We start from the raw sequence: 66198 nt of genomic DNA, 5'->3' as shown, positions 1-66198 counted from the left end.
TTGTCTTCCAATCGTACGTCCCAGCCTAAGCAGAAGCATAAACGTCCTCTACCTGTGGTGAAGTCAGCCGAATCTAAATCACTTCTCTGGTATCAGCCTTCCAAACAGAATATAACATTCGAAGGAAGTATGTTAGTATCCAGATTAATAGTATAGCAGCTCGTCTCCAAACCGACACAGCATCCGATATCACCCTAGTGTCTAGAAAAACGTATAACCTGCTTGGGAAACCGCCAATGAAGCCATCAAAAAACTGCTATAAATGTCTCAGGAGGAGTTCTGGATACTAACATACTTCCTTCGAATGTTATATTCTGTTTGGAAGGCTGCTACCAGAGAAGTGATTTAGATTCGGCTGACTTCACCACGGGTAGAGGACGTTTATGCTTCTGCTTAGGCTGGGACGTACGATTTGGAAGACAATGACCTTCTTTATGCCCACGTTTGTTGCACATCTGACATTTATGTTTCTTGAATGGACGAAATCGTACATAATGCTAATCACCACATAACCAACATGCATTCGTTGGTTTGGTACCACCTGTATTCGGTTTCTGAACTTTTAACCTAGTAATAGCATTGACACTACTGCAAAAACTTAGGATTTACCTGTCCAATTAACTGGTTGTCGTGTCTGATGTTCTGTGGCCGTTTACACTCGTCTGTTAACGTTCTGAGTATGATGTTAGGATCTTGATCCAAACGAGTTAGGAGTCTGGTTCTTATCTCAGCATCTTGTGGTGACTGAAGAGCTTTGATGAATATAAGGCATTTAAGTTGGTCTTCTGTCAACTAGCGTAACTTCAATCTTTCACATTCTCTGTTGACGATGTCTGCTAGGGCACCAAATTCATCGGTTTCTCGTTTCACCAAATTAAGACACTGATAGCTAATACTAGACAATGAGGGAGATTCACCGAATATTTCTGACAGCTGAGATATTCTCGCCTCGAAACTGAGCTCTCGAGGTAACTTTGGTAATGTATGATCAGCATAGCATGCATGTTCATGACTTCTCAACTTGCACATCAACATTCGAGTCTTCCATGCGTCATCTTGTTTACAGAACTCTATTCTAAATGTGTCTTCCTAACGCTTGGACCACGTGAGAAATGTATTTCCACATTCGGTGTCGTAATAGAGTTCTAGAATGTTGCTGGCAACTGCATCACAAGAAGTACTTGAAGTAGCATGTGAACTCGAGCAGTGAATGTTAAGCTGTTGCATTAGAGTTTCTAACAAGCGCATTTGTGCGTCAAGCTGTGCTTGCTGTTGTTGCAGTATTCGGTTAAGCTGGTCGTCTGATATCGGCATTTTGAATGAATTTTCCTTTTTTCCCGTCGCCACTGTTATAATTGTTTTGCTAATAATCGACCCAGTTACTCCTACTGCTTAGTATTCTTATACAATGACACTCGACAAGACCCCAACAATCAGAACACGTTGAACAGGAACGAAATTGTATTCAAAATAACAAGGGTAGGTGAACAGCAATCAATCGTTAGAAAAATTGTCAATATATTTATAGTACATGCATAAGAAGCTTCTATATGCTTTTCCAATAATCTGCCAGAGCTGATTGGTTTGGAATTAGCCAGTCAGCGTGCGCCGCCACGATCATGCACATAACATGCCTTGATCCGGTTTATTTCCTGCTAACACCTCCCTTTTGAGTAGATTCGTAGGATCTGGTGTTAGGGTATTAGGGCGCTAGCACGAAGTTATGTATACTGGCCACAATTAAATATCCATCTCAAGCAGCTATCCCGTTCGTGTACAAAGTGTACATTGGCAGCAAAAGCACCACGAAAAGCAGAGCTGCAATCATGGACGATACCACAGTCACCGTGGCAGCGTGTACATTTAGACTTCGCTGGTCCATTCCATGGACAAACTTACCTTCTGTTAGTTGATGCATACGGTAAGTAGCCGGAAATTTTCATCATGGAACATCCAACAGCAAGCTGCACAGTTAGAAAACCGCGGCAATTATTCAGTCGTTTCGGGGTTCCAGAACAAATAAACACCGACAACGGCACACAAGTTACGTCATCTGTCTTTTCGTAATTTTGTCAGCAGAACGGAATCAGGCATATCCGAACACCTCCATTCCATCCGCAATCGAATGGCCAGGTAGAACGTTTTGTTGGTAAGTTCAAATATGCTCTAAAAAAATCAAGAGGGGGACACCAAAGAGATCTTAGAGAGGTTCTTGTTTATCTACCGTTCTACACCGAACCCTCATACAGCAAATGGGGTCTCTCCAGCGGAAACGTTACCGGGTACACATTTTGACAGCATTCGTTCGACTCCAGCTCTTAAGCCGCAAAGAAACGTGACGATGGAGAAACAGTACAATCGTCATCATGTGACACAAAAACGATTGTTTAGCGTGGGTCAAAAGGTACTTGCTACGGACTATCGAGGAAAACATCCTACATGGAGAGCTAGTCGGATTGGGCAAAAGAAAGGAAATGTGGTTTACGAGGTGTCCGTTGGTTCAGAAGTCTGGGTGCGTCATGCCAGCTAACTGAAATCAACGTCGATCGCCAACAACGAAACGCAACATAGATTACCTCTTGATGTTCTGCTAGACACATTTGAGATCAAAACACCTGAAACAAACAGGATAGTCACTGTACAAACGAAGGATGATACAACGTGATTATTACCTAGAAGGTGGACAAACCGGAAGCACAAACCAGTAAAGCGGTTGCAGGTGAACCCTTATATATATATATATATATATATATTCGTTAACCAATTACAAAAAACTATACCTGATATTTTGCATGAAGATACAGTTGAAACCTTTGAATATTGCATATAGTGGGTAAATAATCCAGCTCCTTTACTGTTCGGTACTGATGTAATTAGCTGACAATTTTGAAGTTGATATACACTCATACGACCTTCAGCAAGTGCTAATAATAAATTAAATTCAGGAATAGCTGTCAATTGTGTGATAGGTTTCTTTCCAAGTGTTCGTGTAATTTTCACATGAGTAAAAAAAGTGGGCAAAGGAGTAGGCGATGATGCAGCATCTGATTGAATTTCATTCTTGAATGGGATTTCTTTTAAATGGTTATTTAAACAACTTAAGTTTGGAATGAAAAATTCAGGATGACTAGCAATTTTCGGTGTTAATTCATAGACTAGTAATAATCCTTGTTTTGTACCGACCAGTAAGAAATTGTCATAACATGTTAAACATTCCAGTGGGTACGGATAATCACTCAATAAACGAATAGGTACAAAAGCAGAATACATTATTACCCATTCATCTAAAATAAATAATAGAAGAGAATTAGCACACATAAAAGTCAGTGTTCGGTTATCACAATTAGGTTCTGAACAGTAACCATAAGAACGTAGTCAGTTTTGAAATCGAAAATCTATCATGGAAACTTTGAAGGAAGCGAATACACTTATCAATCTTCGGAACACGTACAAGATCGTGCGCAGGCACACAAGCTTATAGCTTTTAGTGACTGATTATGAGGACCAATTGATAAACACCTGTTTTTTAATTAGATTGGGAAACGAAAGTTCAATTGAAGTGTAAGTCAGTTGAATGCATGATATCTACTAGTTAGTTTGTCCATTGTGTTATAACACTCAACAATTAGTGAGATCACGAACTCCTTTGAATCACCAACATTTCTAGTCAACTATTAAATAATAAGATATTAGGTTGTGCGAGTTTCCTACAAGTGGAAACGAAGTTATGTTCTTTCATACCAGCTAAAAGCTCTAGTACGGTTATGATCTCGCTTATACAGCTAAATATAAATCCAAAACCTCCGTTGTTATACTTTTCCGCGATAGATAGGCTGTGCGGATCTCTGTTCCAAAATCGACAATTAAAGCATCAGGACGGTAGATAAATGGTCACAAAAATGTCAATATAACTAGACTTATAACTTTTACGGTGACATCAGTAAGATCAAAATGCACCGCACGATAACTCTCAGTGAGTACATAACCAGAACAATCTTGATACAAGGCCAGGTAAAAATATGTATGAGACTGCAGTAACTCTTGGTAACTTCATTTTCAGGTGCTAAAATTGTAAATTCACAAGGACTGTCACAAACGCTGAAAAATTCCCATCATATTAAAACACAATTATACGAACGAAGAATATTCTTTTCAATAATTTCTCATCAGGTTCTACAATTATAAATCAATAATCCATATAAAAGTGGCCAAGTTTAAGGCAGAGTACATCATTTAAGAAGCTGTAACATGTGAATCAAGGAGTGTTTGTGTTATCAAATCAAGTCAAATCGTTAATGTTCGAGCTGACTAATGTGAAGTGTTAACTTGAATCAGTTTATAAGTGAAATAAAATCGTAAGATAAATGATTAGAATATATATAGTTGACATGGGGTGAGAGATAGAAAAATGGGATTACAAATCAGAAATTACGTAATATGTAGAATAATATGAATTAGGTCAGATATAGTAAATAGGGGTGGATGCTGAATAAATTTCTCTAAAAGGTTAGCAAGTGTGATAATAATAATAATGACAGTGGTAAGATGTGTAGCTAAAATAAGTTTAGGATATAAAAATGAACATTAATCAGATTAATGTCACCATATTACAAAATTGATTATTAACAAGTTGACCCAGAAGTTGGCCAGGGTAAAAGGAGCGGCTGGACATATTTCTTTTGGATGCAAAGCTCTGGCTTTTTGATCCGAATAGTAATTGCCTCAGGCGTCTGCAGGATTCTCAGTCTGACAGAATTAGGTAGACTGCTGTTAACACGATATATTATTGTGAAAGATTGGTCGATGTTGGTCCCGTCTGAACTAAATGAGATAAAATAGAGCTGTTAACCGTTTTGACTACACCTTTGCTTAACCACACTGGGAGGTGCTCACGAGCCCGAGTGTACAAATTCCTAGAACATCTGCCTATATAACTTGCCCCACAGGAGCAGTTGAATTGATAGATACAGAAAGAAGTGGCTAGTCTAGGCAATTTATCTTTCAACATCGGCGTGATCATTGGACGTGTGGAAAACATTAGTTGTAGTTTACTTGCATTAAAAGTCCTTTCGATTGATCTTCGTAACTTCAGTCTTAACATCTCGCTAGGTGCGTCGCCTCTGAATTGTAGACGCATATACAGAGGCTTTTGATTCACAATTAAACATTCTTTATGATCTCTTTTACTAGTTGTTTTTATTTAAAAATTTCTCTGGGTATCCATTTTCTCTCAGGGTCGTGTATTATGCTTTTGTTTCTTCTTCAACCGTATCTCCAGAGCATATGGTCTTGATTCTATAGTTTAATGTCTTAATTAGGTTCCTTTTGTACTGTAGAGGAACAAAACTAAGAAAGTTTGTATACTGACACAAACGTCAATAGAAAGCGCACATATATATGTCCTAATCATATTAAGCAGCGTTACATAATAGAAATGGGTTTCGTGTTTATTGCAGATTAAACGTAAAATATAACAAGTACTCGCTAAAAGCATGAAAATTAATTCACCGAATAGCAAAGCAAGTTCTATATTTCCTTCTTCTCACCTATGATACTAATCGGATTTAATCACTAATTCTGGATACACGATAAGTCTGTTTGCTGATAAATGTTATTTCAGACAGCTAACTAGCAAATTACATCAAATTTTCACGTCAGAGTAATATACTATACTCTAAACAATAATACTAATACCTAGGTCGCCACGTCGTCTCCAAAACAAATCAGCTATTATGCAAATCAAACATGAAATGAAAGATTAGCCCAATGAGAAAGTCACTGGAGAATATATAAGAACTACATAGTGTAACAATATAACAGCAATCAGGGAGCGATCAATATCACAAGAACGTACGAAAAGAGGGTATGGCGTTTCAGGTTGAATACCACATATATTGTATATACTGCTAGGGAAGTCCTACTCACTACCTTCTCGCGGCGAGGGTGTTGTTTAAGAAACTGAGAGGACAAAAAGCGAGTGTCCAACGCTTTAACCGGGTCGGCGGACACGGAGGGTCCAGTCCGGTGAGTTGAAAAACCCTGATTCCAAACCAATGGTGTACATGGGCTCCAAGATTCTGAAGGAACAAAAGGTGTATGAACCCATTGTTGGTCACCGGCTACCATGGGACTGTTTCTCCTGACGGTGCTCCATTGCCCCGTGGATCAGACCTTTAGGTAGAAGGCCCCGAACGTGGCCACCTAAGAAAACCACCTGCTTCGGTTTGGGCACCCTGGCAGTATCACAACCCAAGTGACTTGTGTGGCGCATATGTATTCGGTGCCTTTTTGCACAATGTGTTCGGATAAAAAATAAATAAATAATTTCAACTGTGTACGCAAAATCAGATAGTTGAGGAAAATAACAAGACAAACATAACAGCACTTTTAACAGCACTATCGTTTTCCATAGAGCGAAAAACTTAAGAATTTAGTAGTTATTCAATTTTGCCGGAAATAGAGTGTAGATACTGCCTTACCTGCTTCGGTTTGGGCAGCCGAAAAGTATCCCAGCCCTCACACAAATCGAATGATTTATGTGGCTGAAATCTACTTGGTGCCTCCTTGTACCAATGTTTGTATATATATATATATATATATATATATATATATACTGCCTTACTATAGTAAAAGATAAACGATATACAACTCAAGAACTAGCATTTATTCTCTAATTTGGATATTTCAAAGATGATTTTATTTGAAAATTATGAAGCTAGCAGTCTGAGACATAATGTGATCAAATTAATATCAAGCAGTTCTACGGTTAATAGACGATTATTATTACAGATATGTTTAATTAAAAATATAATCAAATGACTTGGTAATGCATGAAGTAAAGGTATAAAGTTATATATGTTTGAATTACTCCGAGAATAGAGATGAACAAAAGGAAGCCGATGACTGAATAAAAAACTTCTGAGGTGGTCGTTTTATCTGTAATTAAAACCATAAGTTTCCTAAACCAGAAGGTCAATCGAAAAACTGAAATGCTAGTTCAGTATTGATAACGAATAGATCGATAGTGGCACAAAAAAGTAGGAGCGTTGGAGCTGTTATTTACTGTGGTCATTCTATGGCTTTAACCGTCTTAGAAGTTTGATCTTTCTTCATAAATTGGAATGCCTAAAATTTACCCACGTTTCATTTAATAATGATGCTCACTTACTAACATGTATGAAAAAAACCATTAAAGACAGGTATGGGGAAATAAACAGTGAATGTTCTGTGTTAAAAATGTGGTCAAGAAACCTGTGAAAAAAAAGCAAATGTACATGAAGTTAAATAGGTTGTGACTACTGGGCATGATGAGACAACCAGATGGGGATGTTAATGGTACGGATAATTCCCTGGCAGAAACTTCTTGTCACTTAAAGTCATATAAATTTAATTCTGCATTTCTGGAAATCGTACGCGTGTAAACAATTTTGGTAAGGATTCACCGGTTGGACTACGTAAAAATAAGACATTCCCAACTTTCTGACTTCAACTGACAGAACAATCAAGACGACAAGATACAGAGTGAGTCACTCTAGTTTAAATGAATACACTTTTATCCATTTTCCATCCCAGACAGCGGGTAAACGTATCAACGTCAACACATTCAATATCTGTTGTTTAGGTCTAATACATATTACTGGTTGATGGGTGTTCAACCATCGAATTATCTTTCAGAAATACTAGCACCGAATAGATACAAGGTTGTTGAATAAAAAATTAGGGTTGAGAAAGCACTTTCGGCAACACTGAGTAAAAAAAACCAAGTGAAAAGGTCTACAGTCAAGCATCTCGAAAATTGCAGCAACGTACAAGTTGAATCTCGCGCTTTTAATTTCGATTTCAGAATAAATTTCATTCAGATATGTGTATTAAAGATAGAAGGCCTACAGTCTTTGTAATCTCTTTTCTAGTATACCTTTGCGAGCGTCAGGTCCTTGAGTGAATGAGTTTATTGTGGTTGCGGGCACTAGTGCTTCGGGTTACAGGTTCCAAGAATCAGTGACTCTATGCGAAAACCTGTATGCCATGGGCATTTTGTTCTTTCTTGACTTTTCTGTTCACCTTATATGTCCCCTGAAACGCTTCGATCCAGTATGAAGAAAAAGAAAGGATATACTAGGTCGAAAATCCTTACTTAGTATTCTTTACATTCAAATCAGGTCACCTCTTAGTAAAGAGCTCTAGATTTTCAAGCCGCTCTTTGTGAAGTAGACCTGAAATGTATGCAGTTGCATTGGCAGCTACTCTCTGTACTTTGTCCAGTCACTTTTTGAACAGGGGTTTGCAGCCAGAACACAGTTTTTAAGTTTTGTTCTTCCTGAGGTTGTATAAACTGTAGTGAACACAGTAGTATATAACCTAAATGAATGTCCGTCATGAAGCACATGGGTTCTAAATCCTTTAGCTACCAACTCCCGATAGTAGACCGTGGTCTTAAGATCATGACTCACTGTCAACTCAAGATCCTTTTGAGACTGGATCAAGGGTACATGCACTTCCCTTATGTTGTACCTATTTACCTTAGTATCCACAAAGTGCGTGTAGTCACACTTTGCCGCGTTGATAGGAGTTAGCCACTCTTTAGACCAGCTAATCACAATGTTCAAGTCTGTCTGAAGTGCGCGTGCATCTGTGTCTCTTATTATTTCTCACCATATTTTTACATCATTTGTGTATAGTAATGTTGAGGACCCAACTATAATTGAGAGTACATTTGCATACAGTACAAAAGGTATAGAACCCCAGACAGGGCCTTGAAATACCTCACTAATTACTGGTTTACAAGTGGAACACTTGACATTTATTCCTACTTTTTGTCTACGACCTACCAGGATATCCTCAAGTCATTTTGGGGAAGATCCGAAAACGCTTGGATTCTTCAGCATCAAAAGCGGTCTATTTGTTGGCACCTTATCAAATCATTTACTGAGGTCTATGTGAACAGCATCCACTAGTTTTTCCAAATTTTAAATCCTCTATTCATTGCTTCCATGCTATAAGGAGGTTTTTGTGCGAGATAAACCTTTTCTAAAACCACTCTGTTCACTGTTTGACAAACCGTTGGTTTCCACGAATGTTTCTGTCTAACAGGCTTTTGTATCTAGTATCAGTGGATCACTGGTGCATTCAGCAAGAAACCTATTAATGTCAAGCGACAAAAGAGGAAAAAGTGCCAATAGATTATAATGAGATATTTTCCTTAGTCCTCAGGACTCCTAAGGAGTCGCTTAGATCAGTTTAGCCAGCAGTGAATTCCACAGTTTGACTACTCGAGAAGAATAAAAGGTGCCTCTCAAGCCCGTTCCACTATGTTACGCTTGTAGCAATAAGTATATCCTCAATATAAATATTTCTGCTAGTTTTCGACATTTGCGTCGATCTCATTAGTTTTACTGGACATACCTAGCTGAAGGCAATCAGTCACAAACACAGATCACGAGTGGATGCTGTGTTCTACGCATCATTTGTAAATGCAGAACAGCTTGGACCAGACGTTTCACAGCAAACATATGGCTTTCCAAATATATCTTTGAACCCTTCCACTTATGACTTCAGGCTTGAGTGCGTTGGTACACTTCGATTAGAATGGTGTTACGTGTAAAGGCGTTGTCATCTCCGAATACTTGTGGCATCGTTAGTGGTGATACCGGTGATACCAACTTGTAATCTGTGAGTCTGCTCCCTCTTGGAATATTACAAATCCTTTTTGAAATTTCATTTTTACCTATCATAATAGTTTCAAATTTTTGGACATTTTTTTCTCGCCCATCAAAATTTCATATATTTAGTATGGTGGAACAGACACTTTAGTTATTGAATATTATACCTCTATTGCTTCACACTCTTCAAATCATGCTATTCTGGCTCGCGAAGATAGAAGCTTGGTTCTGCTACACAGAAGTTGACATCCACGAGCACGGCGTGACAGATTCACGCTCACGATTTCTCGAAGTAGTGAAAGCACTGGCGCGTGAGTTTAACAGGCACGTCACACTTAGTGTATTTACCAGTTATTGTAAGATCCATTTTGAAGGTTTCGAGTGTGAAAATCCCTCTTTGCATACATTTGTGTTTGTTCTTAATAGTTTCCTTAGTTGTACATTATTGGTAATCTTTTTGACGCCATTTGAGATTGTAATGTTTCATTTCATAACAGTTTTAGCATTTTCTCTTTCGCTTTCGCTGAGCTCCTATGTTCCTCTCTGAACGGTATCTATGTTGTTTTAGTTGATATTTAATCTTGGCGGCAGCCATATTGATTGTTCCCCCTTTGATTGTGTTGCTTGAATTGACTGGGACCGTGCATCTTGGGCGTGAATTGGAGCACTTTCCCAGAATTGTTAACACTTTGTGTTATAAAGCAACAATTTATTATCTTCTGAGCGGATTTTTACTTGATATATCGAGAAAGGATAGAATAACACTTATTTTTTGGAGCGTTCGGTAATTTTCGTATATTTTTTTTCAATTTGTCTATTTATTGTAATGTAGATCCATTATTGAGGGAACAATCGTTGGTTGAATAACTGAGTGGTAATATTTGTTTAGGTAAAATTGTATATTTGTATTTATGATGAAATTTAGAGCCATTGTTACCCCAATCACCTTGTTCTGATTTCGATAATTCATTGTTTTGTTTATCGATCACCTTGATAATCGTTATTATATAAATCTCAACGGTGAAAGAGTTCAGAGGCCAATAAGAATTAAAAACTACAGTTCATTATTGAACAGCACAGACAATAAGGTTACAAGAACATCGAGTAAATTTGAGGAGAGAAACCAATGTGTTTGAACGAGTCGTGGAATAATGGATATACCCATCAACAGCGACACGTTACAAATTCATTTTTAGCAGTTTTGTTTGATGGCTTCATTGGCGGTTTCCCAAGCAGGTTATACGTTTTTCTAGACACTAGGGTGATATCGGATGCTGTGTCGGTTTGGAGACGAGCTGCTATACTATTAATCTGGATACTAACATACTTCCTTCGAATGTTATATTCTGTTTGGAAGGCTGCTACCAGAGAAAGAGTTCAGAGGCCGATAAGAATTAAAAACTACAGTTCATTATTGAACAGCACAGACAATAAAGTTACAAGAACATCGAGTAAATTTGAGGAGAGAAACCAATGTGTTTGAACGAGTCGATACAGAGGCGGATTTACAGTCAAATGAAATCCGGCACGTGTTAACGGCAACAGTGGCTGGCGAACATAGCCGTCTGTTATACATAACTGACGTGATGACGGAAGTCCGCTATCTCTTCGACACTGGTAAAGAAGTTTGAGTTCTTCCAATAAATTCTAACGACCGGCTTCACGAATCTGTTTTAAATATGCAGGCGCAAATGGAAAGGCGATCGCCACATATGTAAAAAGGAACGTTTAACTTAACGTGGGTTCACACAAACCTACTCACCTGATCTTCGTTGTTGCAGGTGTTTCTATGCCAATTAATGGTATAAATATCATACAACACCACGAACTATCTGCTCGTGCAACTTCATTTTCCGGTTGCAGATTATCTGCAGTCACAATTAGGCACACAGTAGACCCATTCTATCAACCATTACTCGATAAGTAATCTGTGATACACCAACCGCGACCGAAATCGTCGTGTGCGACCAGCAACGTTAAACATCAAATCTCGACTACAGTATTCTCGAAAGCACGCCGACTGGCTCCCGAAAAGCCTAGGTTGGCTAAAAACGAATTTGACCGCATGATAGAGTTAGGAATCATTCGACCGTGAAACAGTCTATCGGCATCTCCCTTGCACATGATCCCTAAAAAGAACAGCGACGATTGGCGTCCAACTGATGACTGTCGCCGATTGAATGCGAAAACCATTTGCAATCGTTACCCCTTGCCTCACATTCCCAATTTGACAGCTACTTTGAAAGGTATAACTGTCTTTTCGAAAATCAACTTGGTTAAAGCCTTTAAACAAATACCCATGGCTAAAGACGACATTCCCGAAACCGCTATCATCACTCCCTTCTAACTCTTCAAATCTTCGCGAATGCCTTTCGGCCTAAGAAATGCTGCACAAACCTTCCAAAGGTTCATAGATGACGTTTTTTCGAGATCTCAACTTCGTACATGCGTACGATGATGACTACTTGATAGCAAGTCCGGACGGAGAATCCCATCTCCAGCATCTGGAGATTGTGTTCAAACGACTGCAAAAGCATGGCATTACTGTGAACATTCAGAAATGCCAAATCGGAACCGACTCCTTAAGTTTCCGCGGTCACACTATTGATACTCAAGGCATCCAACCTCTAAGAAGCAAAGTAGTGGCCATTATGGATTACCCAGAACCGACCACCATTAAGTCATTACCCATGTTTAACGACCTTGTTAGTTTCTTTAGACTATTCATACCGAAATGCGCTTCTCTCATGAAATCGCTAACCCACCAACTTCGTGGAAACGCGAAATCCATTAATATGGACGACAGAAGCATTCTCCACAGCTAAGGAACTTATTGCAAAGGCAACCCTGCTGGTACATGAGGACACTCAAGCGTCTATTAGTATCGCAGAAGACACATCCGACTCAGCGATCGTAGAAGTCTTACAACAATGGGTTCACCACTCTTGACAACCTTTGGCATTCCTCTCGAGACGGTTGCTGGACAGTGAATCGAGGTAAAGCACGTTCAGTAGTAAATCCCTATCTATGTATTGTACTGCACGGAATTTTGAACACTCTAACGAAGATCGAGAATTCACCCTTTTTACTGATCATAACCCCCTTACTTTCTCTTTAAGCTCATCTTCAGACAAGTACTCACCTCATTAGTCTCGACAACTGGGCTAAATTTCGCAGCTTACATCAGATATACAACACATTTCTCGAGCAAACAATGTAGTTGACGACCCTTTGTCTCGTATAACTTCCTTGAACGGTTGTCAAGAAATCAACCTTTTTAAACTCGCCCAGCTTCAGAAAGAAGACACTGATCTTCAGCACGCGTTATCCTCAACAAATCTAAAACTGCGTATCAAACAGATGGGAACAGGTAAGGAAACCTTACTATGAGACACATCTACAGGTCAAGATCTCCTAATCGTGCCGAAACCTTATCGACGCGACGTTTTCAATACGTCGCACAAACCTTCTCATCCAGGTGTTCGTGCATCCATCAGGCTTATAGCAGAACGTTTCTGCTAGCCTGGTATGAATAAAGACGTGAGGGAGTGGGCACACTCCTGTGTAAGCTGCTAGAAATCTAAGGTTATTAGACACGACAAACGTCCATTAGGCTCGTTCAAAACTCCTGACGCTCATTTCGAACACGTTCATCTAGATTTGGTAGGACCCTAACCAGATTCAAATGGATACTTTTATCTTTTAAGCTGCCTAGACCGTTTCACTCGATGGCCAGAAGCAGTACCTAGTAAGGACATTACTGCTGAGACAGTGGCCCGCGCTTTCGTCGAACAGTGGGTAGAGAGTTTCAGCTGCCCTTCAACCATCACTACAGACCGCGGACACCAGTTCGAATAAGGACTTTTCCTTTGTCTGACCTCACTATTAGGAATCATTCGCTTTCGAACGACCGCCTACCACCCACAAGCAAATGGGTTGGCAGAACGCTTTCACCGAAAAATAAAAACCTTACTCCCAGCTGCAAATGTTTCACAGTGGACCGACGCCCTTCCACTCGTCCTACTAGGTATTTGCGATGCGGTAAAAGCTGATATTGGATACACTGCATCTGAACTCGTTTGTGGAACGACACTTTGACTTCCGGCAGAATTCGTGGATCCTTCATCTTCTTCAATGAAAATGGATATAAACTCTTACACGGGCAGGCTTGCAAACGCAATGCGTTAGTTAAACCTGCTTTCACTCCACCGCAATCAACTGATGTTTTCGTTCAACCTAACTCAGGACATAGTACACACGTCTTTATGGATCGAGAATAACATCGATGACCCCTTGACTCAGTATACGAAGGACCCTTCAACGTTTTTCAGCGTGAACCTAAATACTATATAGTCGGTAAGAACGGCACTAACGATAGCATCAGCATCGTTTGAATCAAAACAGCGTATTTAGATGGAAATTCTTTCGACATCGATTTTCCTTCATCACAATCGAACGACACCGCTCCTACACTTATAATACGTCACCCGACAGCCAACACGTACGTTGATACTTCAACATTATCTGAAAATAAACTTAAAACAAAGTATTCTGGAAGAAGATTAAGATTTCCATAACATTCAAACGATAATCGCATGTAAGACGCCAGTTAACATTTTTGCTTAATCTCGATTTTCCTTTATATTACACATGAAAAAAGTTTAATATGCTTATACTCATATATTTGTTCTTAAAAATAAAAAAATCGATTTTTTCCTAATATATTGAAGGTTTTTCTAGAAAACACCTGAAAAATTCTTTAAAAATCGCTATTACTCCGTTGCAGGCATATGAGTTTAATAATTTTTTTCCATCCGCTTTGCGTCTTTATGGAAGTACGAGTGGATTTCGACATGCACTTAAATATTCATTTTTTCTTTTCCAGGACGGCTGGAAAAGACATTAAAAAGAACGATCAAGTTTCGGAGGAACGGAAATTTTTATTGTACTTTGTTTCCTTATTACTATATTCTACTTCATGGTCCCTTATAGTAAGGTAAGACGATCAGAAGCTGCTGAATATAGCAAGTTATCGGAAGAGTGTTTACCAACGACAAACTCGTTGGGTTTTCACTTCTGGCTGGCCACGTCGCAGCGTCATCACTACCCCACCAGTAAGGAGTGATCTGTAGAGGTAAATAAGTCCCCAAAATCAATAGCTCTGTAAGTGTTCGACATCGGATGCTGACCACATTAGTTCTAATGGACACACCTAACTGAAGGCGCTCGGTCATGCACCCTCACCAGGTCACGAGTAGAAAAGTCGTCCTTTGATTTCGATTGATGGGTACGATTCATTATAGGTATACTGATTAAAGCGTTGCCCAACTCTGAATACATGTGGCATCTTCCTGTTCATTAAGAACCTTCGCATTTCTCACACTGCATGCCGCAGGTGACAGCAAAACGGCATCCACGTCACTTATATGCGTTCCTCATGACCGTGTTGAAATGTGAAGTTTTGGATAGATCCCAGCAAAAGTTGATGACCGTAAAACAGGAAGCAATACACTCAAGGCAGGTAAAACAGATAAAAAGTGTAGTATAAAATGTTAGGTTATACTAAATCTAGCATCGACGTGGAAAACTGTGAAAGCCGAATAGCAAGCTGTAGCAAAGCTCCACTTAATTTTAACTTGGATAAAGCTCAAAATGTGGGGTAACCTACAGCATGTGTGGTTTGATGTCCATGATGTTTATATGCAATCATTTGAACGGCAGCGATAGAATTTGTAACCACCTCAACTTCATGATAACCTTAACAAAATGTTCACCTGTTCGTCCGTAAATGATTAGTTTGACAATACCGAATGGCATGCGGTTTACCAAGATGATGAGGAATGTATCTTTGACCTAATATTATGACATCCGAAGCAATTGTGAACGTAATTACCATGAAAGTTAAAAACTTTTAATAATTTCAAAAGAATAACGTTTAATGTCACGATCGTATGCTCTTAAAAGGCATTTAACAGTACATACAAACAAACTCTTAAGTAATTAATGGTAGACACATGCAGATCAGATAACCCTCACTAGAACGAAAGATGAGATGAAATTAGAATCGAGGTTAAATTAATCTTTGCGAACATAGATGCAGAATTTTGTGTTATATATAAATATATATATGTATTTAACATGAGCTTCAAGAATTAAAGCATCGAAAAATTGTAGATAAATTCGTTTTTCTGAGTCAAGAAGTCATATACAAGCGATTAGGGATTTTTGTTTTTCCTTGCTAATAATATGTATTCAGGTCGCTAATGTTTTCTCGCACTGTTTTGTTTCGAAGCCACCTGAGGCGACAATGTGAAACACTTACACGGGAATGTTATACGAGTAAATATCGTCTTGATTTACCGATATTTAAGGAATTTCACTGTTGTGAATCTCAGCGCAAGTTTTTGCTTTACAAAAAGTAAGGTTTTGAAGTATGCTCTAAGTACACCTCAAGGTGAACATTTAGACGAAATATTTCATTTCTGAAAGGATTATTGTCATTGTTTTTCCTTAGTGTTCGTTTGAATACAGAAACTCTTGTGCTATTTTAAATCACTTTGTTCGCTGTATACAGTAAATAAAGTGATCCTAAATAACTATTGCTGATTATTCCAAGATATCACTTGAAGTTTCCGCAGTTAAATGATTCTTGTTAATCGTAAAGTATTTTTATCTGAGATAAGTATATTATCTGTGTATATGTACGTAACACGTGTTGCGTATCTTTGGAGTACTAATGTGATTTTACTTCCATAAACAACCACAGTATAATTCCTGTCTGAAACTCTAGTACTCACTGATTTTTGAACGCTACGAAATGATGCACAGTAGTAAGACACCATACTCGTATGTATGATTACCATTATCTCGTTTCGTTAAGGTTTCCTTCTAGACCCATGATTACTTATTGACTCCAAGTGTATGTGGAAGCCCAGATATATTGATAAATGAGGAACTAGGTCCTTTTCAGGGTTCCACTTTAGCAGGCACTATTGCAATTTCAGGACGCTATTGATACCAAGGAAACAAAAGTCACTCATCGAACCGATTATTCTAGTATTTGCTTAGTTTGGAGTACTAATTATTCTAAAGCATTATTGAAAGTTTAAGGGATATATTCATCTGAAGATGTTTGCAAACGAATTGCAGGATTTTTTGATAAAATGCATATCCTACTTGCTTCTGAAATTGTCTTCTAAGTTGTTTATTTTCTCAGGATTTGTCTGTTCTCTTCTTTATAGTATCAGTAAACAGTTATTTTCTGAGCTATCTAGATCCCTGTTAACTAATTTTAAAGTAAGGTCTATCAGATAAGTAATGAGGCCTAGTCTACAGATGGTAGTTCGGGGTGGTGAAATATTCTTGAATTTCGTAATCACAGGATAGTTGTATGGTCGGATGTGGAGAGCTATTTACTAATTCTTAGACATTCTGTACGCAATTTCTGACTAAATTATGTTTGGGATGACTGAAGAGCATGTTTGAAAGTTGTAAGATAAACGTATGTGTAGAAGATCTTTTATCATTTCTGGTTGAGTTCGTGACTGATGGCGATGATGAATAATCCCTACGAAATATACATCTTGCGCAACTTCATTTATACTCTGTCGACTAACTACTTTAGTAAAGTGTGAAAATATGAAGTCAACTTTGTTAGGCAAAATCAACAAACTGCTTGTTTCCTAGAATCTGCCTCTGTGTAGTTGGAATGTGTTTTTGCTCAAGCAAAGGTTTGGTTCTTGTTATATTTCTTCTATTAAACGAAGGGCTAGACAATTAATAATAGCAGTGATCGATCCGTCACAATTAAAATGGCCACCTACTGAACACAGTAATAATCAAAGCTTTTGATAAATTAAGCAGTATCATCGTTTTGGAGAGTGCCGTAACTTTTCGATTTGAGCCATGAAAGAGTTCATACAGGTTTTCATGCCAGCTGTTTCGGGTTGAATATTAAGTGGATGTCAACTGAATTTTCACTTATCAATGAAGTCTACTAGTGTTCTATTCGGGTAATGAAAACTATTGGCGGCATGATACGTTGTGATTATACCCTTCCAGTCCTTCTAGACTGCTATGACTCTCAGTTAGGAGCTTTTAAGCGAGCTGAGTAAAAGTTGTCTTTCAGTTGTAGCACCTTTTCTCTTTCTGCTCTTGGGCACCTCCCGAAATGGTGATAATCTTTGGGTAAGGAAACGATGCAGTGTTTTTTAAAAAGTTGTAGGTAAAGTCTGTAAATTATTTTGAGCCATTTCGGGATCACATTACCAACTATTCTGAAAAGAAACAACAAGAGTTGTTATGCTCTATTACCTGTAGTTAAGAATAGAAATAAAGGTTGATTATCACTAAAGGGATGCTTGGGTCCCTTTCAGTAATGAAAATGTGATGCGTAAATCTCTCAGGAAGTAGATGGTGGATGTAGCATCCTTTTTGCCCACTACTAGCATTCTGCATTTATTGGTGTTGGAGGGAGGGGAAAGATTTTCGTAGTCTAATCTTATATCCTTCATAATTCTTCTTGAAAAGTGAAGTGTTTGGGAGAGAACTATGATCAATAACAAGCTGCCCATGTATGTCTTTAACTTTAAAGGTCCATGTCTCTTAGAGAGAACCGCTGTATAGTACACGTACCCCTTCATTGGTAGCAGGACATTTGGTCTAAGCCACAAGTGACGTAAGTTAGTAAAAGTTGATTTAGCTTTCTGGATCTGCGCCGAGATTTCATCATATATCAGAGGTGATTAGACTTCTAAGTTAGGTGAAGTGGTCAACTCAATCTACTACTTCGCTCTTTATTATTAGTTCAAGCTTTAACGCAGACTACAACTGAAACAAGAGTTTTCATATAAAAGAAAAGTAACACTCGTTGTATGTGTCACCTTTGTTGCCCCATCCATCAAAAGACTGCATTCTGCAAGCATCTTTACCAGATAGAACTATACCATCTGCATGTACTTGTTTGATGAGTAAATACCATATAAGAGACCAACCACTGAAAGTTTAGATGAAGAAAGTGTTGTTCTTGGGAGGAAAACTAGAAGAAATGTGGACAGTGAATAGCTAAGGCGAATGCTGCCCTACACACTTTCCACAAGTAAACTATGTGCTTTTTATTGCTTATAAGATTCAGTGACTTAATTTCTGTGGGAAGTATTGCTCCGGCAAACAAAGTATGTTGCCTCATTTAGTCGTTAACTGACGGATGGCTTTTATGTATATTTGTCTATCAGTAGTAAGAAGGAGTTAAATTAAAGAATTATTTGAAATTAATTTTAAGAGGTCAGTGTGATGAAAAGAATTCATCATATTAACGTTTTAAGAAAATTCTTTGATATAAGAATCTGTATTTATGTTATACTTTCACGAAATAACATCGTAATAGCAAGTCATTTTAGAAATTAACATTAAAACGTACCTATTTTAGATAAGGGTCAATGAATTCAACGAGTGTCAGCATAGATAACATATCTAATAAAGAGTGACATTTCTTCTTTTAGATGGTATTCCATTATTAGCTCATCAGGATATGTTCATGGATAAACTCATTTTCACAATTATGTACAAAAAGTTTAACAATTTTCATCTTTTATGTTTTCTAAACAAGCTAAAACTCCTTCATTGGAGTTGGCAGACTTACTATCTACTGAGTAGTTTTTGTGACTTATACTAGTTGGAAGACGATGATCTTTGATATCTGTTTTCAGTGGTGTACTCAGCAATCAATATTTTAAACAGATCATTTAACACGATAAAATTTGGCTAGACCGAAATTCTTTATTTTCTCGTGGTACAAAACGGTGTATACCTTCTTCAGAAATCATAGAATGAGTAATATCTTCAGCAATTTAACAGAATAATCAAACTATTACAATGCTGGTATTTGACAGATAATCTTGATTTCTGATGTTGCGAGCAATTAAATTCCCACTTTTCCTCATGAGATGAGATAAGAGTCGATCTTAAATAGCGGTTGCGTTCCTTCTAATCTATTGGACTTTCAAAATTTGTATTATCTTATGCGATTGAAGAAGTTTGTGCAAAACGTCTAGTTTTATGAAGATAAACATTCAAAGTGTTTCAATCCACACATGTTGAACATTTCTTTTATTATTGTTTTTTAGTGTAATTATTCACTCCTTTGCTTATAGTTATACTCTCTATTTTTAGACTAACAGCATAATCGATAAACAAAGTTTCTGCTTGGTCATCACCTTTACATGATTTATAATAGTTGTGTTCTAAAGGATCATTTTACTCTACCACCGGAGGTAATTGTTTATTTTTGAATGGTAAAGTATTTTATAATATCCAGGATTCAAATGCCAGATATATCAGTGAATTAACACATAATGAACAGTTATTGAAAGAAACTAAATTAAAACAGTTTTTGATAACAGAACAAAAGAGGTCGAAATTGTATAGATCGTTAATTGCTAAAGTTAATGACAGTTGTATAGATGATGTGAGAATGCTAAAACACTTTTATCTCCAAGTTTAGAAACTGTTATCTAATTTACCCAATGAATCAGTTCTTACTACTTTGAACCAAAATGTATCGTGTGATAGCACGAGCAGAACAGATTCTCAAAGTAATTTTCACAGCTTGGTTTTTTAATAGTCCGTTAAAATTCTAATTTTTGTAGAGTGCAGTAATCATAGTGAAGTATTAGCTAATGTAAGTTTATATTTATTAATAATATTTTCATATATTTCCCTCTGTTATCATTTCCTGTCTAAAGTTTACCAATCCTAAGAAAAACTTTCGTTTCCGTTTAAGCCGTTTGTTTGTCAAAGAATCATAAAAAGAAAACCTGTGGTTTTTATTGCGTTTGACATATGAGTGAGATTATGATTCATTTGTACTAATTGTTTAAATCTCCTCAGTGCTGTTTACAACTTTAGTTGATCAGTCCGTTTTGATACACGTGGATTTTATGTGAATCACCTTAATATTCCCGTTAAGTCACAAGCATCATAGGCAGAGTTTGATGCTAGCTAACAGTGGAATCCAGGACTAGCGTTTCATTTTATTTGCGACTGTTAAGCCATACATACCCGCATCTCAGATTTGATGACCGCTTTGGAACTCGAACCCTACACCGTTCGCTTCAGATACTACCGCATTATCGACTCAGCTTAATGAACATCAACCCTGAAATGTGGGTGCACCAGACTGACGAGACCCAACTAGTGCAAAATGCGCCTCCTGGATTCCATTGCTTATAATGAGTGAGATTATGTTTAAATACTTATGGTAGAAGTGATATTCCCAAAAGTTTGAAACCAGTCTCAGCACATAAGGTTTAAAAGTTGTAGACTTTTGTTAGTTATATCAATAGAAGTGTTTCATGATATCCAACATTGTTTAATATACATTGACGGATAAAGCTGAAATCAGTAGTCTTAGTCGTTGACTGATGTGAAAGTACATTACATAGTAATTTGCTTTTTATAGTAGTTCATGAACTGATTTAAAACCATTTTAAACTTCAAAACTTTGCAATCAGTCTAGTTGTACTAAAGAACAAAGTTCATTGGATGATCAGATGGTGAATGATAAGTAAAAGCCTGGATATCTGTATTTGTAATTTTCAAACACCAAATTACACTTAGGTTATTGTAAACTATCAATTGCTTAACTATAACTGCTAGTCAATATTAAAAACATATATTCTTTGTACCATTCATACAAAAAGACTTAGATTTGTTCAGAAACATCTTACTTAATACTGAGATATAAAAAGCATACTTCTATCATAATCTTCACGTAATTTGATGAGGATGTTTATTTCAGAGATAACCGTTTCTTACAATCTTCTATATATCGTCAGACAGATACTTCCGACACTTATTTTTGGTGATATTTCGCACGTTCTCACAAAACATAAAATTGTTTTTAATGTGTTTTTCAAATTATTCCGAAATATTATCAGAGGGGTTTTTTTGTGGAGATTTAGTATTTTCATAGTTGAAAGCGTGAGTCAATTGAAGCTAGAACACCAGGGAAAACCTGGAAACACTGGAGGGCCGTTTCGGTCTATTGTGGGACTCCTCAGCAGTGTGCATACATAATTGGACGAAACGGCTGTCCAGTGCTTCCAGGTTTTCCATGGTGGTCCACTTCAATCGACTCACGCTTTCAACTATTCCGAAATATGTTTGTTTAAACATTTATGAACACATAAATTCTTCCTGTAAGCTGATTTCTGTTTAAAGTCGCATAATGTACTATGTGACAACTCCTTTCTCTACGCGTTATTTCTTTTTATGTTTTTCAGTCAGAAAAGTTTTCGATACAATCACCTAGACAAGAAACTAGTTTATCTAGTCGTACAATAATAACAACAAATAATAGTGATAAATGTACTGAACAGAGTATTGATGACTTATCCAGTCAAGCTAAGGCGTTATCACTTCATAGTTTCCCTTATTTTGTGAAAAGTTTAAAACTTAGAACTTCTAGCTTACATGAGCATAAAGCTAGACAATTAAGACAAGCAGTTGGAAGACGTATTTATTCAGATGCTGAACGTGAAAAGGTCTGTAATCTACGTCGAAATAAAGAAGATTTAATTTTATCGGAAAACATTAAAGGTGATACAATATTCTTGTTTTTTTAACCCAAAATTCTTTTTTCGGTCTCTTCTATTAATGTTTTATTAATTCACATCGTAGAATAAAAGGTTTGTCACTGTGGGGTTTAAGTTGACCAAAGACGCCTAATGATAGTAGTGTAAACGTAATTTAATACATAAGCTAACTGAGTATGTCCCTTAGTTAGGAATTAGTCTTACTAAATCAACACTACGGTTTCAACAAATAAATTGAATTTAGAACCTAAGAATTTAGGAATTTCGTTTATGTGATACAAACTACTGAATACACTATTTATCATCACTAAAATGGTGTGGTTTCGTAAATGGAACGAATTAAAAGAACCTCAAAATAACTTGATACTGTAGTATCGGTTGTTATGTTAAGCCCATATAATTTATTCTAGTTGCTGGCCAAGCCAATTCACCTGTACATTGAGTCATCTTTTGATCTTGTTAATCATTCGCTTATTAACCTTGACTATACTTTTATATGAGCGTATATGTGTACACTTCGTATCTTATTCATCATATGTCTGTCACTCATTTTTGTCCGACTATAAATGTTGATTAACGCTTGCTTAAATCGAGTTGGTTTCCCCGCCATCTCCAATACTCATTATTTTCGCCTCGCTCTCGAGTTGGCTTCCCAGCCAACATGCAATGCGCATCATTTTTGCTTCGTTCCGCTGTCATCTATTTGCTTCATCACTCTGATTCCCTGGCTAGACCAATGAGTGTAGAAATTATATGTATTCTAAATCCACTCTCGTATTTGACTTATTTAACTCCGTTATTCACTAACACGGATAAAGTCATTTATTACATACGAGGATAGACAGTACGTACGATCAAAAAGGAATCAGATTTAGGCCACTACAATACGATTAAAGATAGGAAGACTTGAGAGTGGTTTCCATATAGTAATAAGTTAATTTCCCGGCTGAGAATGTGACGGTGCCTGGGTCTGTAATGTATGCTACTTATGTCCATCGACATAAGTAGTATGTAACACAGTCGGAAGTGAAAAATCTGACAACAGGAGACTTAGAGGATTGAGTTAAAGAGAACAGAAGGGAAAATAGAAAGAAATTGTGAACTGGAAGAATCACACAGAATGTAAAGGACAAGTGATGAAAGTTTGAAAATGAAGTATTCAGTGTATAGTTCTTATATCTTAACAGGATATTCTGTAAGTTTGTATTAGAACTGCATTCGGTTGTCCCCCCACGTAATCTCGTTCACAACAGGCCCACCTAGGAAAATTGTGAAACTGTAATATCTAACTAATGCCACGCATAGATTCCAAATCTTAAGGGTACGAGTAATGTATGAACCAATCTTAGTTACCGGACATCATGGGAATTTGTTTCTTCACACTAGTAAACTACGATGTTTTCAAAAGCCACCATTATCAAAGAAACATGTATGGTGTATCGTTGAACTTGGTGCTAATAAACATTGTATAAACTTGTAAATTCATTTCATGTTAAGGTAAATAAGAAAGAGATAGTTGGTTGGGAATTTTAAAGAATGTGATTTTTCCAAATATTCTTTAGCACTGATTTCTCCCATCGTCAAGGCTTTAATTACTTAGCTAACTTTTTCTCAAATTGGTAAAGCATCATCCGTCAACTTGACTAATTTAAACTAATTTTAGGTGTGGCCTAATCATTAAAAGTCAGCTCAAGTTTATAAGTTCGTCAAGCTGACTTCTCCTTATCTAAAATTTCGAGATTATTCTTGGTGATGCGTTGATCGAATCGCAGTTTATTTTTGTCTAAAACATCTTCAGTGATTAAGAAATTATAAAATAGCTTCATTTGATTCCGATCGAAATTTTATAGACCTATGTTGTAGAAACCAACTCAGAATCTTAAATCATGTACTCTTCCTAAGTAATAGCACATGATAATATAATTCTCATATTATGTTTATAATGATGTAATCATGTATAATCAACAATTGGCAATCATTATAAAACTGTAAAGTCATCTACCTGGATATAATTTCAAATCAATATGATTTATTGAAACGCAAATATTGTTACAGGGAGGAACCAAGCATATATATGACATACTTCACCATTCGATCTTTGTGAGGGCTGGAATGATGCCCTAGGGCCCAAACCGAAATAGGTGGTTTTCTAAGGGCTCCACTCTTCAAGCCTTGGATCTAAAGGTCTAATTCACAAGACAGTGGAGCAACGTTGGGAGTTACAGTCCAATGGTAGCCGGTGATCAACAATAGATTGGCACGCCATTTGTTTCCTCAAGATCCTGGAGCCTATGTGCACCATTAGTTTGGAATCCGGTTTTTTAAACTCTCTTGAGTGGATCCCCCGTATCGACTAACCCGGTTAAAGCGCCGGACATTCGCTTTCCGTCCTATCAGTTTCGTAAACGACACCCCCATTAAAGAAGTCAGTGAGTAGGACTTATTTGGCAGTCACTGTATACTCGTAGCTATGTGAGAGTATTTCGGAAGGGATAGCGAACTCTCCCAACCCTCGTCCGTACATTGATACATCATATTTTATCGTGTCACTCTATTTATAAAGTTGAAAAATTAATTTGTTTATAATTTATTTCTTTAGCTAAAGCTGAAAAACATTTTCATCATATAAAATCTAATAAATTCATTAAATCATCTAATTGTAATGAGAAAAATACAACACAATTTATATCTACACCAAATAATCATAATAATAATAATTGGAATCAAACTATTCAGTGTAATTCTAAAGAAAATGAAGTTTCATATTCCAAAGATACAGATTTGCTTGATTCCGATAATACCGAAAAGATGTAAGTCAATAGGAAGTAATTTATTATGTTTTTTTAAAGGAAACGACTTATTTAAGTAGTCATGCAATTCAATCATCAATTTAATCATGGTAATTTGTTTCGAATTATAATTCAATTTAAATTTGTGAAATCATTAATATAGTTGAGGTCATGAGTCAATTGAAGCTAGACCACCATGGAAAACCTGGAAGCACTGGACGGCCCTTTCATCCTATTGTGGGACTCCTCAGCAGTGCGCATCCACGATCCCGCCTCGCCAGATTCGAACTCAGGACCCACCAGTATCGCGCCAGAGCAGTAACCAGTGGAGTTCAACCAGGTCTGTTGGGAGATATCAACTCACAGAAGACAATTAGTGAACGGTCGCTCAATTTCGTGGATTGGTTGAGGTTATACATTAACACCGTTGGATGCCGGCTCAGTGGTCTATCGGTTAAGTGCTCTGGCGCGAGACTGATAGGTCCTGGGTTCAAATCTCGCGAGTGCAAAATCGTGGATGAGTACTGCTGAGGAGTCTCATAATAGAACTAAAGGGCGGTCTAGCGCTCCCAGGTTTTCCATGGTGGTCTAGCTTCAATTGACTCATGATTTCAACTACATAAAAATAAGTAAACCTTTCAATGTTCATTCAGATTCTCACTTGTTGATAGATAGTATAATGGAGGAAATGCTTAATTTAACTGAGATATGTCATTTGTTTGTAACAAATAGCCCAGTTTGTAACTGAACATTCTATTTCATAATTAGACGTTGACTGATACTCATCAGTTTGAAATTGGGATATAACATCAATTATATTAGACTTTTACACATATAACGTTTCAGTGTATACATAATCATTCATATTGTATCGTTATCTGCTATAATGCATATTCTCATACCAAAGTATTATGATTTATCAAACAGATATGCTGAACTATTGATTGGGCAAATGATTTCACTCAAATCATATAATATTTATTTCTCAGAAGGGGCTTTGTGGGGATTTCAGTATTTTCATAGTTGAAATCATGAGTCCATTGAAGCTAGACCACCATGGAAAACCTGGAAGCACTGAACGGCTGTTTCGTCCTACTGTGGGACTCCTCAGCAGCGTGCATCCACGATCCCGCACTCGCGAGATTCGAACCCAGGACCTACTAGTGTCGCGCCAGAGCACTTAACCGATAGACAACTGAGCCGGCATCCAACGGTGTTAATGTCTAACTTCAACCAATCCACGATGTTTGAGCAACCATTCACCAATGTCTTCAGTGAGTTGATATCTCTACAACAGACTTGGTTGAACTCCACTGGTCACTGCCTTCCACTAGAACTCAATATTTATTTGTCATCAAACATTATACATCTAACACATTTAAAGTTCTTTAAAGCAACGGATAATCTTATAACCAAAGTATGTATATAATAAACTGTTCGTAAGCAAATCTTCGGTAAACTAATGCTTAAATTGAAACTTTATTCAGTTATCTTCCACTAACATTTATTCCATGATTTGTTATAGAGAAGGTTTCGTAAATAATAGGACAAATGCCAAAGTACCGTATGAAGAAATGTTAACCTGGTTAACTTTATTAGGTTTCTAGTAATCAATAATATGCTTTTGGTCAATAAAACGAAATTAAATAAAAGGTTTAATTTTAAGTTTGTTCGTTCATATCCATGTACTATTAGCAATTGCCTACCTAAAGATCCAAACATTTGAAAGGGTTTAATTACCTATCCTCCTACTATCCAAATAGGTCAATGCACATTATATAGTAAGCCTTATGCCTAACAAACAATTCTTTAAATTATATCGCTAGTTTTGAAATTATCTTATACTTAATATTCCTTGAATTCATTCTTCTAACTCAAATCATGCTGTCCATGTGTAATTTTTTCTACCACTATTGATACTGTCACTCTCTTATTTCACTCTATTCATAAGGTGTGTCGATTCGAACAGTTGCACCTATGTGGTAGGTTCTACGTTGAGTATGACTGACAAATGCACAAGTAAATAAACTGGACAAAATGGTAGTAACATGGGTATCAACCTTGAGATCAATGAACTAAGTGTTCATTTACTATACTACACTTGCCTAAGATCAATCTGTATTGTTACCTATGGAATTTAAAAATCTTCGCAAGTCTCATTTAGTCATAAAAATCTATTACCCAACTACAGAAAGTCAGTTCATGTTATTGAGTGACGATTATCTAATGAAATCAATAGAGATTTTTTATTACATCCAGAATAGTCAATTCTTCAAGTTATGCCTTCTCATTTAAACTTACGAAGATCTAGATATAAAACATTTATTTTCAGTTACCTTTAAGTGGCCCGATATCTCTCTCCAGTTAGATCGTTTCCGATGATTATTGCCAAAATATACATGCCGCCAATAGCGTTAATGAATGAAGGAATGAAATGAGCTAAATACGAGAATGAATTTTGAATACTTATATTTCATGCAATCGTTTTCCAGACAGACAACCAGAGGAATGAAGTGACGCGCATCGATGTGGCGAGTGAGCCAACTCGTTCTGATCAAGCGCAACTCAATATTTATATTCAGACAAAAATAATTTACAGACACTTAATGAATAGAGCGAGCAATCGACACACACAATCATGCGAAAACGGCCAGGATTAATAAGCAAATAAGTGATAAGGTCAAAGTGTGACTACCTGGTTGGAATTCGCGAGATGATAGCAATCGATCGTTAGAGACCTTGAATGACATGACTCAAAATCGTTTTCAATGACGAAGGTGCATCCACTCTTTGTGTTCTGCAAAATTCTAATCTTCTGAATTCTACATGTCCATTTCTTTCTTCTCTTTCCAAATTTATTTTATTGGATTATACTCCTTGAATAACATCTTCAAACCCTAATCTTTCACATTAATGCTTATGCTCTCACTACTTCTACCACTATGGGATTTAAACCGACAACTTCATCTCTGTGCTAATGTGGTATGGCAACTCGAACTGATCTACATACGTACGAAGTTCTTCGTTGTGACTGACTGGCTTGAGAAAAAGGAATAAAATGGTCTGTTCAGAAGCTAGACTAGCCTACGTGAGCTTGACATAGTACCAGCCACTACAACCTGGTGAAATATAAATAAACGTGTTAGGGCATAATCTTAGAATTCTCTCTCGAGAAGTAACCCCACTGAAATTTCCTAAACATTACTGATGACCAGATATTTCATGCATCCCAGTTTATTCTAGCCCATCTGACTCAGTTAATTTATTGTCCCATCTAGTTACTAGAATCTTTCATTCGATTGGTCAAATTCTTTTCATTCTTTGTAGAAATCTGGAAAAATCCGAACGTGATGATCACAATGACGAAATACTTTCCTTATGGTCTCGCTTATCTAATCGCCTGAATAAAGAAATTCCACCGCTTTGTCTTTGTATGGAATATTCTCGCCATGATATTGATGAAACTCCACCATGGCTGAAATGTGCCAATAATTGTAAATTTTATCATAACCCAGAAGGTGTGAGCAAAGATTCAAAATTTTCAACTTTATCCGCTACTCTCTGATTGTCACATTACTATATCTGTTGAACCAATGAGCATATTCTCACGTGCTAATTGACTACAAACGGTAATCAATGATTATTACCATAAAATCCTACCACCTAAAAATCTACGGCTATCACACTTATCAGATCTGTGTTCTGCCGAAGACATGACGTCCCCTCTATTAGGAATGTTCACTAATGGTTCATTTACAAGTACAGATGTTGATATTAATGTATCCTGATAAAAATCAGGCAATTTTCTCTAAGTACAACTAAACTGGTAGGAAATTATCACGCTTACTTACTTACGCTTTTACCCCTCGTGGAGGAGCATAGGCCACACACCAGCATTCTCTACCCAACTCTGTCGTGGGCAATCCTTACCAGTTGCTATTCATCCTTTTCGTGTCTGCTTCCAATTCTCGACAGTGTGTTCTTTGGTCTTCCTCTTTTCCGTTTACCTTCAGTGTTTCAAGTTAGGGCTTACATCGAGATGCAGTATGGTGATTTTCGTAATGTATGTCCTATCCAGTTCCAACATATTTTCCTAATTTCCTAATCAGACAGAACCTGGTTTGTCCTCTCTCACAGTAGGCTGTTACTGATGATTTCCGGAAAACAGACACTGAGTATCCTGCATAAACAACTGTTTATTAATAATTGTACCCTTTTCATGATGGTTGTTGTAGTTGTCCAAGTTTTAACTCCGTACAATGGAACTGTCTTGATTTTCGTATGTTCTTCAACTGTAGGAATGCTGTCGTTGCTTTGTCAATTCTCACCTTTACGTTTGCATCGGATTCTCCTTGTTCACTGATGGTAATTTTGCAGTATATTCCGTCATATGAATTCCGTATGTTGTTGACGATCTCAGGTACACATAGTATCGAATAACGCTCCATAAGGTTCGCCTATCCACACTGTTAAATACCTTTTCATAGTCAGGGAAGTTGATGTATGGTGACGAGTTCCATTCAATTCATTGTTCAACGATGATCCATAGTTTTGCGATTTGGTCTGTGCACAAACAATCTTTACAGAATCCGACCTGCTGGTCTCGAAGTTGGGCATCTACTGAATCTTTCATCTAGTTCAGTAATACTTTGAAAACTTTTCCTGATACCGGTAGTAGTGTGATGCCTCTGTAATTATTACACTCGCTGGTCTACTCTGATCTCCTTTCTTTAGTATTTTGATGAGGTATCCTTCTTTCCAGTCTGTCGACACTTGTTCTTCCTCCAAAATATTCCTGAATAGAACGTGGAGTATGTTTGCCGTAACTTCTATGTCTGACTTCATTGCTTGAGGTGGTGTATTATCAGGTCCTTCAGCTTTCCCACTCTGGATTTGTATGATGGCCATCCGGATTTCGTCGATCGCTGCTGGGATGACAACTGCAGGAATGTCTGTGTGTGCTGCTTCGATGTCCGACGAGTTCAGTGGAGATGGTGTATTCAAGGGTGTTCCTAAAAGTATCCTACCCATCCATATTTAAATGGTTGAATTTGTTTAATCTGATTAACGTTTTTTCGCAAGTTTGTTTTCTACGGGATGGGACTGCCGAACCCTTGTTTTTTACCCGGGCTTGGGACAGACAGTAACTCTGGAAGAGCTACAGGAGATAAATTGACACATATTGGTTGATGAATACCTTTGGTCGTTTAGCTGGAGAATATCTTCACAAAAATGTCGAACAACTTCTGATTCGTTCTTATTGCAACTGAGTGAATTTGGTGATGGGATTTTGCTAAGTTGAGTTTGTTTGATCATGAAAATGTTGTTTACCGTGGTAGACAGATTACCAAAATGAAACCAACTTAACTGATTACTAGATGTTGAATTAAATCAAGCGTACAGTGAACTTCCTTGAGCACGAAGTTCGCCAAGTATTTCAAATTTTCTTTCCATTGAAATTTTTTAAACAAGTAGACTACCTTCGAGATTTGTCTGTTTTATATAATATTCAACTGTTTCGTTGATGACTGGTGTGAAAGTTCAAATGACCAATGATCTCAACTATTAAAATTACTGTAATATCCACAAAAAACGCCTTCTGAAAAATTATTAGTTGGATTAGTGTACCATGTCTTTGTTACCTACATGCACATAAATTTATGGTGACTGACATATGTTCAGTCTAATTCTATATATAAATGCATTTCCGTCCAAAGTTAATTATGCCATATTGTCGAATGGTCATTTGATGAGATGTTTTGTACTCGCTTCATTTTACCCATATATTGCTGATATTTTGGGGATTTTATTGAGATTAGTACTTTATTTTTATTATAACTCCATGATGAATAGATGTATCCTTTTGTTAACTAAACAATATATACATGATTCGCTTAATTCATTCTGACGTTTTTAAGCGAAAACACAAGAATACTGTAAAGAATTTTATGCATGATAATTATGTGATCTAAGAAATTGATTCGCTAATACTCTACAATTCAGTTTGTTTACGAGAATTGTTTGGAAGTTAAGGTTAAGTGAACATGTTGCATCAGTTGACTCTTATTAACTCCACTACCTAATACCCGGTATAAAATATCAATATTAATTCAAAGTGGAATATATGTCTATAAGTAATCGAATTCCGGATATGCTAATAATAACGCATCCATATATTTGTCATATTGTGAGACAAGGCATTTCTCAGGTCATGAAAGTCCTTAAAACATTTGATGTCAAACTAATTGCAATACGAATACTGTTGTTATATTTCTTGTTGTTTTGGCGAAATCCTACCTTTCTGTTAATCCATGGTATATTTTATCTTATCTTCATAGCTTTTCTGAAAGAGTTACTGGACTATATGCAGTCGCTAAACCTGTCATAAGGTCGAAGAACAAATTCCTATCATATTAAACAGCTTAATTCTACGATATTCGCAACTTTTGGATCATAGCTATCAGATTGTGGTGAATGATTCTACTTGAATAAAAGAACATTGACTAGAAATGTCTTTTGTTTTTAATTCACAAAACCAGTTTAGGATTTTTAAGCTTATCCCCGACTCCAGTTTACGAATTTCATTTGAGTGACCGGGTGAGCTTGTTAGTTAATAAGCGTACCTTACTAATCAGTATTATAATTGAATCGTATCTACACTCTAAGGTGAGAACATCATTTATGTTACACCTTAGAGCTACTAAGAACCTGAAGTTCGTTAATCTTGAAACTAAAACAGTTTACATAATCTGAGCAATATATATATATATATATAGCCAGTCATCAAGACTGAGGGTATATATTAGTCAGATTTGATGACGTAAACTGATATGACAATATCTATATTATTGACTGCATCGACTAAAAATCAAAAGTTGACTACATACAAAATAGAAATATTTATTAAAGTACGAAAAGAATGCCAAGAATTATACAAGGTCTGAAACGTTCATTGGCATTTCATCGATTTGTGTAGAGTAGTACTGTTCAATATCCCGTAAGATTTTGATATCATCCGTCTTTACAAAGTTAATCGCCACACCTTTACGTCCAAAACGGCCCGATCGACCTATACGATGTATGTAAAGTTCACGATTGTTAGGTAAATCGTAGTTTATGACTAGAGATACTTGTTGGACATCAATACCTCGTGCCCACAAGTCTGTTGTTATAAGTACGCGGCTGAAATGCAAACGTAATCAACAAATAAATTACTAAAAGTCAATTTCACTGATTGTATTTTTATACTTTTAAATAAAACAAGTATTTAAAACAGTTAGTCTGTCTCATAATTTAGAATAATACAAATGAAAAGACGAAGCTTGTCACAACTATGTGATATATTAGCGCAATACATTTCGAACAAACTGATTATACATATATTAGTTTGTATATGGAAAATAAAACTGGAAGAGAAAACAAAAATAAGGAAAATGATGCAAATCATATTATATTGGGTAATAAATCAATGTCATTAGGCTATATTCGAAATGTATTGGATTAATATATTTCATAGTTCTGATACACTTCATCTCATTGAATGATTATACAAATACGAAAAATTGAGCTCAGTCACGATGTGGATAGACACGAACTAAATAAAAATGTGATCATAAGATGGTTTTTATTTAGAGGAAGATAAAGAATACTTGCAGATTTTGAGCCGCTTCAACTAGTGAGTTATAATATTATAAGTACTTGAATCACGATGTGATGTGTCCATTCTTGGTTTGATTAAACTCTAACACTGGGTATCCAGAAAGTGGAGCGGCGTAACAAGACCTAAGTATTCCTCAAAAGTCTAACCTAATGCAGACTCATAACCTCATTATCTGATCAGAATTGTTCAATGTTTTCACTAAGTACCTGGTGTTTTGGCATTTGAAAACGATTAACAGACGCTATCCTAGGCAGTTTATTCCGACAATAGACATCCAGATTATTCTGAATTAAGTGGGATGGAAAACATCAAACTGCCGCAACTCCCTGGTATAGATGCAGTTAACGCACAAATGCATAGCCTCTCCATACATGGGCTCCAGTATCCTGAGGGAGCAAATGACGTATGAACCTATCGTTGGTCACCGGCTACCATGGGACTACATCTCCTCACGATGCTCCACTGTCTTGTGGATCAGACCTTTAGGTCAAAGGCTCGGGGTGTGGCCCCCTAAGAAAACCACCTGCTTCGGTTTGGGCACCTGGGCAGTATCACAGCCCTCACACAAATCTCATTTGATTTGTGCGGCGCATATGTATCTGGTGCTTCCTTGTACCAATATTTATGTTTAAATAAAATAAAATAAATAATAAACCATACTTAAAGCATATGTTGTTGTCGGCCAATCCTCAGGTAAAACCAAACTTTTTTCGGCTACAAAACGCTAATCAAATGCTCAGATATCCTTTATTAAAGCATCCAGACTTCAAATTCTGCCAACGACCTAGCCTATCACGACTATGTAGTGTACGGTGAGTAAATCAGGTCGGTTTTGGACTGTTAGAGGCATGAAGTCGCTGATATTAATGCACCATTAGTGAAGGTGAGCAGAAGTAGCAGCTATGGAGACGTTTGGTCTACATTAGTTGTCGTTAGCTTTTATATATATTGAAATGTTTTACAATTATAGTGAGTAATGATTGCTTACATCCAAACACAATACCAGTTACCTACTTTTATAATTAGTATCATAAAACGATTTTAACTACTTGGCAAACTATTTCTACACTAACTTAAAAGTGAAAATATTCGTATTATGCATGAAATACAATTTCCATATTAAGTAGGATGTTAAAGTTACCAAAGTCCTTCAATAAAAACAGTATGAAGTCTAATAATATCAGCAAAATAAATCGACTACGTAGATTTGTACCACACTCTATGAACTTCAGCAAAACAGACGACTTGAAAACATTCACCCATTAAAGGCGAAATCATCGACGGTATAACTAAGTTTGAGTGGACTCCACAAGGTACATTTTGATGTGGCATGACTAAAGTATACGCACTCCAGAGATAAGAGATGAGATAATAGATATCTCTTTATAAAGACTAGTGGATTTAGTGTTGACTGTAGTCTTAAGTTCAGAAAGAAACCAACTAATAACTTATGAATTTATATCAAGTATGAGTGTTTGGAACTTGTCTAGACACTATCTACATTGATTGAGTACGCTGACTGGAAGATTATATGCCCTTGAGTGAAAAGAATGCATAAAATCACGAAACCTATGACGTGTAACAAACCATAGGTTTTCTCCTGGTCATAGTTAGATGACTTACACATGCCTGGAGGATATATATGTATATAAGGCGACGATAATGAATTAGGCTAAACTAAACATTCAGAAAATAGTTTGGAAAGACAGGATGGGAAGGTATACATGGAGGAATGCTGGAAGGCAGAATGAATACATTAGTGCCATTGTAAGCGATGTGGTAAAGCTCGTAACTTCACCAAACTACATCCTAATATAAGTTTATGATGGGAATTTCAAAGTGTTTAGTTTAAAAATGTAAAAAATAAATACACTGAACAACCAGGATACTTTGAACATACCTATCCCCAGCTCGGAAATCTTTCATAATTTCTTCTCGCTCTTTCTGAACCATGTCACCATGCATAGAAGCCACAGTGAAGTTGTTTTTGAGCATTTTCTCCGTCAACCATGCGACTTTACGTTTAGTATTGCAGAAAATAACAGATTGAGTGACAGTGAGTGTATCGTATAAATCACAAAGAGTGTCGAATTTCCATTCTTCTCGTTCTACTGCGACAAAGAATTGCTTTATACCTTCCAAAGTTAATTCATCACTGTAAAATATCAGAAACAAAAGAGTTAGAACAACCATAATTCTGAAAAGAAAACAAACTTATATCAAGGTGTTTACACATGTCGTGCGATGTTTCAAAACAGTGATGCACTTTGGTGACACACGTTGGAAATCACGGTACATAATCTTACTAATTAAGCATATATTTCATATGAGTGAAACATCGATATCTGTTAAGCAAGGAGTAACAGTAAGTCTTTTTATCGAAACTGGTTTGTTTACAATGGTTAAAGTCGTAATATTTTATTATGAGCTAAATACTACTTATGTGAGTTATGTTTGCCAGTGACATGTACTTCGTCTTAATAGGTACAAAAAGTAGTATCTTACCCACTATTGTGGGCATGTAAGTGTCTGCATCGTTCCTGTTAATTACAGTGGATGAATTTTATAATACAGTAAAAAAACGAACCGAATACCTAGGTATGTTGGGATCATTCAAGAAATATATAATCGATCAAGAAATATGACTGAGATTCCAGTGTACCAAGCCTCACCATGTAACTGTGAAAGGTATTAGTTGCCTTTACATACTTGAAAAAGAAGTATGGCAGCTTAGCCAAAAAACAGACTAATCATTAATTACATATGCGAGTAGCCGTTTCAAGTGTAATCTCATTACTTATTCCATACTGTTCGCTTTTAAGTAAATAAATAACGTCGACAGAGGAAACAGAACAGCACTTATAGAGTAAGATGAATTTATTCTACCTTGCTAGCTTATCATCAATTACATACAATCGCAGTATAGAATTGAACAAAAAATACAGATTTTACGAGTCCAACGTTGTGGAGGCTCAATAGGAGACCGTCACTTATTTTGCCGCACATGTTTGGACTCAGATCATGCTCTAGTTCAAGCACCCATTTGTATGCGTCTTACTGGATGTAGAAAACCCGCAGCAAGAAAACCCCTTAATAATGAAAAAGTTAAGAATGTATTTCAGGAAGTTAGAGAAAAAGTCAACCGTGAAAGCGATGTCCATCTCGATGTAGCTTGGAATGATATCCAGAAAGTCAAGGAAACAGCATTAATATCTACTAGTAACTTAAATCAAAAGGTCAAGAAAAATCAGTGTATTTCAGTGACGTCTATTAAACTGTTGGATACTAGTAAACTCATCCTGTCAGGCTCTAAACACAATGAGAAGTGGAAGCAGCGATTGGCAACAGTAGATAAGCAACCAGACATCAACGAAACGGTTGTTAGAAACTCGGCTGTTAGTGAAACTATCTCGGAAAAAGATGGGGTTATTATTCACTCTCAATCAAGGAGATTGGATGAACGGGTAGTTTACCCTGAGGAACAGTTCAGCTAGCCTTCAGCCAAACTTCAATCACCCACAATCTCCAAACAACCTGAATAGTAAACTATTATGTGCCCTCCAACTTTTAGTAAGGTTAGAAACATAAGTAATTTAAAGTGAGGGAGACCAGCTGAGCCCGATGGACGAAATCCTGAAATCTTCGTGGATGGTGCTCCAGTTTTAGCAGTGAAATTGGCCAGGATCTTAGCTAAAATCTGGGGGCTAGATGTAATCCCATCTGACTAGTCCTAATCGCTGATCGTTCCAGTTTATAAATAAGAACAAAATGCCTCTTTTGACAATCACAGAGGAATCAGTTCAAACACAATAATGTCAAACATATTAGTTTCGCTCCGTCCTACTTTATGGGTGTGAAACACGGCAGTTAAGAACAGAAGATATTCATAGGTTACTGGCATACGGTCATAAGTGTTTACGAAGCATCGCTAATGTATTTTGGGACCACAAAGTAAGTAGTGCCTGGATTATAAATGGCGTACTAGTTAGTGATGTTGAATCGATTAAGGAGGTAGTAAATCATCAATTGAGGTGGCTGGAGCATATGAGCACTGCTTACCTCTCTAGGCGAAGTTGTGTGGTGTAGTAGGCTATGAGAAAGCTAGGGGTATCCAAAATGAAACATGGCATCAGTCCATAAAGTCAGTGACAACTGGACTTAGCCATAGTAATAGGTATAGACCACCCTGTTGGGGTCCGCATGATTATTGTAACCAATCGTCAGAGACTTTGTATGATATGGCTCAAAATCACTTGCAACGGCGCAGGTGCATCAATTCTTTGTCTTCCCCCGAATTCTTAAGTCTTCATAGCTTTCGTTTTCGTCCCATTAATTCATATTTCCTCAAATCGGTATCTTTGATGCCTAATCTTTCCTACCACCACTGATACTGTTACTCCTTTTACTATTTTGGGATTTTGCCTGACAATTCCATCTCTTTGTGCTAATGGGGTATGATAACTTGAACCGATGTACATACGTACCAGGTTCTACGTTGTGACTAACTGACTAACTCTTAGACAAGTGGGACTCAAAATCCCGAATGGTCAGTTATGACTAACGTACACAAATTTGTGATGCAAAGTTTCCTTACCACATAAGCATCAGAGGAAATCAACGACATGAACATAAAAGCAGTCGAGATAACCGTAGAAGCAATAATAGTGAGAAGGACTGAACGATGAAGATATGATTTGAGAAGACAGAATAAGGTATTTCCGAAAAAAAATTGTGCAAGATTTAGGAGACGATCGGTAGTTAGTGAATCAGCGCGATTGTGGCAGATTCTGAACCATTTCACCCAACACTTAAGCATTAATAGTGGTTATCGTGCGAACTTCAGTTAGGTAATCTGCATCTATTACCAAAGCTTGACCCAGTAGTTAATGACTTGATTAATCCACCCTCAGAATTCTTTGAAACTACGCCTACACCATCTAACATCTCCAGTCGAGGTAGACAGTGGATAGCCATGAGTTACACATTTTCGAGCCACCTTACTTGAACTTTCAATACCCCATCATATTTTAGAAACGTGCCTAACTTTAGTATTGTTAACTCGGTCGCATTACGGTACAGGAATGCTTCAGAGACAAGTACGAAAATACACCTGGATCCTACATATATCTACCTTCACAGATCAGATTTTACAATCAAAGAGTAGTACAGAGTAGACTACTACATAGTATACGTTTTTTGGTTATTACGCAGACTTCTCATGATGCAAGTTAGCAAAAGCTAGTCGATTAACCTGAATCCGTGATGTTTTACCCACCAGCCTGGTGTGTGACGAAATTTCAGCACGGATACAGATGGCTTGTCTAGCTTTCGCCAACTTGCGTCGTTTATGGAGTAGGCGAGATATCCGTCTAGCAAACAAAGGAAGGGTTTACTGCACAGCAGTTCGTTCCGTCCTACTTTATGGTAGTGAACCATGGCCGATAAGAGTAGAGGATATTCATAGGCTACTAGTATTCGATCATAGGTGTCTTCGAAGCATTGATCGTATATCCTGGGACCACCGGGTAAGTAATACAGTTGTTAGAAAACGTGTACTAGAAGAGGATGGCAAATCGATTGATGAAGTAGTGAAACTTCATCAGTTGAGATGGTTGGGACACGTGCTACGTATGCCCAACCACCGACTGCCCCGATGTGTGGTGTTTTATGGTGTAGGAGTAGGTTGAAAGAAAGATAGGGGTGGCCAGACCAAAACGTGGTACAAATCCAAGAAGTTACTGACAAGTGGACTGAGCCATGTTGGTAGGTGTAGACTACCTGGTTGGGATTCGCGAGATGATAGCAATCGATCGTTAGAGACCTTGAATGACATGACTCAAAATCGTTTTCAATGACGAAGATGCATCCACTCTTTGTGTTCTGCAAAATTCTAATCTTCTGAATTCTTCATGTCTCTATCTTTTTTCTCTTTCCCAATTTATTTCATTGGATTATACTCCTCGAATAACATCTTCAAACCCTAATCTTTCACATAATACTTATACTCTTACTACTTCTACCATTATGGGATCTGAATGGACAACTGCATCTTTTTGCTAATGTGGTATGGCAACTCGAACTGATGTACGTACGTACGAAGTTCTACGTTGTGACTGACTGACCCGCCAGAGCTGATAAAACTCTTAAGATAAGTGAAGTATTCAACGCACTCAACTCCTACACTCCCTAGAATCAATCTCAGCCGTCATATAGACCAGTTTGAAGCAAAACAACCTTGTTTATGGATCAGTATTAGATTACTAAGTAAAATATTTTCCCTTCAATATCTCCACTATACTGAATTGAATCTTTATTGCAACTGAAAATATAATGCTAATAAAACTGCTACACTTTCTTTTCACAGGTCGGACTCCATATTTACGCAGCCTGGGTAGTATCAAGGATCCCAAGACTTTATATTTACTGTATTCGTCCACGAAAATTCATCGAGAATAAGTAGTTAGTGTAAGAGCAATTTGCAAGAAAGCTTGTGGGTTATGGAGCAGAGGATCGACCGCATAATAACTTGATTTAACGTGGACCTTTTGACCAAACAAGTGTCAAACATCCACTTGATCTTACGAGAAAAATAATGAAGCTGACTTACCGTTTTACCAGAATCCGAACAGGATTGGTCATGAACTTCGAAGTCATTTCGAGAATCTCATGAGGCATTGTGGCTGATAGAAGAACTACTTGTGTACCAGGGGGTAAGTACCGGTAAACATCGTAAATTTGCTCTTTGAACCCTTTATCCAGCATTTCATCGGCTTCATCCAGAACAAACAACTTAACAGCTCTTGTTCGTAGACTGCGACGGCGTATCATATCTGCACAAAACAAAAATATACATTAAATTCACAATCTACTACAAATATTCATAACGATGAGATAAAGACGAACTATTAATATTCAATAAAGTTTGTATTATCAAATCGAAATGGTTAGTTACTACTATTAAGAAAGAATTTAACGGTATTAACAAATATGTAATGCAACTAGCCATCCCAAAAACAATGTGATAACTGACGAACTAATTAGTGATAAACAATTTCCATGTGTTATCCTGTTTATGACACACTTAAATCTAGTTTTCCTTCTTGTATGCCATTATGACATTGCCCTCGCCAACTACATGATACCGGCTGCTTATGAGTCAGTATTTGAAATGTTTACCGTCGTTTAAATCATTAGTACTAGTGAAAAACATATGGCACTACTAAACGTATGTGTATTTGTGGACAAATATTTCCAATGTTACTCACCGAATACACGACCAGGAGTTCCAGATATGACATGCTGTCCGTAGTCTAGTTTCCTAATATCTTCTCCAATGTTTGTTCCACCATAACAAGCGTGACACTGAACATTCATGTAGTCACCAAGGGCGAGGATGACCTTCTGTATTTGCGAAGCTAGTTCACGGGTTGGAGACAAAACCAAAGCTTGAGTTTCTCTTAGCTGGGTATCCAACATTTGTAGAATAGATATACCTAATGTTGCGGTTTTGCCAGTACCAGACTGAGCTCTAAAAAAAATAAAATTATTAATAAAGTACTTACTGTGCTATAACATCTCGACCCTTCACTATTTGTTTGATAGCTCTTTGCTGAATAGCTGAAGGCCGCTCAAATCCTATGAGATAAACTAAAGAAGTTAGGGGTTATTACCGTAAGCGTATATCCCACGCAGCAGATCGTCTCGGAGACACATTGAGTCGAAAGATGGGATTACTTCGATATTTTCAGATGTCTCAAACTCCACATTCTTTAAATCCTCTAAATTATTCCGTTTTGACACACTCTCCATAATTTAGGCAGCAGAGAACTGAAAACATAAGGATGGTTAGTGTTTACAACGAGGGCATTAAAGCAAAAGACATTCTACTGCTACGAATTATTTATTTGTACATTATCTAAAACATTAGTACTTCCACGGATCTTCACCAGCTGGAACTTTTCTTTTGCCATAAAGTGCTGATTTACCCTTCATTTCTTCACGCACAGAAATACGCTTGGAAAGTGCACGGAAACCAAACATACCAGCTACTATTCCAGTCACAAACAACGCCATTCGAAAACTACTGGACGACACCTGAACTTTCATTTGCGAGTTCCAATCCCTGGATAAGATGTTATGTAATAACATATAAACCAACTTTATAACTTTTGCAAGCTTGATAATCCCAGTAAATTATATAAGCAGTAAAAACGGGTGCAAATACAGATATCAGATTTCTTCGAGCTGTCTTTAAAACTGAGGAAACTTTCATTTACAAAGAAAAATTACGAAGAACAATGTGTGTGCAATAGACACAAGTCCAACGTTCAGTCAAGGCCAAATCTAAGCAAATGGCGCCGATCTAATGTCCAATATATTGCAATAGCCAATCTTTTATTGGAGAGCTATCAAATACCAGTCTGATTTTAAGGACTGGACGCATCTCCGCTCCACTCGAACATTAAAGAACCTCTTTACCTCTGAAGCCAGATAAACATAGTTACACCTTAAAGTAAGTAAATACTGTAACAATGCATGTCTCCTTGAGACTTGATGAACATCGGGTTACCCACAACAACACTAAACTACCTAGCTTCCGTATCTTACATCCCACATCCCGCACCCCCAACACTAAATGTTTTCACTTCTTCAACATCGCGTACTTTATTCCATAAGGGATACCCCAATGAGTTTTCGCTTGGATGATACAACAGGCTGGTGAACTATCTATGATTTTGCAATCACTCAACTTGAAAACTATCTGGCAACGTTGTTCGATGAGATTGTTTGTAATCCAAGTTCATTCAGTTAAATAGCCTGAAACATTTCCCTGTCAATCAACCATTTTTGACCTACACTTCACTATTCTAACAGTGGATTTATCATGGCTTGACAATCACGTAATCTGATTAGAAAATTGGTGAAACTATTACTGCAAAATCGGCCGACAAATCGACAGTTAATTGTGTTATTTCGGTTGCTCATTTCGTACACAGCTTGAAACTGTGTCAGTCTCATCGGTGTTCTAGCGATACAATCATTCACACAAATCATCATTGTAAGCAGTTAAGCAAGTAATGTGCCTACAAGGTCACCAATGTCCAACGAACATTAAAACTGACAAAGGTTCATACCATTGTCATAAATATGAGTTGGAGATGGTACACTCCTTGGTCACAACTTACGCTCTCTTTGATAATAGCATACACAGCACTCACTGTAACTCACTTTGTTAAGATTATTTTATCTGAAAACGTACAAAATCATGTCTATTGGGTCTGCGAAATACAAGGTTTAATGAATTCGATAACTTATAACCCCACTGTTTCAAAAAAGTCCATCTCTACCTTGTTCCTAACTTCCTACTTACAACCAACTTGTATGCACCACCAACTGATCAGTATGAATGTAAATAATTCGTTTACTGTACAGAAGGAAATCGACTCTAGTTTATTTCTTTGACATATACACTCATGTTCGGCAAATTAATCTCAGCTTTCTGTCCGAAATTTAAATATTTATCAGTGTGATCGCGTACGAAGTGAATTTTGATACGAATTCGCATTTATTAGTAATATTACAAAGTCATACCACGGTAAAGAAATAACTAGGAAATATCCCCGTAACTTTGCAAATGGTATAAAGCTTAAAAAACTAGCCTGTACGGTAGTTGGAATTTTTTCCACGTGGTTATACTTCTGTTCCTTCACTTAGGTTATGAACGCAAATGCAATTATAAATCAACACATACTATCAGCACACCGGCATAAACATCATCTACTTTGCCGACTGAATCAACTATAGTGATAGTATCAACATTTTTACACTACTGATTGTTTCTACATTTGGTTACTAACGTTCTAAGCACCAAGTACTTGTGCTGTTCACACATTAAGCTGCTAACCACCGGCTACTTTCATACATTTTGATGTTTTTAAAATGCACTAATACTAAAACATTCTGCATTATTATAATTTCAATTTATTTAACCCTCAAATGACATGCACGTAAATTCTCGTTTTGGGAGTATTGAAAATGAAACCAAACATTTTGAAATTATCACACATGATTGGCGATAGTTTGCTGCCGCTAACGTTTCGCTTTATATTTCACTTTGTTGACACCCGGAGGATTCTAATTATGCTCTTAGTAACCGTCTGAGTGCAATAATCTCACTCGGTATTGTATCGAAATGAAGTCATGTTGATCCTGGTAGGAGAGTAGCGTAGTGGCGTTGTTCCTGAAGACGATCCTTGAAGCCAAATAAACGATGACTAAGGTTCACATTCAACACCATAGAGAAGGTCAGAAATGGCGAACACGGGAACTGTCGATCAATATATTATGACTTGACTATTCACATGTGGTCATTGTTATATAACCCAATACAACCCAATTGTATTGAAGTCTTTCATCCATGCTTTACGATTATAAAGAAATAATTGGTCTAGTGGTGCCAATGCGATTTTAGGACATCACAGCTTGTGATTACATCACCCTCATTACATTCTTTTTACACAAGTTACTAGGTTGTTATGATATTCAGAAGTACTTGGTCGATTATAAGGACTAGGAATCACTAAGCTAACGCAATTTAAGCCAAATAGAACTAGGTGGGCACCAACGAACGTATTATATTTACAACCGTAAATCAGGTAGACATCGATTGCAAAATAATCATTAGTTCATACAAACACCACAATCACATAGCTCTTTATGCGTTTCATTTTCCAATTTCGCTTCTTAACCACATAACAGAAACAAAACAATTAGATAACTAAACCCATCAAGCTTACGTCCAACATTTGTGCTGTCAAGTCTCGTTACAATACTTGTATATGATACGTAAAGACAATATAAAAATGTATGCTATAGGTGTGCATGACTTCACATTGAGTTTTAATTTGGGACACTCCTGTTAGTTAACTCATTAAGTGGTAATATTATTTTTTTTAGATCCTCGTTTACATTCTTGCAAATAAATGCCTTTTATCATGGATAGTTTTTAAAGTGAAGTCCACTAGGTAGAATCGTTTTAACACTGAAGGAAATAGAAACAAGCGTAGAAAACATTTTGTCTAAGAGTAGATAAATTTGAATTTAATTAACCAAGATTCAGGTGAGGAGCAGGTCATTGTGTGTAAATGCAGACCAGAAGTAGGCAAGCAGTTGTAAATCTGAGCGAGGAGTCGACACAATGAATTCGTCGTTACTTCAGAAATATTCCAATGTCGACAGCGAGGAGGAAAGTCGTAATATTTCCCTATGGTAGGCTTAAGTGGCCCTAAATCTGACTCTAGCTGGACTGTTTCTAACTGCTATTGAGATATACATGTAAGCTATCCTCGTATGTAATTATTGACTTATCCACGTTAGTGAATAACGGAACTAATTAACCCAAACACGAGAATGGATTTTTGAATATGTATATTTTGTACATTTATTGATCTAGACAGACAATCAGGGGAACGAGGCAAAGAGAAAGCAAAACAAAACGACCTGCAGTGAAAAAGGCGTATGAATCAAGTCGACTTAATCAAGGGGTAATCACTAATTCCAGTCAGAACAAAAGCAAGCTACATACATTTGATCAGTGAAATAAGCAGTCAACACATATATGACTATATAAAAACAGTCAGAATAAATAAACCAGTAAATGGCAAAGTCAGAATGTGGTTTAGGAGGAATTAATAGATTGGCTTGCCTAGAAGTTAGATTAAGCTATGTGGGCTTGACACAGCACATGACGTTACATTGTCCCTCAGCAGGCGACAAAGTAACCTTTTTCGAGAAATTCTCTCTTATTTTTATCTATTTCAAAAAATCTACCCTTTATTTTACCAGTATTTGTCTCCATCTCTCCTTGTTTTGTCTGGTCCAAAGAGAAACTTCGTAGCATTAATGAAGCATCGGAACATCCACTTCCAACATTACTCACAAAAAGTTTGCACAAAAGGCCATGAATAATGGAATTTTTTGGGCGACATTACCACTTCATCATGCCCTGGATGTATCACGTGTAGTGCAGTCAGTTATGACTGAAGAAAAATCCTAACATAGCAGGAGTTACACCCTCAATTAATTCTGTGACAGAGATAACTCTAAAGTATCCACAATTAAGTGACCGAATAAATGAAAACATAACCGTAGTTACTGGCCACGATACACTCAGGTAACAATATAGAATTTATTCCCACTCATTTTGCTGATTTAGTGTTTTCTACTCTTATGTGGTCGTATCGCTATTGTATACCCATGTTGAAAAGACTGATCACCCTGTACTAATGACGTTAACAGCAGTGTTAGAAACATACCAATATTTCTAATATTTTGTTGAAGGTACTAACGAGGAATGAATGCATGGTACTGCTAGGAATTTGTTGTGGACGATTTTTACATGTATTCTTATTTGTACACTACTAGTAACTGTGACTATGTATTTTAAATCCTTTTTGGTGAAGCTTCTATTGATTCTATTGACTACCACTGTAAGATTAACTTGTAGTGACCGGCCAGTCTCGATAAGAACACGATTGGAATAACAGAAATAATTATTGTTGTTGTAACCAATTGTACCAGAGATTGTTTTACTATATTTGTTTAACTGTATCAGACTCACTTCTTGTTTCGCTATCCGCCTTGTTCGGTTCGAACTTTTCTTACGCTCTGCCCATTTCGCCTGTACTCTTTGGCACGTCTCGGTATTCTATCGATACCACGAGATCGCCAATAAATATACTTGATCTGGATTAATAAAGCCTTCTGATTTACGAGTTATCAAAGGAACCAAGTCGTTTTTGTGCGCGTAGTCGAATAGTAGTGGTGATCATAGTCCGTCCTCGACTTGACACCCACTACATCTGGTGAGCCGTATTCGGAACAAGCACTACAAATTATTCTTAACTTACTCTCAATTTATTGGTTACGGTCTCTCACACTCACAGCCACTTTCTGGCTTGATCTTGTAAAATTGTCATTTTGTATTTTATAGTATGATATGAGGGTGGAGTTACTGACCAGCAAGCTTTGATGGTGAGGGTGATGACTTCAATCCACCCGTGCTTGTGGGGCAGAACATTTCGTTTGTATCAGGTTCTTTATGGATGAGAACAAGTTAATCAATCTGTGATATTGAGGTTGTTCTTCTACACTGACCATTTAGACTCATGTTTCTAATTTTTATGCTGGATTAACTATTCTACTAAGACAACCTATAACATGCTAACTCGGACATTTACATGAAAACTGTGGCAGGCATCGGATGACGAAAAAAAAACAACGGGCTGTAAAGGATATGGTTGTTATTTTACTTAACACTCTACTCTCTATATGCACTCTCTGTTCTAATAAACAGTCTTCCTCATTTCAACCTTGGCTTCCCTTCCTTCATTCGAACATACCTGACCTTGATAAATATCTCAACTCATTGTTCCTTATTTCTGCGTTCTCTCGTTCGGGGCCCTTGATCACATTTCACTCTGGCAGCGTTAGCTAGCATGAATTTAATCTAATAAGTTATCATACCTCCGTCTGTTCCTCTACTAAATGTTAAACATCGGTTATCGTTTATCTCCAAATGCCTTGCTGCTCCTCGGTTTCTTTTTTTCTTTTTTCTCTTCAAATTCTTGCTCCAAGGGTGAAGCTATGTAACTTCTGACATCTGGAACAAGCTCGACGCACGCGCTTTCCCGAGGCCATAGTTTGCACCAGACGCTCCGCAAGTCTACTTTATAACAACTATAAACTTAAGAAGCTGCATTACATAAATACTTAGCACGACCAAAATCCTAATACAATTTTTGTTGAGATTGGATCTGGTATGTAACGAGGACGCGATGCCCCTCTGGAAAATATTTTGAATAAAAGACAGTATATGTGAACGAATGAACTGGTATCAACTTTTATAGATTATATTTACTAAACAACCCTGCTTGGGATGCATACTGTGAACCAGTATATGTTTTAACTTGTAGATCATGCCTGTAAAAATGGAGTGTACCTACCCTTACAGAAATGCATTATCACTATTATTACTCTGGTTTACATGTATATAAACTAAATATGTCTGAAACATTAAATTCACAGGGTGGGTGGTGATATTGTTGTTCCGAACTCATACAGGAAGAGTCAGACGAGAAGGACCAATAAGGACTCCAGTCTACTCATACCGGTCAACTCGTCATTATTTTGAAACAGTGTTTAGGTTGTATATGTCATGTTCTGGTTGGCGATTTAGTCACATGATATAAATAACAGCGAAATTCATAAGAGTGTAGTGGATGTCAAGTCGAGGACGGACTATGATCACCACTACTATTCGACTACGCGCCCAGAAACGAATTGGTTCCTTTGATAACTCGTAAATCAGAAGGCTTTATTAATCCAGATCAAGTATATTTATTGGCGATCTCGTGGTATCGATAGAATACCGAGACGTGCCAAAGAGTACAGGCAAAATGAGCAGTGCGTGAGCAAGTTCGAACCGAACAAGGCGGAGAGCGAAACAAGAAGTGAAACTGATACAGTTAAACAAATATAGTAAAACAATCTCTGGTACAATTGGTTACAACAACAATAATTATTTCTGTTATTCCAATCGTGTTCTTATCGAGACTGGCCGGTTACTACAGGAGCCCCTCGCTAGAAAGGGTTTACACTTTCGATACGTAACGGTTTCGTACTGTGTTGATTGTTTGGATTAGCATGCTACACCAGAGTGGTTTGTATCCGGAATCTGAAGGTTGCGTACGTAGAGGTCCGGACCAGAAACGCTGCAGACGTAGGACGAAACCAGATTGAGCCAAGGAACCAGATGCGACCAGGATAACCATGTTCGGGACCAAATGTATACCATACGTATTTGGAGCCAGAGAGGTCGACTGAGTGCGTTGACTAGAGCGTGGGTGATCAGGCCAGCTTTCGCCAAAGTTGACTGAAGTCGACGATACCGTAACAGCGATGGTCGGAGGCGTAGGCTCGGAGTAAACAAAAAAATGAGAGAAAAACAGAAAAGTGTAGCATTCGTGTAGTATAGGGGTAAGGTCCTATACTGTATCCGCAGTTGGTTATGAGGTTAGTCGCGAAAGCGTACGGGTAAGCGTACTCGGCGACCGGAACGTGAGACGGTAGTCTCGTTCGAACCTCGTGAGCCTGCAATCTCATCCGCAGTGAAGGGCGGTGTGGTCTGCTGGTCTGGACGTGAGGCGAAAGTCTCGTCCGTAGACGAGGCAGATGACACGTGCTGTTGACTGGGACGTGAGAATGAGGTCTCAGGTGCATCTAGCGTGGGATCCGAAGTAGATGTAGCGATCCCGCTAGAAGCTTTGATGGGTCTAGCATTGGGTCCCGATTTATCAGGTAGGGCACTGTCATCGACGTGTGCTGGCATGAGACGATCAATGCTGACTACTTCGACGCGGCCATGTCGATCAACCTTGAAGGTCTTTTCGTGACGGGAAATCACGTGAAAAGGGTCTTCGTAAGGCTGTTTGTTCAGATTGACCGTAAGTTGTCGTGTACCATAGTTAGGAATGACTGAGTCATCCGCAGCGCGTAGTCGAAGCATCGTAGCTTGAGACTTACTGTTACTGATAGGTACGACAGAAACTTGGGCACCTGTATCCACTAGGTACCTAGCGTTAGTGCGATAATCGTGCACGTAAAATAAGCGGTCAAACTGAGGTGAAGGGCCGGTGAATACGGCCGTATTTACTCACCGGCTCGGGAAGTTCCCGCCTTGTATGAGCAGGGAGCTCGACAATGACGGGCACCGGCCCCGAAGGCACGGTGGAACCAGTACCAACTCGGACTCGCTTCCGAAACCGCCTTCTGGCGTGGCTTGGAAGATGCCCGCTTGGGGCGAGTCGTTACGGCTTTTCGAGATTGTGACCTGGGTCGGGGGACGTAGGGGGCTGGCACATTTGAGCGGTCTCGGAAACTGAGACGAGTATAGATACATCTGTTCCTATCCCCATGAGCCGAAGGTCGTCTAGCATCGAAATCCATGTTTGAACGAGAAGTAGAGGCGACAATATAGTTGTCTTTGGCGCTAGCTCGTGCTAGAATTCTGTCTGCTATGAGGGCCACCTTGTTGAGTGGGGTGTCCTCAAGCACAGCCGTAAGAGTTGGTTGGATACTCGCTGGTAAGGTTTCGAGCCACAGCTCTTTGACTATCTCGGAGTCAGCTGTTGTGTTTCCTGCAAGCGATTGCAGGCGCGTGAGGTGGTGGCTTGGCTTAGCATCACCCATAGGGTGACGTGCTAATAGAGTCCTCAATCGTTCCTCTCATAATGGGAGGAAATGTCGAAGGATGGCATCCTTAAGACGGTCGTAAACGTTCGGAACGTTCAGATTGAGGACAACCTCACGAACAGCGGTCAAGTGATCCCCGGGAAATGATTCCAAAGCATAGGCGTACTTTTGCCTTTGGTTGATTATGCGGCGGATCTCAAATTGAGATTCCAGTGCCGCGAACCAGACTTCTGGATCATGAGGGATGAAAGGAACCGGTCGAAAATTAATAGCCTGTACCTCGGAGTCTATAATATTTATACTATTCTTATCGTTATCCACCATAGTAAGTTGCCAAGATATTATATATTGAAAATATCAATACGAATATATGCAACAGAAGTGGATAGATAAACAGACTCACCGAATTGATCTGGGTTGGAAAAATGGCCAAGTTTGAACTGTGCTCGATGAATTGCGTTACCAGTTTTGGTTCACCAGATATTGTGCGTGTTCCAAATAGGGTTCACCAGTTTGTTGTGCGTGTTCCAAATGCGGCTCACCAGATGTAGTGGGTGTCAAGTCGAGGACGGACTATGATCACCACTACAATTCGTTTACGCGCCCAGAAACGAATTGGTTCCTTTGATAGCTCGTAAATCAGAAGGCTTTATTAATCCAGATCAAGTATATTTATTGGCGATCTCGTGGTATCGATAGAATACCGAGACGTGCCAAAGAGTACAGGCAAAATGAGCAGTGCGTGAGCAAGTTCGAACCAAACAAGGCGGATAGCGAAACAAGAAGTGAGTCTGATACAGTTAAACAAATATAGTAAAACAATCTCTGGTACAATTGGTTACAACAACCAATAATTATTTCTGTTATTCCAATCGTGTTCTTATCGAGACTGGCCGGTCACTACAAGAGTATTACTTGGGTCCTTTGAGACATATGTGTCTCTTACAGTTTCAGACCTTATCGATCACAACGATGAGATGCGAGTATCGGTAAGGCTATTTATTTTAAAAACTGAAAACACTGCTCTTTGCTCATATGTATCAGGTAATCTGATAAATCGTCTGGTGCAGTTAAATATGGAATTCGAGAGAGTAACGTCCAGAACTAATAACACTCCAAATAATTATTCCGTACAGACGAAGGGTTGATAGATATGTAATGCTGTGCTTCGTCAACCGTTCACCTTGATAACCGTTATAATAACAATCATAACGGTGCGTAAAATCAGAAGGCAAAGAGAAGCGGCAACTACAGTTTATTGTCGAATGATACAGACCAGAAATTTACAAACACATGAGCAAATATCAACAAGCAGCGAGCAGCAAGCAATTACATAGGCAAATTATAGTCAAATTCAATAAGGGCACGGCAAAACAAAACAAAAGCTGAAAATAGGATTTGCGTGCATACATATATGGGGAGGAGGATGATTCATCGAATGATACTTAAGCAATCAACATTTTGGCTAGAGTGTCATGTGCTCTAGTGGTCATAACAGTACAAAAAGTACGCAAATTGTTTTTATCCAAATGACGATGTCTGCTAAGTAACTTAATAAAAAGGCTTAATCAAAACTAGCCATAATCGAAACTGATTTTAGAATGGTTGCCATAATTACACACAGACTGAGCCGAATAATCAGAAACGTAATAACTCAGTGACCAAACGGTAGTGACTAGCTTTTAACCAAACTAATACAGTCAACAAGTACCTATAAATGAATATTATTGTATTCTGTTTGTTCTTAAAATGGTCAGTCCATTCTCAAGTTATTCGAAAGTTGAAAGACCGAACGTTTTAATAACAATACATGTTTTTAACGAACTTTTAGTTTCTAGGCATGAGAGATGGGACAAACTAAGATAATTGTGGGCGTTTTGAAAGGTTTAATAAAGAGACGTCCATGGTGTATTACAAACATTTTGACCACGGTCTTTATGATCATAGAATGAAATTCATCTTCATTTTGAAAGTAACTACATAACAGCTTAATATATTTACTTGGTTATCGTCTATTTACTTGAGAGTTTCACATGGAATGAAAAACGGCTTTGAAAGTTTTAGGAAAAAGAAAGTATCTTTGGTGTTTGAATGAACCAAGGAATAGATTTTCAATATTAATTTGGCGAATGAAGAAACTAACATCAGTGAAAACAGATAAACCTAGTTCTTATTGATATTGATGCAACTATGATAAAAATTGAACATTTTAAAGAGACGATGAGTATTTCAATAAATATGATGGATTGATATCATAATGGAAATGAATGTATAATACTCCAACTAAATGTGATGATTCAATAAAATGATGTTGAATAACTGTAGGTTTCCTATTTAGAATAATGGTATCAAAAAAATGTTTGTGCTCTGAATATTTGATCAATATCCTAAATAAATTCAAATTATCAGAACAATTATATGACCTGTCTTTATCTACTAAATGTTTAACACATTTTGTTTTAATTAATTCGTTATAGTAAGTTTGTAATAATGAGTATCGTCTTCTATTTGATGTTGGAAAGTTATACAGTCAAAATGCAAAACTGAATGATTCCTCTGTATTGATGACTGTCTTGATTTTGAATTCCAAATACAGTACATTCGTTTGTGCTCATCTAATACTTCTTGATTGATTTGCGTTATTGCTGTGATTACAAGTTTATACTATAATTTAAATTCTCCTAAATATCACATTGGCATCGCGATGGAGCATGTGATGGAACGGTTGGATATACATCCAGATTTGAATGCTTTCCGGGGATTACATGGAGAGGTTCGAAATCCGGGCTATGACCAATGAAGACGTTGAGGATGTTAATATTGTGGCTCATTTCCTTACGTTGTTCGGAAAAGAAGCAAACAGCTTAGTAAAGACTTTGGCATTTTCAGTCAAACCGATTTAACTCCCTTATGCAACTCTCGAGCAGCTACTGATGGAGCTACGTAAAGTATACAAATTTCGAGAAAAATCCAATGAAATGACTCGCCAGAACATCAGGAATTCCACTACTTTACTATGTCGTCGCAGTCTAATATGTATTCAAGGTTATTCAGATAACAATTCATTGGGTTGTGGAACAGTTCACGAAGATGAGCACAAGTTGGGTAAATGCTTGTTCTGTGGCAAGTTCTACCTATGTAATTCATGTGTATTTTGTAATTTTAAATGCGTTAAATGTGGTAAAACTGGATACATTCAGTCAGTTTGTAATACTATGGTTCATTTTGCTGAAACTAATGATGAAATTTGTGGTTGTGATCCTACTAAGTTGGATGTTTCTAATGATCACCTATCTTTATCCAAGATTTCCAGAAGCGGTATAGAGTCACATAGCAGTTCAGAGTCGGATGAAACCCAAAATCATTGTGAGACAAAAGTTTCTAATCAAACAACTTCTTATCGAAGCGTGAGACATTAGAAGACAATGCGAATTGGGATGTAAAATTGGTCATAACACTGCCACGTAAGGACCCAACATTACTTCTTGGGGGAGGATAGTGTTGGGAAGTCTATGATGCAAATTCTAAATATCAGTGGTTTCCTCACACAACCGACATGATGACTGTATGCAATTCCAGGAATCAGGTGAGTTTGTTCCGATGTAAGTTGTTAATTCAAATACTGATGAGTATATTCTAGGTAATACAGAGTCTACATCTATTACACAATTGGGCAGACACGTGATGAACCTAAAGAGAAGAGGTAAGACTGATCACAGAAATTTGGATACTCATTAAAGCTGTGACGGATGTGGTGTTTGAATGAACCGATGATTCCCCTGTATTGATGACTGTTTCGATTTCGAATTCCAAATACAGTACATTCGTTCGTGCTCAGCTAATACTTCTTGATTGATTTGCGTTATTGCTGGGATTACAAGTTTATACTATAATTCAAATTCTCTTAAATATCTCAGTTACACATATTACAATCACTGTTTGCACATCAAACGTACCCAGAATTATCATATCATTGAATGGTTGTAGCCACAGTTGCATAAATTATTTTTTATCCAAAAACATGTCCTCATTCATGAATCGTTCAGATAGACACATACTCTGATACCCAAAATGAAATTGTCCAACATTTCTTGTTTACAAAATATCATATTGTAGAGGTAAATAGATCCTCAAAAGAAATAGTTCTGCAATTTCTCAACGTTGATGCTGACATCACTAGCTTTACTGTACACACCTAGCTGAAGGTTCTGGTCACGCATCCACATCAGATCGCGAGTGGGGACGTCCTATTACGCATCACTTGCAACAGTCAACCAGTTCAAATCAGACGCTTCCCGATATATCGAAAGCCTTTCAAATATATCCTCGAACAACTTCATCTCTGACTTCTGTTTGACTGGGTAGACATACTTCGATTATAAAGGTTTTACTTGTAAAGGCTTTGTCGAACAAACATCCTTAATATTATAGAAAGCGACCTAGTGACAGTAACTGTTTATTAAAAGTGATAAGGTGCACTGCTGAGTTACTTTTAAATTGTGAATACTCAAAATGTCCAGTGAGGGCGCTAATGAATTTACATTCTACTAAATACGAATGAAAGGGATATCTTCGTGCTTGGACACGGGATAGTATACATATTGATTTGCGCCATAAGGTAATCTAATATTTTAATACTCCTGCTGCTAGTCAGTCAACAATAGGTAGAAAGCGCATGATTTATTGTATTCATAGTGTATTAAATTACAATATGTATGGACAGCATTTAACAGAATAGTATCTTGGATCTTTCATAAAAGAAGCTTGATATGGCAAAAAACTAGTTTTTAATCTAAACGACCTGAAGGATTTTGTTGTGATAGTGACAGAAAAGCTGTTGTAACATAACAGGTTGCACTTGAATTATATCGTTACAGGTGTGCTTAAAAGTAGAGACAAGCAAACTAGTTGACTGGGATATCCTAATTGCCATGGTCTATTGGAGAAGAGTATAGGTGAAGTCCATTCAGTAATGATACTTCCTGACTTATCAGGGGAAACAAGCATCTTAAGAACTAGTTTGGGGATTAGTTTTTATGAAAGACAGAGTTGAAGACAAGGGAATCTTAGCAAGAGACGTTAGTAAATTGTCTTCTCACAGCTGCAAACTGTATATGATGACGACGTCCCAAGGACAACTGTGTCAGCCCTAGGGAACACAAAATTTCAGACACGGATGTAAGTTTCAAGGTCTATTTATTTGCTTGAGCTCGACTACTTGTCATAAAGATTCTTCAGTATATTGCTATACAGAGTTTACTCGTGAAAGAAGCCTGTCTTCTTTTAGTCAGTAATGTTGCAAGATATCTGAATTACTTAACTCACAATGAACTATTGTTGTTCATATTACATTGTTTTAAATGAATGTGATATTCTTGTTTTGCCGAAGCTTCGACCTAGGTTCCTTCATAATTTCGGTCTAATTCTTGCAGTTGCCTCTTGGTTAATTGGATACGAAGAGATTTTCAGATTGAAGGTTTGTGGTGAACTTATTCCTATATGTGAGGATGAGAATAAAATCTGTTCGATTTTTCATTGTTATTAATGCTGAGGAGTCCCACAATAGGACGACATGACCGTCCAGTGCTTCCAGGTTTTCCATGATGGTCTAGCTTCAATTGACTCATAATCAGAACTATTAAAATTCCTGTTTGTTTGAGGAATTCATTTGACGTTTGGGCCCAAATGTCTGAGGGTCGTCAATCTGGTAAGTGATCTTACCTCAGTTATTCCAGAATCTGGGATTTCGAATATAAAAAAGCACTCCAGCTGCCTGGATAAACATGCGCTTGAAATGTAATTTTCCGAAACAAACTGGGATTTCTACTCCTGCATTGTCTTGACGTAAAAAGGGCATATACAAAGTTGAGTAGGATTTATATTTCACTCATTGTTCACTTGGATTCATTTAAATGCAATAGAAGCTGCCTATATATATATATATATATATATATATATATATATATAACACAGCCATTGAAAAAGGTTTCAGGTATCTTACTCGAAATGCTCTGAAAATTAGTATTGGATGAACTTGACTTAAATGATGCGAGTAAAAATTGATAATTTTCAGAGAACGTTGTTGATCTTTCAACACTGGTTTTTCATCGTACGTTTGTCAGCCTACAAGTGCACTACATTTGATTAGGACTGGTCAGTGTTAGCACTAACCAGTATACGTTGTTGTCTACCTGAAATTACAATGTGGAACTGGCGTATTCATAAATTATGATTCGTTTCACATCACGAGGCATGCGGTAACTTGGAATCCTGAAGGGAAACAGAAAACAGGAAGGCTAAAGAGCACACTACATCTGGAATTGGAAGCAAACATCAGAAGAATGAATTGCAATGGGAAAGAACTGGAAAGGATTTCTTAGGATAGAGTTCGATGGAGAATGTTGGTGGGCAGCCTGTGCTCCACGATGATTAACAGGTGTAAGTAAGTATCAAGATTTCTTGATAGTAATTAGGAACAAGAATAATACAAAGTGTAGGGTAGACTTGATTGGTTACGTATCTTTCGACATAATAATCACTTTAGCGGTTGGTCAAATTCACAACAATAAAATCCAGGATTTTTCTTTCCTTAGTAAATTAAACGACAAGATGATTAACAATAATATACATTTCATTTTCATTACAAACCTTTTTTCATTATGTTAATATGTAAATGAGCTAAATGTAACTGAAAGTCACATAAATTTAACAATAAATCAAATAAGTTATAAGAAAACGTTACTTGCATAGAACTATAAACACATGGATGCATTGAAAGTCTTATAAAGTCGGATAGAAATGATGTTGTGAATTATCTCAATGAATAGAAGAAATGAATTTCATAGTATCCAACAGTCTTAACTAAATCCACTTAGTATTGTTTGTTTGAATCTTCTCGTTGATGCTTAGGACTGCAACTGGTCAGTCTCTTATTGGCCATACGTGCATACTGTGTGTATTGCCTCGATATAGCCTTAATTCACAAGTATTATAAGCAAAGATGGATAGTGACTAGCAGTGGAATCCAGGACGCGCGTTTCGTTCTATTTGGGACTCGACAGCTGGATGTACCTGTGTCTCCGAGTTGATGTTCACTCTGGGACTCGGACTCTATGGCGTTTGAAGCTAAAAGGTACTAGGGTTCGAGTCTCAGAGTGAAAATCAACTCTGAGATGCAGGTACATCCAGCTGACGAGTCCCAAATAAAACGAAACGCTCGTTCTGGATTCCACTGCTAGTCACTACCCATCTTTGCTTTTCATGTTTAGAAAAGTTTTAAAAGAGTGTTTGATTAAGTGATCATACTCAACCATGAAGTACGTTTTTTTCCTGCACTAGTCAGATAGTTTAATGAGTATGTGTGTATATCAATTTTATATTTTGATAAAATGATTTCATATGTATGTATATTTACAACATGGGTTTGGTCATACGGTATAAAGGTGTTATGGCTGGTTGATATTTAGATTGAACCAAATTTAAGGACTCAATCTTACATAATCCTCTCGTTAGTCAACTATACACATCAAAAAGAATATAACCTTAAAAGTAATTATTGTTTTCTAATTCGTTTATAAAATAGCATTACTCAGCTCAATAAATCGTATGAATATAATAGAGGTGAAGACAGGGCAGTTTTGTAGATTCACCATCTACATTGTTGTATCCTGAAGAGAATTGTAAATGGTAAATTTTGAGGACTATTTATGGACCAATGTAATACGTATATTTCCTATTGTATAATTGCTAAGTAACTAAACTATTTACATTCGTGTCCCTCTTATTATAAGCTTTATTTTGACCCATAGACTATTATTATACGATTTATCATTTTTGAGTTATCCCCAGTCCATTGATTACTGTTCCCCCTATTCACAGCCACATTTGGCCAAATCTTGTACAAATGTTATTTTCTATTTTATGGTACGATGTGGTCTGTTTGTTTGGTATATAAACCCAGTATGTTTGAGAGTCTGTTATTGATGTTCTGGACTTAACTGGCTGGGCTAGGCAGATAGCAGAACTGATAAGTACTCAAGACTGCTCATATGGTTTTTGTGTATTATTGGATCAGATCGATAAAATCACTGCTCTCCAATTGGCGGTCTTATAACTTCATATATTTAACAGGGCACTCACTCAATTGATACAACAAAAACAAACTTTAAAATAACCGTGAACAATTTTCAATGATCGATAGTATTTAACGAATGTATTAATATCGACACAACAACTATTATCTCCTTTTCTTATAAATATATAGATTCTACAAAATATATTTACACAAAAAGAGGAATAAACAGGGGAGATTGAAGATGTATTCAACAGTTATACATTCGATTCAAAACGTTACGGACGACACAAGTTTTCTTTTGTAATAAAAAAATGATGGGATATACATACATATAAGAAGAAACTTGGTTCATTTAGTACTTTCAACAGAGATCTCATGGAGTTTGTTTAAAAGAATAGATACATTCTGAAGTTTCGAATTTAAATCTTTGTGTCCATCAATTTGATGATGATAAACCTGTTATGAAAGAGGTAAATAACGTTTGAGTTTATCATTATATATATATATAACTTCATTGGGAAGATTCAAGCAAACAATACTAAGTGAATTTAAACCTCACCCCATTGCACAAGCAAGTGGCTATCAGGACTCAGTGGCCGAGTGGACAACGCGATGACGTTTGAGGTGAAAGGTACTGGGTTCGAGTCCCAGAGTGAACATCAACTCTGAGATGCAGGTACATCCAGCCGACGAGTCCCAAATAGGACGAAACGCGCGTCCTGGATTCCACTGCTAGCCACTGTTCATCTTCGCTTACCATGCTTGTGAATTTAGGCTACATCGAGGCAGTACGCGCAATATGCACATATGCCAATTAGAGACTGACCAGTTGCAGTCCTAACACATCGATGGGAAGATTCAAACAAACAATAATAAATGAATTTATATATGAAGTGTTTGTCAATTCTTCAATCAATTGTATTTTTTTAAAATAATGAAACTCATTTACCAAGTACATTATTATTAGAAAGAACTACTCTTACACTGCCAGGTAAACGAATTGGAAATGAAAGAATGGAGTTGGAGCGGATAATCTAAAGGTTACAAAACGTGAGCTTCAATCAGCAATCCACCGCTGTATTTATATAGTTTGTAATAAAGGTAGGAAATGTAAGGTGGTTTCCTCCTTTACATTTTTTAAATTATTCACTTTATTTCACTGTCGGTTACACAAACGCGAAAATAATCCAATGAATAACTGTTTTAATATATTGATAACACAAAGAAGGGTGTTCTAATTACTTGGTAAACTATAAGCAATTATATGTAAATAACAGGTGAAAATGTTGACTTTAAGAGATTGAATCAAGTGAATACAATACAAAATAAGCTTCAAATCTAGGTGTTATGTCCTTTGCAAAAGTCTAAAATATAATTTTAATCTCATCGAAAACTGATGTTTATGAATCCATGTCAGACAATGATATAATTATTAGACTTCAACACTATTAACAGTTTCAAGTGTGCTCTGTGTAACCCAGACAGTTGAAATAACGGGGTAACATGTAAAGTCTCAGGTTCGTGTAATACAAGATAATATTAGTTTATTTATCTGAAAACATTGTGTCCGTGATTTGAAAAGACAAAAACTATTATCATGATATGAATAGAGTAGTAAATATCCAGTCTTTAGAAAAACAAAACTTTGAGATTTCTAACTATATGTTTAAAAAATAGAGGTTCCAACTTCCTCTTAATGAAAAATTATTATTCTGATAGATAGTAGCCCCGAACTGCCCAGAGGAATCGATGAAAACTCCTGAGTATTTAGATTTGTTAATGACGACCGTAATTTGCCTGATCAGCATGATTGAAAATGGGTTTGATTTGTGGTCAATTTTAACATCAAATAGAGAATTAAACCTATCATGATTCATTATTTACTCTTTACAAATTGAGTAACTGATGATAAATTTTTTTCAGAGGAATCGCCATCAGTTAACATTAGGTGGTAAACTAATGAAAACTACGGATTATCAGAAATCTCATTTACCGCACCAAGGGGTTTTCCTGGAAGTAGGCACTTATGACCCCAACACAGGTGAAACCTAGGAGTTTTGAGCCCTACGTCACGTTTAAACCACCAAGTCAAGATCTGATGGTCAACAGCTACAAATCCAACTGATTTGCAAGCTAATAACCCATGAATATGATGATAACAAAATTTATTTACCATGGTTGTTGTTTTGACAAGGCATGATAAAATTATCACTAGTCAAGTTTTTAATTATCTTGTTGCTGATTTTGAGGATTGACTTTATACCAGTCTTTGATATCATATGTAAATTGTGTGTGGAACGCCTCAATCCACATATTCTATGAAACTTGTGACAAAATGGCTGTGTATCAAGGCAATCTATATAGAATGCACAAATATCAATAAATACTTATCAAAACTCAGTTTCAAATATCAACAATGGGATAATTCAAACTCTTGTTAATAACGACACACACACAGAATATACTCGTCAAACAAGTAAGGGATAATCTGGACTTAGTAGCCCAGTAGATAATGGATTGGCATTTCAAACGAGCGGCCTGCTTAAACATCTGGGCTACCTGTTCCTGTCATCTATATATTTCAACAAGTTATCTAATATTGTTTGTTTTAATACATCATTATGGCTATTAAGCACACAACCTATTCCGGTGCGTTTCGATTGACTGAACTGCTGACATCCAACTGGTGATCACTGAATGTTTATCATCAGGAGCAACGAAGAAATAAGAAACATAAACATGTTGAAATACTTTATGCTGAAAATTCGATTTTGTACCAAATAATATAATATTGAATAAAGCTAATAATAATAAAATAATATAATAATATTAATTTCAAGTCCTATTAAGAACATCAGCACTGACATATAGATATGTCTAACTGAGGAGTCTTAAATGAGATTAAACATGTGTTTTAGATTCCTTCATTACCCACAATTTATCTATTCTATAAAACAATGTTTCATTAAGTACATACATATCAGTGTGAAGATCGTACTCACTTGTATAATTTTAAATGGTTTAACTAATCTTTGAGAATATATACACTGTATTTCTGAATCAGTGAGATGATTAATAAGAAGAGCCCATGTACTTCCAGGATCAAGAGTCCATATAATTTCTATACTGGACATAGAAGCCTATTTAAAGATGAGGGTGTAAAAAACATTAACTACTTCGAAAATAGTAAAATTACATTTTTTAAAAAACTCAACACAAGTATGGAATACATGAAAGTCTTATATAACTGAAGCAAAATGTTGAAAAACAACTTTACAATAAGAAGTAATTTTGTGTAATCAATCAGTTTTGAGATGATCGAAATTTATAGCTTCGAATGATGATTTTAGTGGTGTTGTATTTTATGAGAGTTATGTGGAACTTTCATTGTCCACAAAAACAATATCATTAACATAAACAGATAATCAGTATTCTGTTGGAAACCTTTACTTGACTGTGGATTGGATTGGTTGTAGACCAAGTAATTTATCAATTGATACAGAGAGAATTACTAGTTATTCACATATTTGGGTACATTCTAAATCTCACGAGAAATACAATAGTAAACAACTGATAAACATGAGTGACATAGCCTGAAAAAATTTAACCTTTTTTTATTTTTTTAAAAGAACGACCAAAAGTAACGTTGTAATGATGAAAATACAAACAGATATAACCTTTGTAATGAAATATGATGACATTCAACTGAATACTACAACTGGATACGCCAGATTAAGGTGCTAGATAATTAGATCATTATACAAGATCTCATAGTACGCATACACAAAACACCCGAATGACAGCTAAGAGCCAGGTCATAGAGACAGAAAATAGTTCATTAACACAGTGTGGAATCCAGTGTACAGCACAATGAAATCAGTAGTGGAAGGGAGTTTACATACGATTTACTGGCTTATACATTTCACAAAGCTGAATGTTTTTTTCGCTTACTGCCCAATTATATGTTACTTTAGCTGGTTATACGTGTATAACTTATTTATAAAATTCTAGTATAGTTATGAAGTTACGAAAAGGAAGCTTAGAGTGCTCTAAGAATTACTTTTTTTTAACACGAAATGAGGGATGACTATGGATGATTATGATGATGATATTCGATAAAATTTTGCTAATGATTCGTAATAACAGTTGAACACTACTTAAGATTCGTATATATTTCATTTGACCTGAAAAATTGATATGTTTTCTAGTACATTTGATGAACTACGGACTGATATCTTCGCAGCAAGTGAAGAAGGTATGAAAGTTGAATAGAAATCTTGTCAAATTTTCTGCAGAATAAGCAAATAAATTGACAAATAGAATGATCATTTGTGACTTATGTGTAAAGTAGGTGCTGATGATATCCAACACGCCAATGAAAGCATTGGGATTGAACTACTCGATCCAGAGGACATACCATAAAAATCATCCGCTTGGATTATAAATTATCTACAACTATATAGTGTTAATATTTCAATATATCTCCTAAATTAACCGTGATCGATGTATCGCTTAGTATGATTTGTCAGCTATTTTCTAAGTTCAATACATCAAAATAAGAGCACAGTTGAGTTGTACACCTAACTGTCGATAAAAGTAGAAACATATTAACTAAGAGATAAAGTAAAAAGTTGGTAAAACGACACTGAAATAAAAAAGACATCTTACCTGTTGTAGTCCATCCGGTTGTGAATTATCTAAATACATGACAAGTACATTGATCACAGGTCTTAGTGATTGTGATAATAATCCCATCTAAATAAAATTAAATATGATCGATGGATAAAAAAGAGAATATATCAGCTTACTTGTCTACAAAGAGGTCCGATCTCTTTAAGTAACCGTTTCTGTACACGATAAGATGTAAGATATTTATATGACTTTGATGCCGACGCACTATGAAAGAAGCAGAGAAAACAAACCATCTGAAGTGGAAACTCTCAACATGTGGACATTCGTAAAGGAAGAAGTCAGGACATTTTGGAGAATATCATGACTGTATGATAAAACACTAGAATAAATTCTAACAGAATGATCATCACACCGATTCAGTTGAACAGATAATTTTCTAACAGAATCCAGACCTAAATTCCAGTCTAATAGGTTTGACCAAACAAAACCACTGGTAAACCCAGTAGCTTTTTAAGAAATAAAAAATTATCACTGATAATTTGCGTTTAATTAGCAATTGTATTATAAAGATTCAGATTAGTAGTTAATATCATATACATGATAAGGACAGGGTTACTAACCTTACATTAGCACCACGTGTTAAAAATAACACCAAAGGAGGAATTATCTCAGACGATGCACGTTGTCGAATAAAGTTTCCAGCAACTTTAGACAATACAGTCAAGAGGTCGAAAGCCTGCAATAAAAGACATAGATAAAGTGTGATGGAAAAATATAAATTTTAAAGGATAACCATATTGTTTACGCTGAGAACTAGGAGTCCTTTCAGACTAAAAATTTTTTTATTTTGAAATACCACATTTTCAACGAGTGACCATTTAAACCTAAAGTAAGAAGCATTTTACTTGATGGTATATGGAGTTATCTTTTAGCAGACTTAATGTTTGAAACATTTACCTACATTAACCATGAAGGAAGTTGAAGACACTAATAAATTGTTCAAGATGAACATTTTGATGTAATGTGCTGGGATTCAACTAGCATCAACTATGACATTTGGATAAACCGTTGACGCAGATACAAATAAACAGTTCACTGAATATTTTCATTTCTTTTCTTGAATTGTTTACATATCATAATTACCACATACTGAAGAAATCAAGCGATCAATTAGATAGTAAATAAAATTAGCTTTATAATTTAGTGTGTACCATAATTGTACTATTATCTTAAAAGAATGGGTTAAAAGGAAAATAGCTATAGTAATGTACAGTATACAGACTGTTACGATTCTATAATTGTTATAAGTAATATAAGATACGAATAAATTTACTAATCTACAGTAGAAATTTCCTTCTCCATCAATCCAACTTAACATAGTTGGTTCAAGAATTGACGACTACCCAAGGCAATATATTTAACAGTTAAATTGTGTTTGTTATGTTGGTGCGATGTCCAATTTTGATACAGATATACAAACTTCCATATGCAAGTTCAAATAAGCTACTTAAGTAAGAAGATCGAGAATGAAAAGGAAGCTTTATTGACTAAAACTTATTATAGAACTTGTGCACTCATTTATGAATACACATTTTCTGTCTCCTAGATGATAAGGTTATCTTTTCAACCAATAGCGTGTAAGTTCCTAGAAAATCAGGCCAAATTATGGACTCTCCGAGTTGAGGATGTTAGACGATTCTCTGTGTTCGATCATCGTTGTCTCCGAAGGATTGCTGACATCCAGTGGCAACATCATGTTAGTAATGCAGAGGTTTGGCATCGTGTGTTCGGGCGCAGAGACGATAATTCAATTGGTGTCACCATCTTCAAACACCGACTTCGGTGGCTTGAACATGTTCTACGAATGTCGTCCCAGAGAATTCCACGTCGTGCATTATTTGCCAACGCTGGGACTGGTTGGAAAAAACGGAGAGGTGGTCAGTGTATGACATGGTGTCGTGGTATGAAAGAAAGCTGCAAAGGGCTAGCTTCTGTTGGTCCTTCACGACTCCCTGGCTGGGGTCCGAGAGATGGTGCAACACAGTGGCTAGAGACGTTATCAGATATGGTTCAGAATAGAAGCCAGTGGCGATCCTGCTGTAGCCTTCTTTTACTTACTTACTTACTCCCAATGGTGCATAGGCCGCCGACCAGCTTTCTCCAACCCACTCTGTCCTGAGCCTTTTTTTCTAGTTCTATCCAGTTCTTGTTCATTCTTCTCATGTCTGTCTCTATTTCTCGGCGTAATGTGTTCTTTGGTCTTCCTCTTCTCCTTTGACCTTCAGGATCCCATGTGAGGGCTTGTCTTGTGACACAATTGGGTGACTTCCTCAAGGTGTGCCCAATCCACTTCCAGCGCTTCTTCCTCCGCTGGAATCTGGTTTGTTGTCTCCCACAGTAACTTGTTGCTGATAGTATCTGGCCATCGGATCCGAGGTATCTTGCGTAGACAGCTGTTGATAAACACTTAATAAACACTTGTATCTTCTGGATAATGGCTTTCGTAGTTCTCCACGTCTCCGTCCCATACAGTAGAACTGTCTTGACAAATGTATCGAAAATTCTAACCTTGGTGTTGGTTGACAATTGTTTTGAGCTCCAGATGTTTTTCAGTTGTAAATATGCTGCTCTTGCTTTGCCGATCCTCGCCCTCACATCTACATCAGATCCACCGTGTTCATCAATGATGCTGCCCAGATATGTAAAGGTTTACAAATTCTCCAAAGCTTCTCTGTCAAGTGTAATTTGGTTGGTGCATATTGTATTGTATCGGAGAGTCTTGCTTTTCCCTTTGTTTATATTGAGACCTACTGCTGCTGAGGCTGCTGCCACACTGGTCGTTTTCTCCTGCATTTGTTGTTGCGTGTGTGATAGAAGAGCCAGATCATCCGCGAAGTCTAAATCGTCAAGCTGCATCCTGCCTGTCCACTGTATCCCGTGCATTCCTCCAGATGTTGACGTCTTCATAATCCAGTCGATCACCAGGAGAAAGAGAAAGGGTGAGAGCAAGCAACCTTACCTAACATCGGTCTTTACCTCAAACGAGCCAGTGAGTTGTGCTCCATGCACGATTTGGCAGCTTAGTCCATCATTGGGATTCCGTATGATATTGACTATATTCTCAGGCACGCCGTAATGTCGAAGAAGCTTCCATAGTGTCGTCCTGTCCAAGCTATCAAATGCTTTCTCGTAGTCAATGAAGTTGATGTAGAGTGATGAATTCCATTCGATTGATTGTTCCACAATGATACGTAGAGTTGCGACTTGGTCTGTACACGATCTATCCTTACGAAATCCAGCTTGTTGATCTCGAAGTTGGGCGTCTGCGGAATCCTTCATCCTGTTTAACAATACTCTGTTGAAGACTTTTCCTGGTATTGAGAGAAGAGTGATGCCCCTGTAGTTGTCGCACTTGCTGAGATCGCCTTTCTTTGGTATCTTGATCAGAAGTCCTTTTTTCCAGTCTATTGGTACTTGTTCTTCATCCCAAATCTTACTGAAGAGGATGTGGAGTATCTTGGCAGTTGCTGCTACATTTGCTTTCAGTGCCTCTGCCGGGATGTTGTCTGGTCCCGCTGCTTTGCCGCTCTTGACTTGTCTAATGGCCATGCTGTTCTCCTCAATTGTTGGTGGGCCAACATCGACTGGGAGGTCTGTGGGTGCTGCTTCGATTTTGGGTGGGTTCAGTGGAGCTGGTCGATTCAAGAGTTCTTTGAAGTGTTCTACCCACCTGTTCCGTTGTTCTTCAATGTCGGTGATTACTTTGCCTTCCTTGCTTTTCACTGGTCTTTCTGGCTTACGGTAATTTCCAGCAAGTTTCTTGGTTGTATCATACAGTTGTCTCATGTTTCCCTCTCTTGCAGCCTTTTCCGCTGTCATTGCTAAATCTTCCACATATTTACGTTTGTCGGTTCTGATGCTCCTCTTCACTTGCTTGTTTGCCTCTGTGTATTTGGCTTATGCCTTGGCTTTTTCTGCTCTTGTTCGGCTGATATTGATTGCTGCCTTCTTGTTCCTCCTTTCTTCAATTTTATCCAGTGTACCAACAGTGATCCATTCCTTGTGATGGTGCTTCTTTTGGCCCAGAACCTCCTGACACGTTGAAACGATTGCCTCTTTGATACCTTTCCAGTTGCTCTCCATGGTAGTTCCCTCTCCATTGAGTAGGTCACGAAAGGCCTGGAACCTGTTGCTGAGGGCTATGTTGAATTTGCTGAGTTTGTCAGAATCTCGAAGAAAGGCCGTATTAAACTTTTGTGATGATGTTCGCGCCGTTGTCCACTGCTTCTTGAGTTTTAGTTTCATCTTGGCGACCAGCAAATGATGATCGGATGCTATATCAGCTCCTCTTCTGGTTCTCACATCCTTCATCGTCATCCAGAACTTTTTGTTGATGCAGATATGGTCGATTTGATTCTGTGTAGTGTGATCCGGTGAAATCCAAGTGGCTTTGTGTATGTTTTTGTGTGGGAATATGGTGCCCCCTATGACCAGTTTATTGAAGGCACATAGGTTTGCAAATCTCTCACCATTTTCTTTC

At 37.2% G+C, this 66198-nt stretch overlaps 3 protein-coding genes across 4 annotated transcripts in view; 1 reads left to right on the top strand and 2 right to left on the bottom strand.

The window, feature by feature from the left end:
- Window positions 1-20212: 20212 nt before the first annotated feature.
- Window positions 20213-31547, top strand: Smp_140650 (hypothetical protein; the record flags this gene model as incomplete). Its single annotated transcript, XM_018795488.1, has 5 exons — window positions 20213-20251; window positions 21941-22256; window positions 24852-25062; window positions 28369-28559; window positions 31380-31547. The coding sequence occupies 5 exons, from the start codon at window positions 20213-20215 to the stop codon at window positions 31427-31429; spliced, it is 807 nt and encodes a 268-aa protein (XP_018649795.1). The 3' UTR covers window positions 31430-31547.
- A 378-nt stretch (window positions 31548-31925) lies between these two features.
- Window positions 31926-40539, bottom strand: Smp_034190.1 (putative dead box ATP-dependent RNA helicase; the record flags this gene model as incomplete). Of its 2 annotated transcripts, none has more annotated exons than XM_018795484.1 (6): window positions 31926-32223; window positions 34602-34856; window positions 39309-39531; window positions 39967-40229; window positions 40264-40336; window positions 40372-40539. In XM_018795484.1, the coding sequence occupies 6 exons, from the start codon at window positions 40508-40510 to the stop codon at window positions 31971-31973; spliced, it is 1206 nt and encodes a 401-aa protein (XP_018649794.1). In that variant the 3' UTR covers window positions 31926-31970. The 2 variants fall into 2 exon arrangements, with proteins under 2 accessions (XP_018649794.1, XP_018649793.1); XM_018795485.1 differs by having other exon boundaries at window positions 31926-32447; window positions 40372-40510.
- Window positions 40540-57374: 16835 nt separating this feature from the next.
- Smp_140640 (hypothetical protein) overlaps window positions 57375-66198 on the bottom strand; it is a gene marked incomplete at both ends in the record, with an annotated part of 24282 nt that continues 15458 nt past the window's right edge. Inside the window, 5 exons of the mRNA XM_018795483.1 lie at window positions 57375-57482; window positions 60029-60166; window positions 61695-61781; window positions 61835-61922; window positions 62279-62394. Coding sequence (XP_018649792.1) covers window positions 57375-57482; window positions 60029-60166; window positions 61695-61781; window positions 61835-61922; window positions 62279-62394 — 537 coding nt within the window. The remainder of the gene's footprint in view (window positions 57483-60028; window positions 60167-61694; window positions 61782-61834; window positions 61923-62278; window positions 62395-66198) is intronic.

Source organism: Schistosoma mansoni, chromosome 2, assembly GCF_000237925.1.
Source record: "Schistosoma mansoni strain Puerto Rico chromosome 2, complete genome".
NCBI lineage: Eukaryota > Metazoa > Platyhelminthes > Trematoda > Strigeidida > Schistosomatidae > Schistosoma > Schistosoma mansoni.
The sequence above is the reverse complement of the archived record's forward strand: the minus strand, read 5'-3'. Positions and strand labels throughout refer to the sequence as shown.